This window comes from Gopherus evgoodei, chromosome 5 (assembly GCF_007399415.2).
Source record: "Gopherus evgoodei ecotype Sinaloan lineage chromosome 5, rGopEvg1_v1.p, whole genome shotgun sequence".
In the NCBI taxonomy this organism is placed as follows: domain Eukaryota; kingdom Metazoa; phylum Chordata; order Testudines; family Testudinidae; genus Gopherus; species Gopherus evgoodei.
The window spans coordinates 38,982,682-39,054,770 of NC_044326.1; positions in this window are offsets into that span (position 1 = coordinate 38,982,682).

Consider the following 72,089-nt stretch of genomic DNA (forward strand, 5'->3'; position numbering starts at 1 on the left):
AATTGCTTCTCTTGTAAGGTTTAATAATCATCCTTGACCTTGTACTTCTCTGCAAGTTGGAAACAAATTTCTACTTCCATTTTCTTCTCATGTATATTTCTTTTTATCTCTGCAGGTGAAAGAGCATCACACCTCAACTTTGAAAGCAGAGTCTGTTAATTTAGACACCTTACAAAATGCTTTCCATTTATGTATTCACAATGCAAATAATAAAGATGGCAGGGTAATAAATGCTACTTTTACAGCAGAGCTACAATCTTACAAATGAGTTATTACTCAGTCAAATCAGTCAAACACTTGAAGAGGTATTACAAAGCTAAATACCATAAAATAATAAGCATAGTTGGAAGTTTTTAAATTATCAGATGCTGAATAAGCTGGACAAAAATTTCAAAGGGCCTTTTATTTTCTGTTGAGAGTCTGCATTTTCATGTACAGAGGCATTTGTACAGGCAGATTGGACACAAATTAACCAGCTTGTGCATATGTTTTTCATGTAAATGGGTGTGAACATATTTTGAATGTGCACAAATTAGAGACCCTTTTCAAGTGTGTTTGGTGATGTCCCCTTCCAATTTTGCCATAAACCATTTGTACATGCTATGCATATTAAGTAATAATACTTCAAACATAAGCGGTGGGTTTATTGAAAACAATGTGCCTTGAGAAATACAAGAGCAAATATTTGAAGAATCTTGAAAGTTATACTTGGTTGTGAGTGTTGCTAATTTAACTCTTTCATTGCTGGTGGTCCATGCTTGCGTCTTTGTAGCAGTTTACAATATTGTTTATCTGTTTGGAGGGCACATTAGGAACTACAATAGTAGGTGAGTTAGAATGGTGTTTCCTAGATACGGAGTACCAGGACTGTCATAGCATTAAAGAAATTTTAAATGTACAATAGCTATGTGTATGCATTCTAAGTCAAGCTGCATAAATGTGGTGAGTTGTATAATACCATTGAACTAAATGATTAGCACATTTCCAAGAGGATACAATTCATCATGTGTCTCTTTGCATGAGCCTCTGAAGGAAAGGATTATGTTCACATAATTATGGGTGACATCCTTTATTTTGTTTCAAGCTTCCAGCCCCTTCTTTTCCATACATTTGCTGTTGACTGTCTTCCACGGTTGCCTTTACAGTAGGCTGAGCATTTTCTTGTCTTCCTTTCTTTAATATCCCAGACTGGCAGATATGACTATAACAATTCTTTCCATACAGGTAAAGTAGCAGTTGACTGTCTTTCTTCATGATTTATGGTAATTACTGAGGACGTCAAGTTTACGATTATGCTTAAACAAACAGAAAGCCACATAGCAGTGTATTTTCTTATTTACATTTCCCTATTTCAAACAGAGTGCTGTTCATTATTGTATTTTAACTGAAAGTGAATTTTAACACATATCCTTATAATGTAATGCTTGGTCCTAACAATAAAGGTCTTAAATATGTGATTTTTATTCCTTGTAACAAATATTATTTTTGAACGCTTATTTTGTTTTCCATCTTGGAAAGTGGGGGTTGAGTAGGCAGCTTCTATGCCACCAGAGATTAATGTTAATTCCTGAAAAAAATTGTGGGTGTTTTTAGCGGGGGAGGAGAAAAGTTGTGCATTTCTGAATTTGATACTGGCATGAACAAACAAGACAATAGAATCCAGCATAGCCAATTTATCCATCAGCCTAAAATGTGATTCATCATTAAGGAGACAGCAGTGGGAAACAGGGCATGGGAGCTCATAAACAAATTAGTCCATTAACAAGGAGATTGGGAAAAGAGAACAGGAAGTATGTGCAAGTGGTGGAGGAAGGGAGAGAGAGCATGTGCATGTGTGTGAGCAAGTTGGACCTGATAAAGGGAGCTTGCTGTGTGGAAAGACTTTTTCCCACCCCCACAATCTCATCCCTTGGGAGAACGGGTAGTTAAGTTGACTGACTCTGTGAATAGTATGATTGCATGCGTATGTAAAAGGTGGAGATGAAGCACTGTAAATAAACTACACACAAGCAAAGTCTCTGAGTAGTCTGTGTGAAAGCTAGGAAGATGGGAGAAGAAGGTGCCCTGACACAGGTGCTCGGTAGCCAGCAGTTTCCATTGAAGTCAGTGGGTGCTGATGGGTGTTTAACACCTTTGAAAATCAGGTCACTTATTTATGCTGCTAATTTTAGGCATCTGTTGTGTTAGAATCTTAGCCTAGCAGTTCAGGGTACTCACTAACTTCCAAGAGGTCCTCAGTACCTTATGAACTCCAACCTTAAATTTCTAGCAACAACAAAAATATAGTAAATGGTAAACATTACAACTTCATGCCTTAGGAAAAAGCTAGGTGTTCTGGTAAATACTATTTTGATACTACATAAAAATAAATGTCTAGAAGCTGAATAGTTGTGCACCAAACATAGGCTGAATATTGTATTGATTTCATGTCACAGGTCAGACTGCTCAGATTAACTGTATTAGTCATAGGTTTTTAGTCAGCATGTTTTTTCCCACGTGTTGAATATGAACACAACTTACACATGTTTTAATAATCTATGATTATACCAGGATTGGTGAAACTGGATTCAGAAGGCCTATGCTCTCTGGAGGGGCTGTTATTGATGAGAAACCAGAAAAACAGGAAACATGGAGACTTGGGCTGGAAGCAAAGTAGCCATATGAATGGAGTAGTGCACAGGATTTAATAAAGTTCCACTTTTTCATCTTGACTTGCATTCAGCTTCACTCTTTGGAAATGAAACAATCATATTGCTCATTATAATCCTTTTGCCATGGTAACCACACTTTTCAACTAAACAATCTTTGACCCATTCAAAGATTTTGTCATCCACTCAATCTTCTGCCAATACTCCATTTGTTCCTAATATCCATTCTGTCTTCAAGCACCAAACAGCACTGATTATTTCAATCAGAATTTAATATTAATATTATCTATTAGAGATGGCTGAGAACAGAAAAACTTTCCAACTCTAACTATGCTCTTTTCATATGTATGAGTACTGGAAATTAGCATTTTTTCAAGATTCTGAACATTTGAAATTTTAGAAAAGGTTAAAAAAATCATATATATATGAATTTGAACTCTGATAACTCCCATATAACACTACCAGCTGGTGTTAACTAACTTTCCACTCAGAGAACACTTGTAGGGCATTGGCAGCTCATACCACATCATTAGATGCTACTTTAATACAAGTATAATAAATAATAGTCACAAAGCTAGACCCAAATGAACATCATGCAGCATCTCTTCCTCTGCACTCACTATTTTTTTTGCACATGGAAGACATTAATAAAACTTGTTTAGATTCATGACTATTAATTTTTAAGAGAATTTGTCCAGAGGTGGTTAAACTTTTACTAATGCATGGTAAACAGTTAATATATCTGACACATTGGCCAGTGCTCTCTTTAAAAGAAGTGTCCCCACAAAAGGCCTCAGGACAATCAGAGCCTTTCCATTGACTTCAGTTGTCTCTGGATTAGTCCCTGGACATTTGTGAGGTCAATCATCTGCAGCCCTTGAGTTGGGGTGAAGGGAAGATGCAAGGACCCATCCTCCTTCTTCCCCATCTAGATAATTGCCATCCCCGTAGCCTGGGAAGCTCAGAGCACTCCCGTAAGCACCAGTTGCCTCCAAAGGACAGGAGAGGGCATTGAATGCAACAGAGATGAAAGTTTTAAAGAGCATTTTCTCACAGAATCATAGAATATCAAGATTGGAAGGGACTTCAGGAGGTCATCTAGTCCAATCCCCTGCTCAAAGCAGGACCAATCCCCAACTAAATCATCCCAGCCAGGGCTTTGTCAAGCCTGACCTTAAAAACATCTAAGGAAGGTGATTCCATCACCTCCCTAGATAACCCATTCCAGTGCTTCACCGCTCTTCTAGTGAATTTTTTTTTCCTAATATACAACCTAACCCTCCCACACTGCAACTTGAGACCATTACCCCTTGTTCTGTCATTTGCTACCACTGAGAATAGTCTAGATCCATCCTCTTTGGAACTCCCTTTTAGGTAGTTGAAAGCAGCTATCAAATCCCGCCTCATTCTTCTCTTCTACAGTCTAAACTATCACAGTTCCCTTAGCCTCTCCTCATAGGTCATGTGCTCCAGCCGCCTAATCATTTCTGTTGCCCTCCACTGGACACATCCTTCTTATAGTGTGGAACCTAAAACGGTACTCCAGATGAAGCCTCAGCAATGCTGAATAGAGGGGAATGATCATGTCCCTCGATCTGCTGACAATCCTCCTACTAATGCAGCCCAGTATGCTGTTAATTTTATTAGCAACAAAGGCACACTGTTGACTCATATCCAGCTTCTCATCCACTGTAACTCCTATGTCCTTTTCTGAAGAACTGCTGCTTAGCCACTGGGTCCCAAGTCTGTAGCAGTGCATGGGATTCATCCATCCTAAGTGCAGGAATCTGTGCAGGGATGACTTTTGCCTACAGTGAGCCATGGAAAGGTTTGAAATAGATCTCAGGTGTCTGGACCCAAAGGAGCTGCTCTAACCACTGGACCCTATTGCCTCCCATCACAAATACCAGATGCACCATTGAAATCCATGGAAACCTTGGTATATGTGATGCTGAAGATACTAACAGTGAACCAGGAGTACCATATGAAAAGATTTGATGGGGCAAAAGGAATTTTAAAGTAATTAATTAAAATTATTTCTAGATGGAGAGGCTGAAGGATATTCAGGACATAATCTGGGCTACACTAAATTTCATTTTGGTTTGCAATTCAATATTAAATATATAGTGACACAGAACTAATGACTGAAAACTAACTCAGTTTATTCTCACTTTCACACAATTTCATTAACTTTCTAATAAAAAGAATGGCAAGGAGAGCCAGGAAATGCTTGGAGGCAAGGTTACTTGCTATAATTATTTATATTTAGTTTATAATTTATATTATATATTTTTATCCTGCGTCTTATGTTTCAGTGTTTTCATTGTGGCATTTTCATTGTTTATGAATGATGATCATTATCCCATTTGATCTAATGGAAATACAATATGGGCCACTAATGCATACATACATTCTTTCTCACTATTCATATTTTCCCCTTTTCCCTCCCATACAGCTGTGCACTGTAATTATAGTTCTCTGCTGCATCATTTAGACATGTCAGTATAACAGCAGTATAACAAACTTAGATGATGGCTGATTCAAGCCCTGATCAGTCTTTTGCCTTGAAGGTTGCAGAATGACTATTTTGTATTTTTTCTTCTTCATGTTATTTTTTCTAAAATAAATTTATTTTTTTTTATCTTTGCTCTTTATACAACATGAAAAATACAAGGGACCTGTGACATTACACCCCATATTCATCATAGAAATATGGTTATGATATGAATATGGCATATCTAAGATATACTTTATGCAAAATGGCTCATGTAAGATATCACTGGAAAGATTATGATTTACTTAATGTGATAATCCAATGTGTATGCATGTATCTTTTCTGTATCTACAGCTAGGAATACTGACTATGTAACAATGACATATCCTACTGAATGATCCATTTAATAAGGACAATAGAACTCTGAAGATACTAATCTCTCTCCTTCCTGAGAGGTGTCCTGGAACATAGCTGTGATGCTACAAGGTCAGGTGATAATGTCACCTGATGCAAAATAGCCCTTGGACACTGCTGGTACTTTTCCACTGTAGGGGGATGGGGATGAATCAAAGGATTCCCACCTTAGATAAATCCTTTAAAGGCTGAGGAGAGGGTTGATCTGGACTCTCCTCCATTGCCTACCCAAGAAGGAGGAGGAGTGCTGAAAGAACTTGAAGGGACAAATGACCTACCCTGAAGGGAAAGGCAGGGGTTAGTCCAGACTGAGATGGGGTCCAGTCTGTGAGAAGAAATAACTGGAACTCTGAGCTACAGAAACTCTGCATCTTGCCTAATTCAGCATTTAGGGTAAGAAATTACATTTTGTAACCTGTTTCTTTAGTGAATCCACTTTAGTATGCGTGTTTTGTTTTATTTGCTTAGTAATCTGCTTTGCTCTTTTTGCTGTCCCTTATAATCACTTAAATTCTGTCTTTGTAGTTAATAAACGTATTTCTTGTTTATAACATAACTCCATTTCTGCAATTTTTATCTGGGGGGGGAGTTGTGCATATCTCTCTTCACATTGAGGGAGAGGGTGAATTTTTATGAGCTTGCACTGGGCAGATCTTTCTATACAATGCAAAACAATATACTTTCAGTCCATACTCCAAGGGAGGTGGGCATCTGAGTGCTGGGGCAAGTCCCTTAAGATGAGTCTTCCCAGAGCTGATCTCAGTATCTGTGTCTTTCTGCAGCTGGGTGTGGCCCTGCCTGTGTACCTGCTAGAGGAGGCTTAAGAGCCTGGCTCAGCAAGACATGTTAAGGGGGACCAGACTGGTGGAACCTCAGTACATCAGATGGCACCTTAAATGGGGGTAACCCTCACAGGAACCACAAAGAATATGTGATTTCCAGCTCTCAGATATACTCACACTAACTCTGTCCAGGCTAGCACCTAAATATAGAAGTATGTCCACAGTCGCACTTTTTGTGGTTCAGGCCAGCTGAGTGAATATATACCAATGGGATTGGGCTTGATTGTACTCCAGATGGCTAGCCCAAGCAGCCACCCATGCCACCACAGATACACTGCTATTTTTTTAGATGCTAGCTTGAACAAAGCTAGCACAGGTATGTCTACATGAATTGGGAACCACACCAAAGACATAGATGGGTTCCAAATACCCATGTTTACTAAGTAAAAGTTGTAACATTACTCCCCATATTCTTCATAGAAATATTGTTATGATATGAATACGGCATAACTAAGATATGTTTTATGCAAGATGGGTCATTTGAGGTATCATTGGAAAGGCTATGATTTACTGAATGTGATTATCCAAGTTGTATGCATGTATCATTTCTGTATCTGAAGTTAGAAATATTAACTATGTAACAATTACAGCTGTGTGTACTTGGGGAGTACCCACCAGACAGTATGCAATCAGCCTGAATGGGCCATTCAGAAGGACAATAGGATTTTGAAGATACTAATCTTCCTCCTTCCTGATAAGTTTCCTGGGATGATCCTTTGACACTGCAAGGTCATGTGATTTTGTAACCTGGTACAGGATATCATCTTGAAATGCTGGTACTTTTCCATCGGAAGGAGGTGGGGGACAAACTGGGAAACAAAAGATTCCCACCATATGCAAATCCTATTTAAGGCTGGAGAGAGAGTTGATCTTGGCTCTTCTCCACTGCCTCCCTGCCCAAGAAGGAAGACTGCTGAAAGCACCTGAATAAACAAAGGAACTAAGCTGGGGAGATAGGGGCTGAGCCTAGGAGAGACAGATTGGACTCTAAAAAGGAATCCATGAAGATTTAAGCTACGAGCAGTGTAGTTGACTTTCAAGAAACTCTGTAACCTACTTGAAACAACTTTTAGAGTGATAAATGAGTATTTGTAGCCAGTATTCTGTTAAGATTAGTTTGCATTTTTTGTTTTATTTTCTAAATAAACTGCTTTGTTATAAGAACATAAGAACGGTCGTACTGGGTCAGACGAATGGTCCATCTAGCCCAGTATCCTAACTACTGACAGTGGCCAATGCCAGGTGCCCCAGATGGAGTGAACCTAACAGGTAATGATCAAGTGATCTTTCTCCTGCCATCCATATCCGACCTCTGACAAACAGAGGTTAGGGACACCATTCCTTACCCATCCTGGGTAATAGCCATTAATGGACTTAACCTCCATGAATTTATCCAGTTCTCTTTTAAACACTGTTATAGTCCTAGCCTTCACAACCTCTTCAGGCAAGCAGTTCCACAAGTTGACTGTGCACTGTGTGAAGAAGAATGTCCTTTTATTTGTTTTAAACCTGCTGCCCATTAATTTCATTTGGTGACCCCTAGTTCTTGTAATATGGGAATAAGTAAATAACTTTTCCTTATCTACTTTCTCCACATCACTCATGATTTTATATACCTCTATCATACCCCCTTAGTCTCCTCTTTTCCAAGCTGAAAAGTCCTAGCCTCTTTAATCTCTCCTCATATGGGACCCATTGCAAACCCCTAATAATTTTAATTGCCCTTCTCTGAACCTTTTCTAGTGCCAGTATATCTTTTTTGAAATGAGGAGACCACTTCTGTACGCAGTATTCAAGATGTGGGCGTACCATCGATTTGTGTAAGGGCAATAAGATATTCTCCGTCTTATTCTCTATCCCCTTTTTAATGATTCCTAACATCCTGTTTTCTTTTTTGACCACCTCTGCACACTGCGTGGATGTCTTCAGAGAACTATCCACGATGACTCCAAGATCTTTTTCCTAATTTGTTGTAGCTAAATTAGCCCCCATCATATTGTATGTATAGTTGGGGTTATTTTTTCCAATGTGCATTACTTTACATTTATCCACATTAAATTTCATTTGCCATTTTGATTACAAATTTTTTCCAATGTGCATTACTTTACATTAATCCACATTAAATTTCATTTGCCATTTTGATTACAAACTATTAATTGACTTTGACAATTGTTTCTCTTATTTTTGATTTTATCAATTTTCATTGTAATCACTTCAGTCACTGCTTATCCATCAGCTCTTCAATGCGAGAGTCAAGCCACTTTGTAGACATCTCATTCTCACCTGCTTTCCATTCAGCTATAGATGATAAAGTGTAGTATAGCTCCATGTCCAACTTCTACTGTAATATAGTATGCACACAATCTACCATGAGTCCAGGTGATGGTAATGCAACTGGTATTCATCTTAGTGTTCAAGTGATTTACATAAAGACAATGATAAATTTTGACCTGCTATGTCCCACAATAGGAATCCTCAAGCTCAAACAAGAGAAATATAAATATTGAACCAGCACTAGCAGAACTCCTGGCAATCATGATTATGCAATTTAGGATTACAGCTTTCCACTTGCTGTGAAAGAAAGTGTCTCAATTGGGAGACCTTTTTGTCTGAATAAGGTCTAGATAAGCATATAGGCTCTACTTGCTGCTCTTTAAAATAATTGACATAGTCACATTTTTAGGGCACCTGCCCCTGTATTTCCCATCCATGGTCCAGCAAAGACACCTACCTTTTGTCTTCCTGCTCCCAGCCGGCACCTCTCTTGGGCCACGTGTGGACCTGTCCACAATTGCAGCTGCAATGATGCATTCAGGTGGGATGGAACACGGTTGCTGACTCTGTCGGCTTCTTTCCAGCCTCCCACTTGGGAATCTAATCTAAGATTTCCTCCACCTGCTGAAACCTCTACCAGTAGACTAGATGTTCCCTGCAGACCTTGACCATCATTCCTCTTCTGGTTGTTAGAATACAGCAAGTCTACTAGCTGTGTCTTTTGTCCAGACCTCAGTGCTGAGCTGCCTTTTTTTGCATGGCTCCAAAACCTGACCTTTCTTCAGCTGTTCAGAATTCATTTTCCCCATCTCTCTTTTCATTATTTCTTTCCTGAAAGGAATAAGACTTTTCTCTGTGCTTTTCACCTTCTGCAGAACTTGCTTGCACTGCTTCTGGCACTTATGGCAAGTCATACTCTCATAAATCACACATGCTGTGACCATACAGGACACAATTCAGGCCAACTGCACAGGTATTGCTCCCATGGTCCGGCATGGGCACCCAGTTTTAGGCTCCTATCTCCTCAGCTGTCACCTCTCTTGGACAGAAACCCACATCTCTTTACCTGCTGAACAGGTTTTTTTTTCCAGGCTGGAGAGTTCCTTGCTTACACTGGTATATTCCCAGCAAGCCAGACTGCCTGGACAGACCAGAATCTGTGCTTTGCTCTTCCTTCAGAGAATATAAAGTTATACGTTATCACACAGCACTTTCTAAGCAACTACATTTAGTCTCAAGGTGAAAGCATTACACAGAAAACATTAAAAATAAAAGAGACTATGGATATGTTAATAAGCTTACCAGAGACCATCCATCAGTCTGATGAGCCCTTCAGATGGGATCTAGTCTTGAATGAGAATAGCTTCAACACTCTGCCATCCCAGCAGGGGACTCTGAGGAGTCTCTGTCCATGAAGGCTGGAGGAAGATGACCCTCGGATCTTCTCCTATTTTGACACAGATGCCCTCAAAAGGAGAGGGGAAATGCTTGGAGGTCCTTTCTCCTCCTCCCCTTGCATATTTGAGGTTGCCAAAATTGCTTGAACTGATTGGATCTGGCAGGACAGGCAGAGGTAAGAGCACTGATCAGCCCTCCCTTGACTATGTGTGATCTAAGTCAATATTCAGTTTTATTTGACTCAGTCATTTCTAAAATTATCAGCTTTAATGGCACTGATCTAAAAAAGTGAAAGCTGTATACTTATAGAGAGATGAATAAACTGAAGATTTGCCTGGGTCCTAAGTCTACAATTTTAAATCCTTTTAATAAATAATTGAGGTATTAACATTTCTGAAATTATAAGTCCTCAAAATACACATAATTCATGTCTGAATATCAGGTTTTTCTTTTCTGCCTTGATAGCATCCATTCCTATCAATTTCTGAGTTACTAATCCTCAATCAGCCCATGAAGACACTCAGTTTAGGTGTTTGTTTAAGTCTCTTAATCATTTTGGTTATTATTGTAAGCAACTTTTGAGTGTGTGTGTGATAGGGAGATCCATATATTTTGTTTTGGCAGGTGCACAGGTCCCTGTTGTTTTTATTTTGAGTGATGCCTTTATGCTTAGCATGCACTGTGTGCACTCTGCATTTCTCCCATTTTCTTGTATTTTGCCAAAAACTCAATTTGAACAATGAGCCAAAGTATACATTAAGTGATAAAATGGAAGTATGCTGCGCAATATATTTCTGGTAAAAACTTGGTCAGTAGAATGAACATGACATAATGCGGAGTTCAATCTCTTCCAAAATTCAGCACTGAGTGGTAAAAATTAATAAATGGGGCAGTGTCAATTAGAATTAATAAATTAGGATATGCTTTTTTCAAATTTTGGGAAAGGGAATTTTAAGACTGAACAACAGAATAGAGTACCTGTTTGAGATTCTTATTCTGTTCATTTAGCCCATTGCATCTCACTGGGAACAATGATAAAATATGGTGAATTATTTTTGTGAACATGAACTGTGAATGAGATATAAAAATAACTCAGCATCTATTTAGACTATCAGTGAATCTAAGTCCTAAGCTCCTTTGAAAGTGAGGGCATCAATTCTGTATTTCTAATATAGATGTATTTGCATATTTCTGCTATAATTCCAGAAATATAACAATACCGATCTTTTCAGCTATCTCTCTTCCTATTTTCACTATGCAAATAACAAAAAATGCAACCATCTGCCTGTTTTTAATAGAAATAAACAATGGCCACAAACGGTTCTGATAAATTTTTTTCTTTGTGAAAAACCATGTCACATTCTATTTTTCCTCCATGGATTCACTATTCCATTTGTTTGGTATTTCTGTAAATATATTCCCACTCAGTGCATTAAGTCATTATCTACTGTAATCTCAAGATGTCATTATCTCTGGCATTTCAGTAGTCAGCACCAGAGGTGACTGTGATATTCCAAGTAAACATATTGTAAAGGTCATGCTTGATGGTGGATAGGTTAAAAGGTATCTTAAAGAATCCCTTAAAAATCAATTATAAGAAACAATTCAACATTCACAAAAAATCCTGCATCTGTTATCTTAATTAATGGAGTAGCACAGTTAGAATAGAGATGGTTATAGTGGCATAATGAAGGTACAGATTGAATTTCTGTTAAAAAAAAACTGCATTCAGAGATTTATTTCTTGGCTGTTTTTTAAATTGCATCAGTCTGAAGTTTGGTTTTCAAGTTGTCAGCCATGCTGTAAATCTGTTTTGCTAAAATGATAAATATATGCATTACATTTTTTAAAGATATGAAGCAGAAGGGCTGAAGGAGGAATATACTTAACATGGTCTCAGACATCTACCAATCTGTAGCTAAAAAAAAGGCTTGTTTTAAAGGGAAACATTTTCAGTCAGTTAACCTTTAATGACTATGTAATATTCTGAAAATAGAAATCAGCTGATATTTATTTGTGAAAAATAGCCACTCTGTTCTTTATTCAGATATTTACAGAGTTTGTATTCCCATCCCAACTGCCCAGTAGTGCAACTGCTTAATTTGTGATGACAATATCTTCTGATTCCTTTGTTTTGCCATTTTATATTTTTTGTCCTTTTGCTTTTCCATTTCTTAGGATGATATACACCTGTTTAAATATCCCTAAATTATCAGAGATAAATCAGGTGATTAAAACTAGGAATTAGCAAAGGATGAAAATTATCCTACTGCAGAAGACTGCATAAGTGTCTGTGCACGCTTACGCCCCTCTAAAATAAGACATTTATTATTCAGTTTGTTCAGGCCCATATTCCCACATATTGGCTACACTTACAGTACTACTAAGCAATAGTCTTAACTCACTCTGTAGGCAGACAAGCAAGTAATTTTCCTGCTCCCACCTGCTCCTTGAGTAGGGCTGGTTGGGAAATTTTTGGCAAAAGCATTCTTCTGCCAAAAAAGTTTCAGTTTTATTGCAGCATCTCACTCTTTTGCAGGAAAGGCTTTGTTCTGGCACTTTTTTTCAACTAAAAGAAAAAAAGTTTTCAGACTGTCTAAATGTTCTGTTTTTACATTTTTGAAACAAAAAGAATCCTTTTTTCTGGTTTCAAATGACTTTTTGTTATGAAAGATAAGTTAATTATAGTAGAAAAATAAATTAAAAATGGTCAAAAGAGAAATTAAACATTTTGAAATCAAAATGAAATTTTCATATTCACACAAATTGATTTTTTTTCCAAATTTTGTGATTAGCAGCAATTTGAGATTTTGACTTTTTTCCCTGAATTGAAATGGGAAAACTTTTAGATATCTCAGAAATTTACATGTGGAAGGAAAACAATTTCCCTGCCAACTCTAGAGGTGAATACCTGTAACACCTATTAACTTTACTAGGAGCTGTGGATGCTCAGCTCGGGATCTGCCTAATATAGAGAGAGGAAGAATAAACACAAAAAAAGAAATACATCTTGATTTTAGTTGAAACTTAGTGATGTTTTGTAATATTTTAATCACAAAAATAACTGTTTTGTCAGTTCATTTTGCATGGTTTGACTTCAGTGAGAGATTAGCCTGAATAATGAATGCAGGCTTTGGACTATAATGGAGAAGATTGTAGGCCAGATAACTAATCCTGCACCCTGATCTTCCTGAAAGGGTGTTTCTGACTCGGCAGATTCAGCTACATCCCTACATCAGGTGTGAAGACCAAGTTTTCAGTAGAGTCTATGAACCTGATCCATAACCTATTGATATCAATGGAAACACACCCATTTATTGTTACCGGCTTTAGATCAGGCCCCATGTGTATCCATCTAGTTTCTGGCAGGCTAAATAATTTTCTGTGGCCCAAAAATATTATTTTTGAATGGTTAATATGCTCAGAGTTTTGAACAAATACAATGCTATATAAGTATTAATTATTATTATTACTAGTTTAAGCAATTGGATGAAATTTACCCCATGCAGAGACTTAAGCGGGTCTAGTACTAAACAGGCCTTGTGCTAGCCCACTGCCCAGAGATGAATTGCAATTGAGATGCTGTAAGAGTTCTTGTTGTTACACAGTCAGTCAATAGAAAAAAAGCCTTTTAAACACCTACATTGAACTAATGTTGTATTGCTGTAAACACAAAACAGATTTAAGAATTTCCTGGCAATACAGAATATTTTAAATGTGTTTTATAACTATTTGATTTTTGGTTATGTCATAAATTGAATGTTATATTAAAATGTTTGGGGGTTTAACTGAATTACTTAAGATTTAGATTTGCACATGTGAACTGTCAGAAAACTGGCAAAAGTGGCAAACATATGAAACAAATATTTTTAAATAAAGTTATATTATACTGTACTAGGAGACAGTAGTAACAGAGTAAAATGCAACTTGGTCTTTAAGAGCATTTTCTTCAGATCATAGCGCTCACTGAACATTTTGTTTTAAGATTTCTTTGAGCTGCAAAACATCACTATGGTACATCACACCCAATTATATTAGCACAGTATATTACATTATGCAGATGTGATGAACCAATAGAACTTAGGTGAACTGCCATTTATCAGTGTAACAAGGGTCAGAGGATTCCAAAAATTCAAAACAATTGAGTTTTTAACTTTTTTACATTTGTTTTTTAAAATATATCCTTGATAAACCCTTTACAGGATTCATTGTTAAATACTGTTGACAAAGAACAGTGCATGATAATCAAGTTTAGACACATAAGTATATGAAGCAAAGTGAAGGGGAGTATGTGTGACAACCTCTCCTTGAAGCTAAACAAAATGTTTCTCAGACTGAGGCTTTGCACAAAATCCTGAATATAACTGTGCAAAGTGCTCTCCAAAACATGGACATCCTTCTGCGGCCATTTGTTTAGCACATGGACTTTAACATGGACCTTTAGAAAACATGGATCTTAATGAGAATGCATAGATTTCACCACAGTTTCTGGCTATGTTGTATATTTAATACAATTTTTAAAAAGCTTGCTTTACAGTGAGACATATGCAATATGTACAGAGGACAATTCTTGGTTAAAGATATCTGAAAAATTATATATATTTCCCAGAAAAGAATCCAAATGAAAAGAAAGTTTCAAATGAAAAGCTCTCATTTCTTTCTTTTCCAGGCTAAATGAAAATGGAAACAATTTTTGGTTTAAAAAAAAAACAAATTCTAGATTTTAGCTATTTTGCTTTTTCTCCTTTTCACTTCTTTATCATGGGAGGCGGAGAGGAAAGCATAAAAAAGAAGAAAGGGGGGAGGAAAAAATCAAGCCTCTGAATTTATTTTGTTTTTTTTAGCAAAAAATAATATATTTAACCAAAATCAATATTTTCTATGACATATTTTTTGTTACAGTCAAAAAGCCATTTTTGTAGAAAAAAAGTTGACAAAAAATTTCAATCAATTCTGTTCTCAGTGCTCTAGAATAGATTAACCCAAGATAACAGGGGCAGCGAGAGACTCAGAAGACTCTGCAGCACCAAAGCATACAGCAAATAAGTTAATTTCATTTTAAAAGGAAGGAAAAAACCCTTCCACTGACAGGAAAAGAGATTTAGTTTGTGCACTGAGATTGTGGCTCTTTTATCAAAACATCCCACTGTCTTGAGGTTCTTGTACTCCTATTACATAAATACTGTATATCACACGGGGCATTACCTTCAAAAATATCAAATGTGCTGTCAAGCAAGAAAAAATGATGTAAATAGAAAATAATATCACAGATACTGGAAATACAGTGGTGGCTTAATAATCTCATATCAGTATCTGATCATAATAAACAGGTCTTGGGGGATCTCTTATGCTTATGTAGTCTTTGTTTTATGTGGCTCAGAAATGCGGAAGTGCTGTGCAGAACATATAAAATATTCCTGGGGGAATTGTGTGTCACTGCACATGTGCAGAATGTATGCCCCCACAGATTTCTTTGCTTCCCCAACAGAAAAATGATTTTTGAATGGGAAGAAAAAGGCAGCCACAAGAGCAGTCATGCAACCTTCTCCAGCAGTATGTTTTGGGTGCCCAGGGCAGCCAGCAGAGAGGTAAATCACTGTGGGGCAGGGGGAGAGACTGGGGAAGATCCAGATGGTAGCCCCTACCCTTTGCCAGGCTCAGCTGCTAGTCCCAGCTGCGCTGGGGAGGATGAGACTTCCTCTTCCCCTGCATGGCATCTGGAGCCAGGTCAGAACCAGCCCCAGATTTCTCCCCCAGCTGCAGGAAGCTCTGCAAACACCCCCACCCTGGCTTCCAGCACCCATCGCTCCTCAGCTGCAGGGGGAGGGATTCCTGCACTGAGAACTCCCCCCCCAATGAGCCACCTGCACAGAACCCCAACCAGCTGCACCTTGACCCCCTCCCCTCCAGTGAACCCCATTCCCCCAGCATCTGGACCCCCTGCTGAGCCCCCAACACCCAAACTCCCTGTCAGGCTCTATCCTCACACACCCAGACCCCCCCTCTCCTGAGCCTCAACCAGCTTCATCTCAACCACCCTGCAAAGTCCCATTACTGTTGCATCCAAAACGCCACAACAAGCCCTTGTGCAACCAGATCCCCCTGCACCCAGATCCCACACTGAGCTGCCTGCACCCAAATTGCCCCACACAGAGCCCTCTCAGCCCACATCTGGATCCACCCACACTAGCCCCTCCACACTTGGATCCTGCCTTGCTGAGCCTGCCTGCCCACATGTAGTGCACCTGCAATAGAGGGGCAGAACCCTGGGGTGTTTCTGGGTCAGGCTTGGTCATTGTGCTGTGTCAGGGTTGGCTGCAGCCTCATTGCTGAGTCTGTCCTGCAGGGGAACTGCACTGTCATCTTCCATCTCTGTCTAGCCAGTGGCCTGTGCTTCCTAATATCATGCTGTAGCCGCCGCATTTATTTGACAAATGAAATTTGCAGAATTTTAAATTATGGTGTGCAAAATTTTTACTTTTTTGGTGTAGAATGCTCTCAAGAGTAATAAAAGATACAAACCCTACCCTGCAGAGCTAATAAGACAAGTGCCAGAATCTATCATCCTTGTTTATGTTGTATGTGCTTGTCAAAAAGCCCCATTGAAGTCAATGTAAAGTATTATCGAACATGAGTAAAGGTGGCAGAATCTAGCCCTCAGTACAATCATGGATACAAGCAAAACTAAGGCAACTTCGAGAGTGAAAGGAGGAAAATGGTTAAAAGCTCTGTGGCTGGTTAAGCAACGATCCTGAACCAAGAAAAGTTAATGAGAAAAGTTATCGTTGTCTTCAGTGAACATAGGATAGAAAGTAACACATGCATATTGAAAGATTTTTCATTCCTTAGTCTCTCCGACCAAAGTCAGTTTTATTACTGAATTACATAAAATCATTCTTTAGAGTATAAGGCAAAAAGACTCTGGTTTCCATGGGGAAAAAATAAAGGTGTAAAAATGAGCAACACATTTTTTCTTCTGACAATTGAAAGAGCAAAAGTTCATATTACATACTGGTGAATGTCTCTTTCTTATGAAATAGTGGATCTCAGCAACAGCACATGTACCATGGATTGTTACAGCTCCCTTCTCTATTCCCTTTTCATTTTTATTCAGAGTAAATAAGCTGTCAGAACTCCACAGTGTGTGCCATTTGAAGCCCCTTTCAGTTAATTCTACACCCTTTTCACCCTAGAAGACCTTTTGAGTCCACAATAGAAATGTTGCCATTTGCAACTTGGACGAAAGGGGGTTTTTTTAGTTGAATATATTGAGAGCAGTGCTTTAACAATTTAAGTATTTTAAAACATGGGCAGTATTTTTAACACAGAGACAAGTTATTATTTACTTATATTGGCATTAAACACAACTATAGTACCTGATTCTGCACCTATTGAAATAAATGACTGCACCATACCTTAAGTGGGTGGCAGGGGGAACTGTCAGGGCTTGCTGGAGGAAGGCAATAGTGGCTTATGGTGGGAGAGAGGCAAGAAGGAGGTTGGAAACTGCTGCAAAAGGGTGGGTGGTGGTCACCTTTGCAGTGCTGACTCATCCCGTGGGAATGTGAGGGCTGAAGACTTTAAAATGGCAACCCCGAGCACTGGAAGCCCTTTCTCCATGCAGTGGGCAAGGCAGCATCCACCCTTTCTCCCCTCAAGATACTAATATCTAGATGGATTTGGACTGCTGTGGGCATTGAGCTAGTCACTCCTTTGTCGGGGGTGGGAAGGAATTTTTCCCCTCGCCATCATATTGGCTTCCGTGGATTGGGTTTTCTTCCACCTTCCCCACAATGGGTGTCAGGGAGGACCTATTATGCTGAGGAGAAAAGTGGTTAGGCTGTATGTCACAATTTATTTTGTAAGTGTGGGGCAGATGTCCAGTGCAGGTATTCCAGAGGGAAGGCATCCAGTGACCAGGTAAATGACCTAGTCATGGACTTGAAAAGGAGATGCTAGTTAACAGAATAGGACAAGGGGTTTGGGGCTCCTATGATTGGTATGGCAGGGAGCCAAGTCCCCCCGACCCCTTTTTCTTATGGCTCGTCTTAACCCTCCTACGGGGCGGAGGGTGGATGGTAAGGTCCAAGCCATGGGTTGGCTGGGGGATCTGAATGGAAAATGAAGGGGCCTGGTGGGACCCCAGGTAGTTATTGGCGTGAACATGGATTTGCCATAACTGTACACTTTTATCCACTAGGTAGTCCCAGGCATCCCATAATAAAGTTGCAACCTGATTAAAATCCATATCAAGTGTCTCTGGTCCTCCTTTCAGTATAGCTGAACAATGGCAGTATTGCCTCTGCCCTGAGTGGGGGCAGGATCAAGTCTATAAAAAAGATGGATACTGAAGACTAGAATAGTCAGGTTTTTACATGCACCCTGTTTTTCTCATCAGTATTTTCTCCCCAGACATATGAGCATGGACAATATTTTCTCCTTCATTTGAGTTCTGACAGACTTTTTGTTTGGATAACTTTTGTTTTCCTACTCCATCTTCTTGGGTATATATAGTTCCCTTATATATTTTTTCTTGTGCTACTCCTTCAGTCTTTGTTCTTGCTTTCAAACTTCACATATATATTCCTCAGAATGAGTTGTAGTCTGATGCTCCCAGTGTTAGACTAAAAACCAGAATTTTCTGATATGTTCCCAGCTCTGGCACTATCTCCTTATGAATCTTGGGCAAGTCACAAGGGCCACATTTTCAAAATATGCCCTCTAATTTTGAGTACCTCCATTTTTGGATTTCCAGCTAGACTTCAATTAGAGTTGTGTGGATATTCAGAACTGTAACACTGGCAGATAAGCTTCCAGTTCATATCAAAGTCCCCATGTCTCAACTGAAAACTCACACATACATAGCTGGAACCAGTCTGGCTCACCTGAGTGTTAATATTATTAAAACAAGTATTTGAATTATACAAATATATTTCATGTTTAGAATTGATTGAATTCTTGTGAATTGCTGCACACATTAATCTCACTTATAATATCTGTATTGCATATGGTAAGGTAATATTTGAGAGGCTGTATTTTGAGCCTCTGTGACTCTGTAAATTTCAGACATGAGAGAAACTTTAACTAGTGTGAAGCATCAATCTTTAACAGAAGCCTAACAGGAAAGGTCCATCAACACCAGATGGACCATTGTGAGATGTGAAAGAGGACAAAAGACATTTTTTGTTCTGCCTTCTCCCCTGTGAAGATAAGTCATACAAGTGGATTCCTCCCATCAGGGAACTTTGCAGCTCAGGTCACAATTCAGGAGGGGGCTAAAAACCCCTAAGAAGAAGAAATTTATTATCTCCATGCTACTGGGACTACAGGCAGCAAGGGTTTTCTAAACATTGTCTAGAGATCGCTGCTGCTTAGCCTTATAGGGCTTCCTTATCAAGAAGCTCCTATTAGTTTTTGAAATTTAAGATTGTAATTCATTTGTATTTATGTTTACCTGCTCTAACTTTGTAAATAACTCTCATTTACTTTTCCTAGTTAATAAATTTTATATAGTTTATTATAGATTGGCTACAAGCATTTTCTGTGGTGTGAAGTCTATGGTGTAGTCGAACTGGAGCAAGTGATTTGGCTTTTGGGATTAGGAGTAACCTATATATTACTGTGATTCTTGCCATAAGAGACCATCTATTACAAAGGTATGCTTTGTATGCTGTTACAAAAGTATGTGTGGTGAGATAGATCCGAGTACCAAAGGGACTTTCTGTGACTCTATGGTTAGGCTGTTATAGTGCCTGAGGAGTTGACACTTGATAATTGGTCGGTGAGATCTAAGTATAGAATTTGCAACCAATATGGGGGTTGCCCTGATTCCCAGCACTCTACCCTGAGGCTGGTATTCATGTGCTTGAGTCACTGTAAGGAGCATTACAAAGACCTGTAAAAATCAGAGTAAAGATGTCTAAAAATTGTGCACCCAAAGATCAGTGAACCCAGAGTCAGAGGACACTTTTGAAAATTTAGACCTAATTAACCTCTTTACCTTAGTTTTCCTAAACCAATTAATTAAATAAAACTAAATGCTTACCTACCACAAAGGAGTTGTGGGGTTAGGTAATATTTATACATTTATACCTAAGCTCTACTATTATGATTAATAATAAATGTAGTGGTCACAGTTACTCAGATTTCTTGATCTTTTTGTGAAATATCCATCGTTAACACATTGTGATTGATCTGAGGACAGCATGTAAATGACCACTGCTAACTCAATTCAAGAGAAAATCTATTAGGCAGAATTTCAAATAATTGAGTCTTCATTTTTTCCAAATAGACTTAGAAGAAAGGATGACCCTAAAAAGCAGAACTCTGCTGCCAGTAAGAGGAAAGTTGACAAATATGTCTCAGTCATCACACTGTGCTATCAAAATCAATTTGAATTATTTAGCTTAAATATTATATTAACATACTAAAACTAAAATTCCACTTACTCTGAGGAGATTCTGATTTGCATATAAATCAGCAGAACTGAAACAAACAAACAAACTAACAAACAAAAACCAGACCACTCACAAATAACATCAGTACTTTTAAAGAAAGAGCTCCCAAGTATGAGACAGTGGGAAGTGACACCCAGCATTTAAAAAGTAATATTGTTGCATTATAACATTTCATAAAAGGATAAGCGAGTAGTTTCAGGAGCTGCAAAATGAGCTGTGTAACAGTAACTGCAATGTGCCTAACACCTGCCTGTACCTAAAGATCTCTACCCTGAGAAGTTAGCAAAATGATGTTTTTAGTTGACTCAAAGATTATTTTTTCTTTTTTTTTTAACCCTTAAGGTCATAGTATCGATTCTGGCAAAATACTGTAAATATTAAAGTCTCAGGTCAATAAGCTTAATATTGACCTTTAAAAAAGTCAATATATGTTTACTAGCTGCAAAGTAAAGCCAGGATTCTGATATGAGATCTGCATATACACAGTTCCCATAAAAGCAGAATATGAGCTCGTCTACACCGGCAATTATCAGCACTGCACCTTTCTTGCTCAGGGGTGTGAAAAAAACCACCCCCTTCAGCGCATCAAGTTGCAGAGCTGTAAAGCGCCAGTGTAGATAGTGTTCCAGCACTGGCAGCCACGCTCCCAGTGCTGGGAGCTAAGCCCCTCATTGAGGTATGTGACCACACAAGGGACACTTTAGCATTCCCAGTGTAGACTAGCCCTATGTGTGTGTTTTAAGGGGCTAGCAGCATCCTTTGGTGGAAAGGTTAAGGCATAAAATCCTGGCCCCATTGAAATCAACTAAGTTTTCTCATTAGCTTCAGTGGGGCCAAGATGTCACTCAGTGTTGCAGGATAGTGAGCATATTTCCACTAGAGCAAGAGTGGGCAAACTTTTTGGCCTGAAAGCCACATCAGGGTTCTGAAACTTTATGGAGGGATGGGTAGAGAAGGCTGCACCTCCCTACACAGCCTGGCCCCTGCCCCTTATCTGCCCCCTTCCTCTTCCTGCCCCCACTTCCCGCATCAGAACCTCCAAACCATCCAACCCCGCCCCCCCGGCTCATTGTTCCCTGACCATCCTGGATCTCCGCACCCCTAATCATCTCCCCAGGAACCCACCCAATTCAACCCCCCCTGCTCCCTGACCCCTGACTGCCCTGACCCCTATCCACATCCCTGCTCCCTGACAGACTCCCTGGGATTCCCATGCCTATCCACCCCCCCCACCCGCTCCCTGTCCCCTGACTGCCCCCAAGGACTTCCTGCACCTTATCCAACCCCGCCGCTCTCTGCTCCCTTACCAGAGCAGCAGGACTGGCAGCCGCAGTGGCTGGTCAGGACCAGCTATGCCTCCATGTTGCCTGGCAAGATCTTGCAGCCCCACTGGCCAGAGCACTGGCGGCACGGCAAGTTGAGGCTGTGAGGGAGGGGGGACAGCAGGGGAGAGGCTGGGGGATATTCTCCCTGGCTGGGAGCTAAAGGGCCGGGCAAAACAGTCCTGTTGGCCTGATGTGGCCCACGGGCCATAGTTTGCCCACCTCTGCACTAGAGGAATCCCAAGAAATATGAGGCAAACCAGAAAGGTAGTATTTTAAAATATTTCCTCTGGAAAAGTTACTTAAATATTTACAGAGAAATTTCAATTGTCCTATAAAAAGTTACTGTGCCAGATTTGCAGGCTAAATATAACCACTGAAGTGTGAAACAGAGGGATTCTAATCTTACTGTAAGTGCAAAACTCAGTGCAATTATAACTATGGAGCCATTACTGATACATCTTTAGATGTTAGTAACTAGACTTATGGTGACTATCCAAGCTTTGTTTTGGAAAAGATAGGTATCAAACTCAGGTGAATTTGTGAGTCACACAGATAACATATATTATGCCAGACATTGCTCTTTGCTTAGCAAATATCTAAGTTCAGATACAGCCCCTACAAATGATGCCTTGTTTTGAGACTTATCTGTTACTTTCCATTTTGTTCTGCCAAAAAGAACAAAAAGTTGCTGTTTGACTCTCTTATATAAAATTCAGACACTTCACGATATGAGTTGTACAACATTTTGTACTCCTGTGGGAATTCTGTGCCGCTGTGCAAGTGCAGAATTAATGTCCCCTGCAGATCTTTTTTCCCCACACACAGAATAATTGATTCTGATGGGAAGGCAAAAGGAAATCTGCAATTACAAATTTCACCCACCAGGGGCTGATGTGGTAAAGGATTAAGAGGCGGATGCTGGTTCATGGCTGGAGCAGCCAACCATGGAGAGGAAGGAGGCAGAGGCTGCCTTCCTCAGAGTTCCCTGCCCATGGGGCCAGATGAGGAAACACAGGATATTGAAGGGGATGGACAGAGCAGGGCACGCAGGGCTGTGCATAGGTCACACAGACTGGGATTCAGAAGGGCTAGTTCAGAAGGACAGACTGGGGTGGCGGAACAGGAACCAGTGGGATGATAACATTGAGCCAGGGACTGAATGGGAGTAGGAGTGGAAGGCCACATGGGAACAGTGACAGATAGGCTAGGATGAATGGGGAGTAGGGGTGCAGGGACACATGGAGACAGGCATAGATGTGTCTGACTGAATGGGAGAGGTTAGGGCTCAGCCAGGCATGTCTGGATGGGGGAAGCTCCCCAACTCCCTAACCATTCCTTCCCCTAAAAAATACCAAAAAACCGTGCCAACTTCTCCCATCCACATCCAGAAACCATCCAGGTTCACTACCAGGCTCCTTCCCAGCAATTACTTTCCTCTCCCTTAGCTCCTCTGTTACCCATGACTCCCACAAGCCTTTGCACTGCTTCTGAGGGATACAAGAAATAGATTTCTGTATTGAAGTTTAAATGAATTATTAATATGTCTAATATGGAATCTATTTGTCAAAAAACATTTCCTGAATCTTTTTTTTTGTCATCTGTATTGTGACAGACATACTTGCTGACCTGTATTTTGAAATAAATTACCAAAATAATTGAAACCGATATGATTATATTTTGTGTTATTTTGACAAATAAAATATGCAGAATTTTAAAATATTGTGGGCAGAATTTTTTATTTTATGGCACAGAATTTCCCCAGGAGTAATGTTCATTGTTTACTGGTGGTGCAGCATATTGGCTGAATAACTGATTCTAGTAAAGGATTAATTGCACATAAGTATTTATAACCTTATTATAACTGGGTAAACTAGTTGTAGTGAACAATGTGGCCAAACTTGTAATTAGGCAAATAAAAATGGGGAGAGCAATGCATATGGTAGACAAAAAATAAAATTCACACTTTTTTAGATACTCTTTACACAGAGGTGTAATTATTTAAAAGTGACTAGTGATTTGAAGCACTTCAATTTTAGGGTGCCCAACTTACCTTTCTGATTTCCAGACAGTTCTGAGAATCCACTTTTATAAGGTATCTAAGTTTGGGCTTCCTACAACTGAGGCATCCAAAATTACTAGTCATGTTTGAAAACTTGGACTAAAGCTATTGGTTAATAGAGACATAAAGTCATAAAATTTAGACCAGAAGGGACCACCAGATCATTTAGTCTGACCTCCTGTATATGACAGGCCACCAGACTCCACCCAGCACCTGCACAGTAAACCCAACAACTGAAATTAGACTGAAGTATAACAGCTCTCAGGAGACTAAATTGATATGTGCCGTGTGTGCTGTTATGGGATTGAATGAATGGCTACCCCATATTTTCAAAAAAAAATCCTAGATAATTTTGCTAATGTTTGGAGAGTGTTGTGACTAGAGCTTTTTATATAGGTGTTAACTACCTCTAGATAACTGATATTAATTGGCACGTGAAAAACTCCTGTGTAGACATACCCAGAAACTATATCAACACTTGGAATAAAAATGTCTTTTTAATATATTCTACCTGTGGTGCTGGCAGACTAGATGCCAGCTCATGCCAAAGCCCTAGGCCAATTCATTTGTGTATTAGTATAGATCAGGGGTCAGCAACCTCTGGCACGTGGCTCGCCAGGGTGCTTACCCTGGCGGGCCAGGCCAGTTTGTTTACCTGCCGCATCCGCATGTTTGACCTATTGCGGCTCCCACTGGCCACAGTTCGGTTTACTGGGGGCAGCAGGAAAAAAAAATCCTTGTGTAATGCAAGGTCAAAGATTCTAGATTATTTCCTCTCTCTCCATCATGAAAGAAAGAGCTCATGTGTGTGGTGACCCTGTCATCTTGTTTTTTGGGACAAGAACCTATAAGTATGGACACAAGGAAAAATGTTGTTTCTGGACTGTTTGTCTATCCAGAGTAACTCTAGGGATCTCCATCTTCTCATTCAGTTATTCTGCCCCATTAGGATGGAGAGAGAGGAAAGCATCTAGAATCTTTGACCTGTGATCATCTCACACAATGACCACTTGCTTCAGATGCATAAGAATTAATACTTTCCTGTTAAAGTTCTTGATTTGAATTACACACCTAAGACAATGCTAATAGACAATTCTATAGGAAACAAATTTTTATTAGCTATGAAAAACAAATGAGTTACAGAGAAGTTAAAGCAGGTAACATATATGTACAGATGAGTCACAGTTCATAAACTGGCAGATCTCTGCTACCATTTGGAATTATGAACTGTGACACATCTGTACATATATGTTACCTGCTTTAACTTCTCTGTAACTCATTTGTGAGATCTAGGATACAACTCAACCTGGGTGAATGGTCTCTAGGTACTGGGTAACCAGGAATATTTTATGATTCTTGGTGTAAGTGACCATTTAGCACATAGTCCATTTTGCCTGAATGGCAAGATAAACCGGAGTGTGTAAGGTGTCTGTCTGTGACTCCATTATAAGATGATTGTAGTACTTTGGGAGTTCACATTTGGTACTGGATTGGTGAAATCTAATTATAGAACCAGCCACCAGTTTGGAGAGTCAACCCTTCTTTTGACAGTCTGCCCCAAGGTTGGCACTCACTGTTGTGAGCCACTCCAGACAGTGTGACACTACCTAAAAGATGTTAAAATCTAGTGCAGACAAGACAAGTTATAGTTTTAACATGTAGGGTTTACTCAGGTAAAAAATGTTAAAGCTCTAATTTGCCTATGCTACACTCCGATTTTGTCATGGACTGGGACATGGGTGGTCAGACATTGTGGTCAGAATCAGAGTCAGAAACCAGGATCAGAAGCAGGTTATCTGGAGTCAGGAAAGGCAGCAGTAGAAGCTAACACAGCATCAAGCAGATGCTTTGAGCGGCTGATATCCTGATGATGACGGTCTTACAAGGAGGTCTGCTGATTTCCCTCAGCCAAGCAAGCAGTTTCACCAATCGGGTGGCAATTTGGGGCCCAGCTGTGCTCACTAGACTGCTGAGGAGAAAGCTAGCAAGTAAGCAAGCTAGTTGTGGGTCCTTACTCATACCAGATTTTAACACATTAGTTAACACATGTTAAAAGACACTTTTTTAGCATAGCTGCTTTTGATTGTTTTTTGTGGGGAGGGGTGGGAGAGGCAAAAGAGTAAAAAATTGCAGTAGAAGGTATCTGAAATGTTATATAATGCTGAAGTTAGATGTCATATCAAATGCTAATATAAAATGGAATAAATGGAAATATTTATTATGCTACTCAAAAGATTCATCAGTATTTATATGAAAAAAAGCATTGCAGGGAATGTTCATCCTAACAGATGTCATTTACTTAATCTTAGCGTTAGCAGAGCAAGAGTTTGAATGACTAATTCTGAAGAAGGTTAAACACAAAGTCCATCCTCTCACATGCAAGATTAGTTTCTTATTTTCAATTTTAGCTCTAATAATCATTTCCCTCTCTCTCTATGCTTAAGACAGCAATGGAGAAAAGAGAGGGTGGAGTATGGGGAGAATTTACTTTCAGTTACGTTGGTACTCCCGGTATTCTTGAAGTCAGGGTTATGTATGGCTCCTGGAACAAGTTACAGAAGTCCTGAATCTGTTCTCACTTATGCTTGGCTTTTGGTACGTTCTTATGGGCAGGGCCAGCTCCAGGCACCAGCGCAGCAAGCTGGTGCTTGGGGCGGCCCAAGGAAGGGGGCGGCACATCCAGGTCTCTGGCAGCAATTCAGTCCCTCAGTCCCTCTTGAAGGGAAGGACTGGTTGCCGAATTGCCACCAAAGAATGAAGTGGCACAGTTGAGCTGCCATCGAAGTGCTGCCGATAGAATTTTTTTTTCCCCGCTGCTTGGGGCGGCAAAAAAGATGGAGCTGGCCCTGCTTATGGGAAGCAGAGAATTGTCATAGGATAGTATGTTTGAGCCATACTCCTCTCCAAGCCTGACCTGCACTCTCCCCTGCTGTTCCCCACCTGTCAACCTCCTACACTGAGGTGAGTTAGAGCCATCAAAGAGTTCTTAAACCATTTCCATGCCTGCTAGGAGTTAAATAAAGAGATCTTAGAGTAATTGGGCGCAAAGTGTCCCTGCCAGGGCTTCTGTAATGAAAACCAGGTTACACGGTTGGACAAAATGCTGGTTGGTAATAGAGGTGTCTGTGAACTCTCTATGGAGTAGTTACAGAGTTCCTGATCCACTACAGTTAGAAGAGAGGACCAGGAAGTGTTGCAGTGGGAAGTTTAATAAAGGTAGGATCCTTCTGATTATGGAGTTCTCTAGTTGTTGCTTAAAATATGGTTCTTTGTGTTCATGTCCACACTTTCCTGTGTTTATGTCAACACTTTCTACCTCTCTGGTGTCTTTACAATCCTAGCACTGGAAGGGACACAAGAAGTCTTCTAGTCCAGTCCCCTGATCTCATGGCAGGACTAAACATTATCTAGACCATCCCTGACAGGTGTTTGTCTATCCTGCTCATAAAAATCTCCAGTGTTGGAGATTCTGCAACCTCTCTAGGCAATTTGTTCCAGTTTTAACCACCCTGACAACTAGGAAGTTTTTCCTAATGTCCAATTGTAATGGAGTGTACTCACCTCTCATAAGCACCCTCTTTCTCTTTGTGTTTGTAGTGGGTCTTCACTGACTCAATTATCCGACAAGTCAAACACAGCCTGTGAGGTAAAAGCAAAGAAGCCCCTTCTAGGGTTCAAGTCCAACAGGAGCTTCTCTCAGTGCCCTCTGTAATGACTCTTTCAAGATGTCCCTGCTCTGGAATAGAGCAGTGCCCCAATGCCTTCACCCTCTCTGTGCCTTTCTGGCCCCAGCTCTTCAGATGGGCCCCAAAAAGAGTTCACTTCTCCTTCTGGGGCATATCAAAGTCCAGGTCACTTTCCCAGCGGCTGGGGGGGCACTCAGACCCACCCTCTACTCCAGGTCCAACCGATGGACCCTCTACAAAGGACTCATAACATCCTGTGAAATAAACAGGGTGGGGAGAGAGCATCATTGAGGGTCTCTTCTATTTGCAGAAGGCTTAACAGGCCTTCCACTTTCCCAGATAGGTGCTGCTCCTAGGTCATGCCTTAGGAATAACTAATAGCTGGTGCAAGTGTTACCCACACATCTTTTGGGTGTGGTGTTCTGTCCTAGCTAGTGCACCAAGACCACTTAGGGGGAGAGATTAATGAGTTTGCTCTACAGCCTTAACTAACAGGCAGTTGGCTTTTAGCTCATGCAGTAAAGGGTCATAAAATAAGCTCCAGAAGTCACAAGTTCAATCCCATCCTCTGACAACCGGGGTCTGTTAGTGTTTCACAAGTTTATGGACTTATCTCGCACAGATACTTATTAGCTCACAGAAGTGCCACAGTACCCACCAGACATGGATTAGAAGAATACCAAATAGATTGGACATAGATGTTGGAGATAGAACCTGAGGAGGAGATGATGATAGTGATACTACACTTCCAACAAGGAGCCCTGCAGGATCTTCCTCAAACTCACAGAGTTGTAGGCATAAAGACAACCTCTGAAGCCATGATGAATCTGTCTGATGAGCTAAGGCTGAACTTGGAGTGGGCCACAAAACAGGAACAGGCTGTCTCAGTGTCTGTAAGGTTCACTATTGCCCTGGATTTTCTAGTTAATGGGGTCTTCCAAAAAATCATAGGGGACCTCAGTCTGCTGCCTCTAACATTTTCAATGACTTCCTGTGTGTCATGGTCAGGAAACCCAATACCTTTACTCATGGACACAGCCACTCAAATATTGCCATTTGTAATACATTCCTTTAATAGTCAGTGTCTTAAATTATTAAATCATAAAAGCACTTGACATCCCTAAGGAACATGAACATAAGACTGTGAGGAGCTGTCTTAAGAGTCAGATCAGTTGGAGGATCAATAAAACAGGCTATTTCATAGCTTTAAAAAAATCAAAGTAAAAAAAAGCTGTTCTCTTGTCAGACACATGAAATATGTGTGCTAGATGAGTCTACAGCTTGAATTAAAAAATAAAGAAAAATTCTAAAAAAGAGCAGCCTTCTCCAGAACATTGTTCTCTAATGGCTGAAGATAAGTGATGTAAGATGGCATATAAAACAACTTCTTTTTTTCAGCACTATGTTTTAAAATTAAGACCCAGGTTTTAGGAAGGCCCTGTATGGATTGCAAAGATACCTAGTATCCATATGTAAGCGGGGAAATGATCCCACTATTGTGGGGAACTTTCCTGCTTCTGCACTACCCCGGTGAAGTGGGCTAGCGAAGGATCTGAGTCCTCACTCCCACTTCCTTTACCCAGAGGCCTCCCTGCCCTCGAAGACTCCTCTTCCACTCTCTTGTCTGGCAGAGTCCTCATAACCCCAACAAGACTGGGCCCAGGATTCCTGGGGGGCTCAACCCCCAACCCTGCTATGGTCACGTAGGACAGGGGCTAGGGTGTCCCCACTCTGGGGCACTATCTGCACTGGGCATCTCCCTGACCCACTGATCATTTCATACAATTTAAAGAAAATACAAGTTGTTTAATTAACAATTAATTTTTTAAAAGAATAAGGAAAAATGGGAAAGGTTAAAGGAAAAAAACATCGCCCTGCTCTGTGGCAGGGAACATCACAAACTGTGTCTCTGGACACTGGGGCACTTTGCAGTCTGTTCCTTGTAGGTCCCAAGTCTCCTTCTCAGGCCCTGGCAGTGCTGCAGGGATGCTGCGAGTTGGACACTTGCAATGCTGGTGGCCACACTCCTCCGGGCTTTGGGTGGTGGATCCTTCTTCCCAGAGTCAACCCCTCATTAGGTTAAGATCCCCCTCCCAGTCTGGCCTGCAAGGACCCTTGGCTGGGGGTGTATTTTTGCACTGGGCCCTTTTCCCAAGGTTCCCCTTTCGCTGGCTCTGTGGCTGCAGCTCTGCTCCCAGCACAGGATCTGCTCTCCCTGGGCTGTGCATCTGGCTCTGTGGCTTCTTTTCTAGCCCCTCTGGATCTGGCACAGCACTGCTCCCCAGCTCAGCTTGGGCCCCTGCTTTCTCCTTAGCTCGACCCCACTCTGTCTGACCCTGGCAATTCCAGCTCGCGTGGAAGACGGGACTCCCCTGGCCTCTTGACTCCCTGATTATGCTGCCCGCCCTGTCAGTCAGGCTCAGAGGCTGAGGCTGACCTGGAGCATTGGCCTCTCCTCAATCTTTTAGTGCTGGGAGCTAGCCAACCAAAACACCCCCACTGAATGTCAGTAAGGGGCCACAGTTCCCTTACATAGGCATTAAACATTTTTTTTTAAACATTAACCTGTTGAATAAGGTTGCAAGTAGAAGTGTGCAGGAAACAAGTTTTCTTGTCTCACCAGAGTTTTCAAGAGCTCATTTTCATGAACAGAAAACCCCAAATAATGTTCAATGTATGTTGAGCTAAATGTTGCATTTTGATCATTTTGAAACATTTATTTCAATGTCAACCTTTTTCAAAAAAATGCACCTAAAAATTAACTATAATTAAAAAAAATAATAATTTTGAACTGAAAATTGAACTATTTGATTCCAAAAATGTCAAAACAGATAGAGTTTATTATATTAATCTTGAAACTCAAGGTGGTCAGGAATTATTTGACAAACATTTTTTCACTGGAAAATGCTGATTCATCAACACCAAAACTTCCTGCGGGATATGTCAGTTTCAACAAGTTGTTCATTCTTTAAAAACTGGAAAATGTTTTGAAAATGTCAAAATGTCTCGTTATGACATTTTCAAAGCTTTTTATCTTTTTTTCTCTTTTTTACATTTTTCCTCCAAATATGAACACCATGTCAAAACTGCCATTTCCTAGAAGAAAAAAGGTGTTGTCAACAAATTTCTGACAACCTTGAGTTTCAAGATGAATATTATAAGTTCTGCTACTAGCAGTTATAAATGTATTAACTGATCAGTGAAGATGAGCAATAGACACATCATAACTCACAGTCCTTGTAGAAATAGAAATATGTGCAGTAAACAATTGTCCTGCGTTAATCAGAGGGTTTTAGAAATAAAATTTATTGGTGCTAGTCAATACTCATTTGTATTCTAATTACTTTAAAAATAAATGTGCAAACCAAGAAACAGTTACTAAAACCATGCAGGTACTATATTAACTGATTTGTTAACTTGGCAGCCATAATAGAATAGAGAATTTGAATGAAATGAACACAGGAACACACAGTTGGAAATGGATTTTAACACAATGGCTGTATGCCCCAGAGTTCACTAGGACCTGCACAGCATGTAAAATGCTAAGTTAGTAATGCCCGGGTGGAGCAGAAACCATAATGTCCCTGTACCTCCTTACTGATATTCAGGATGCCATATGGATTGGCAAATACTAGACCTAACAGTACCAGGAAGTTTGTACAAACTACTTCCATTTTCTTAGTTGTTTGAGGGGAAATAAACAGGTTGCAAAACAGAAAAAAAGAAGAAAAAAAACTTGAAAAACAGACAGTTTTACATTTCACAACTCATACACAAAGACATGTTCTTGCTTTAATGGATGCTTTAGCTCAACCAGAAATTGTCCCTGAATTACTGGGTAAAATTCTACAGCTTGTTTTACACAGAAGGTCAGACTAAATGATCATAATGGGTGAAATCCTGACCTCACTGAAGTCAGATTTAACACATGGCTTAGCATAGTCACTCCTATACAAATATGTATTATTTCACCCTATCTGTTTGATATCTTCTATCCTTATGAAGAGATACCTGTCTGTATGTAGTACATTCCGTAAAGCACTTGGCTAGAAATTTGTAATCTGCCCAGTGTGTGATAAATCACATTTCTTCTATACTTGGTTTATCTTTTATGAATGAAATTCATGCTGTCCCAAAGTACCACTAAAGAAGGTCACTGGGACTTACCTCCCAAATATTTAAATCTACATATTCTTGAGAGTAAATCCCTTCTATTTGTGAATATTCACAGTTGCCTCCTAGCATGGTCTTGCTCTGTGAGGTAGAGAATGACCCTTGCAGATCTAGTAAAGTCTAGATGACTCTACTGTTTCCTTTTCTCTCATGTGTCTGCCCTGATGCCCTTCCTCTGAGGAAATTTAGTCTTGTATGCTTTCTTCTGCTGTGCCCTCTTCTGGTTTGTGTGGCTCCTCTCTTCCAGACAGATATTATCTAGTTGGGTCCAGCTGTTCTCCTTGGAAAGATATGGCCTGTCTGATCCTTCAGGTTTGGTCTTCTTCCTATAATGTAATCAGTAGAGCCATTTGATATCTGCCCATGATGACTTGATTGGGCCCCCTTGCTTAAGCTGTTGCCACTAGGCCCTGGATTCTGATCCTAGAGTGCAGGAGAGTCTGGGGTTGGTTTCTTTTACTTTGATACTTTGACCTAACAGGTAAGATCCTCACTGGTTTCTCCCCTTGTCACTTACTGAGATTTGGGGTCAAGGGGATTGGTGAAGAAGCAAGAGAAACTTTTTAGCAAAGGGATCCATATGTCCCTTCTGTGCATATCTGATCATCCACATATGCAGAAATGCATGTTAGTGCAGTATTTGAGTTAAGAGACTGGGTGGCAGCTTTGTACCTACATCCACAGGAGCAACCAAGCAAGGATTGTTTGTTGAAATCTGTCTGAAAAGAGAGAGGTTGAGGTTTGTAGAGTGTTTTTGGAGGGTTTCTGTTGTTGCTGTTGTTGTTTTGTTTGTTTTTTTGGGTTGTTGTTTTTTTTCCCCTGGAGTGGGAGGCTGTGCAATTTGGGTGTCTGAAAACCTGCCAAGTTAGAGAAAGCTGGCTAATGCTGTAGACTCATCTGCCTTAAGAAGGCTGTAACCTAGCAATGTAAGTTAGAAAATTTACTTTTATAGACTTTTTGTCATTCTCTTCCTTAAGATTTTTTAAATAAGTCAATGGAAAAAAAATTTTGAACAGAATTACCTTACAGTAACTTTAAGGTACAAAAAAGAATAGGACCTTGAACATTGTTATCAGCTTTATTTATGGAGCACTGATAGTGTAAATCTGAATCACTAGCTAATGCACCCCAGAATACTGCCTTAGACTACAGTTCTACAATGCAGGGACACTATCACCGTCATTGCAGAATCCTGGATTCAATGTTGCTTTTTTTATTATTATTACACTAGTTCACCTCAGGTTAATTTGCACCATATTCGCCTTCTGACAGGGCCACCATGTTAATGTATAATTCCCATACATGACACCTCTGGAAGGCAGAATTTCTGAGACATGAGGATTTTCAGAGGATTGTATTATTGTATTATTTAAAGAGCACATAAGTGTGTTTGACAGTGTCATATTTGTCTGAGTGAGGCTGTAAGTTCTTTGGGTCCAGCACCTGATCTTTCATACATGATTTACATCACTAGTTCTCAACCTTTCTAGATTACTGTACCCCTTTCAGGAGTCTTATTTGTTGTGCATACCCCCAAGTTTCACGTCACTTAAAAATTCACAAAATCAGACATAAAAATACAAAAGTGTCTGTTGCGATTTTGTGGTTCCCAGTGAGTCAGATGCTGGGCAGAAATCAAGGGACTTTGATTCGATGCAATGCGATTCAATTCAATGCGATTTGATTCAATTCAACAAGGCTTTATTCAATATATACAAAGAGAGACCCCTGGTACAAAAAGTCAGGCCGAGTCCCTTCAGCAAGGAGTCCTTCCCCTTGCTATTTTATAGCACGTGGCACTTATATAACAAGTTACATAACATAAATCTCTAACAAATAAGAGTTAACCTTTCCATATGTGGATTTGTTTATCACATGCCCATAGTTCTCCATTCCACATGCTGAACTCCCCCTCCCTGCCTTCTCTAGAATGTTGCTAGGGTGGTGAGCCACAGCATGCTTCCCTATGCATAAGCACCCTGCAAGCCACATTTTATCCAAAATGAACATAAGCATACCCTTCATGTAACAGCACGATTACTTTCTCATTTTTACCATATAATTATAAAATAAATCAACTGAAATATAAATATTGTAATTATATTTCAGTGTATAGTGTATAGAGCAGTATTAACAAGTCATTGTATGAAATTTTAGTTTGTACTGACTTCACTAGTGTATTTTATGTAGCCTGTTGTAAAACTAGGCAAATATCTAGATGAGTTGATAGAACATAAGAACATAAGAACGGCCGAACTGGGTCATACCAATGGTCCATCTAGCCCAGTATCCTGTCTACCGATAGTGACCAATGCCAGGTGCCCCAGAGGGAGTGAACCTAACAGGTAGTGATCAGGTGATCTCTCTCCTGCCATCCTTCCCTACCCTGTCCCAAAGAGAGGCTAGGGACACCATTCCTTACCCATCCTGGGTAATAGCCATTAATGGACTTAACCTCCATGAATTTATCCAATTTTCTTTTAAACGCTGTTATAGTCCTAGCCTTCACAACCTCCTCAGGCAAGGAGTTCCACACGTTGACTGTGCAGTGTGTGAAGAAGAACGTTTATTTGTTTTAAACCTGCTGCCCATTAATTTCATTTGGTGACCCCTAGTTCTTGTATTATGGGAATAAGTAAATAACTTTTATTTATCTACTTTCTCCACATCACTCATGATTTTATATACCTCTATCATATCCCCCCATAGTTTCCTCTTTTCCAAGCTGAAAAGTCCTAGCCTCTTTAATCTCTCCTCATATGGGACCCGTTCCAAACCCCTAATCACTTTAGTTGCCCTTCTCTGAACCTTTTCTAATGCCAGTATATCCTTTTTGAGATGAGGAGACCACATCTGTACGCAGGATTCAAGATTTGGGCTTAACATCAATTTAAATAAGGGCAATAAGATATTCTCTATCCCATTTTTAATGATTCCTAACATCCTGTTTACTTTTTTGACTGCCTCTGCACACTGCATGGACCTTTTCAGAGAACTATCATGATGACTCCAAGATCTTTTTCCTGATTCGTTATAGCTAAATTAGCCCCCATCATATTGTATGTATAGTTGGGATTATTTTTTCCAATGTGCATTACTTTACATTTATTCACATTAAATTTCATTTGCCATTTTGTTGCCCTATCACTTAGTTTTGTGAGAAGATCTTTTTGAAGTTCTTCACAGGCTGCTTTGATCTTAACTATCTTGAGCAGTTTAGTATCATCTGTTTACCCTTTTCTCCAGATCATTTATGAATAAGTTGAATAGGATTGGTCCTAGGACTGACCCTTGGGGAACACCACTAGTTACCCCTCTCCATTCTGAGAATTTACCATTTATTCCTACCCTTTGTTCCCTGTCTTTTAACCAGTTCTCAATCCATGAAAAGACCTTCCCTCTTATCCCATGACAACTTAATGTATGTAAGAGCGTTTAGTGAGGGACCTTGTCAAAGGCTTTCTAGAAATTTAAGGACACTATGTCCACTGGATCCCCCTTGTCCACATGTTTGTTGACCCCTTCAAAGAACTCTAATAGATTAGTAAGACACCATTTCCATTTACAGAAACCATGTTGACTTTTGCCCAACAATTTATGTTCTTCTATGTGTCTGACAATTTTATTCTTAACTATTGTTTCAACTAATTTGCCTGGTACTGACGTTAGACTTACCACTCTGTAATTGCCAGGATCACCTCTAGAGCCCTTTTTAAATATTGGAGTTACATTAGCTATCTTCCAGTCACTGAGTACAGAAGCTGATTTAAAGGATAGGTTACAAACCATAGTTAATAATTCTGCAATTTCACATTTGAGTTATTTCAGAACTCTTGGGTGAATGCCATCTGATCCCGGTGACTTGTTAATGTTAAGTTTATCAATTAATTTCAAAACCTCCTCTAATGACACTTCAATCTGTGACAGTTTCTCAGATTTGTCACCTACAAAAGCCAGCTCAGGTTTGGGAATCTCCCTAACATCCTCAGCCGTGAAGACTGAAGCAAAGAATCCATTTAGTTTCTCCACAATGACTTCATCATCTTTAAGTGCTCCTTTTGTATCTCGATCATCCAGGGGCCCCACTGATTGTTTAACAGGCTTACTGCTTCTGCTGTACTTAAAACACATTTTGTTATTACCTTTTGAGTTTTGGGCTAGCCGTTTTTCAAACTCCTCTTTGGCTTTTCTTATTACATTTTTACACTTAATTTGGCAGTGTTTATGCTCCTTTCTATTTACCTCACTAGGATTTGACTTCCACTTTTTAAAAAGATACCTTTTTATCTCTCACTGCTTCTTTTACATGATTGTTAAGCCACTGTGGCTCTTTTTTAGTTCTTTTACAGTGCTTTTAATTTGGGGTATACATGTACCCCTTGGAAGACCTCTGCATATCCCCAGGATGACATGTACCTCTGGTTGGGAACCACTGATCTACCTAACTGTGAAGTTGGGAGATTATACAAAAATCAACCATCACAAATGTGAAGTGCCACTTTTGGCGTGTGCCAATTGGAGAGAAAATGGAAGAATAAAATAAGAGTAGAATCACTGAGGCTTAACTTTACAGAAGACTGAGAAAGAAACCTGGTTCATTTTGATATTGTAACAATAACAAACCTCCAGTTAATCTACAAGGAAACAACAAGAACAATGCAACTAAGTGATATATTGTGCCAGTCTTGCAAATTATATTCAGACTAATAGCAGGGAGCAAATTCTTTTATTTTTCTTTCGAAAATGTATTGGTATGCCAAAGAACAGAGGATAAGTGAATCAAAGATCAAAAACTATCTCAGGGATTATCAAGGGATGGAACTGTTTTAGTGTATTGTTTAATTTTTCAAGAGTGAAAAAGAATTATATCCAGTTCTTTTCCAAATCAATTCCACTGGCAAATCATTTTAGAAATTGCAAGATAAGAAATAAATAAAGCCCGTGTTCTACATTTTGGAAGCTGTTGTAACAGAGCACATGTGAAGTCTTTTGATATTCTCTTCCCATGAGCTAGGGAATTGCTAGGCCTGGGGGGCCTGTGGGGGTGTGGGAATTCTGAGCACTTACTTAAAATAGGAATTTGTATGAAATATTTTGCCCTCTCAGCTACCAAGGATTCAACACTCCAAGTTCATTGCAGAGCTTATTGATGTATATGACACCTGTGAAAAGATTAATCTGGGAAAGACAGTTTTCATCGAAGCTGCTAGTAACAGTATGATGTCCTCAGGGTAAATCATCCAGTGAGAGTTTGTTCTGAAAATGTAATGGGCTGAACTTGCTCTTTCATTGGTTATTTCATGACATGCTAACCTTCCAGATAGTTTGGGGATTACTGGCTCTGTGGAAAGATTTTCTGTAGTTCAGCTCTTAACAGTCTCAATTGTTCTATCTAATTTGCCTTTAGACTTTTATTTAGCATCATCCAGACGGTATATGTTTATAATATTGAACTGACCAGAGAACTGGAGTTTACTTAGGAAACTCCGTTTTGTGGGCCTGCACTACAAAAGTTTCTGTTCCTGACCTTAAACAGAAGGTCACACAAGAGGTGTTTTTGCCTGAGCCATAGAAAATACACTAACTAGCATAGGTACTCATCATGTTCCAGCTATAGCAGTACAAAACAACTGCCTCTCATTTCTGCTTTTCTTATGCGCTTGGGAAAAATCAGAGAAGCCGACAGGCTGGGCATGTTCTCCTCGAGGCATCTCCTGAATCTGATAAAAGTTATCAACTCTGTCCTTTTTGATTACCACTAGCTAAAGCTCATTTGAGAGCATTTATTTGTTTACTGGAATAGTGAGAGACCAGGTATAAATATCATGATAAACACATTTCCTGGTATATTGGTCTTTTAAATCACTCACATCCTTCTGAAAGGCTATATACAGTAGTGTGTTGCATTTTGTTTGCCAACTAATGAGACATAATGAGGGCTTTACAGTGTCCTTAGTCTCTTCTCTTCTTAGATGTGTGGTGTGTAAAGTGACCATATATCTGCTGATTCACTTACCCTTTACATATATTTGCAAAACTTTGTGCAGATAGAAATCCCATGGATCTGATCCTGTAGCTGTTAGTTATTTTTCTCAGGAAAGGACTAATGAACCCAAGGATGATGTATTTTTAAGATAAACATCATGATATAGCTAGGCTAGTCATTTTGATAAATGTAGTGCTGTTTCTACTGATGGAGAAAGCAATTCTCTGTGCAAAAGGGATGGCAAGGATCATTCAAGGGACTCATACCTCAGTGGGCAAACAAAACCAACTTTCTATCCATTTCCAAGGAAACATAGAGATCACTTGAAAGAGGTTCTAAGATGCTCCTGTTCCAGTGGCACTGAATGTGCTGCCTCCACAGAACTCCCAGCCCTAGTTGGTATCACCATACTTGTATGTACCTTGTTTGCAGGGGTGAAAGTTAAATATAACTCTTACAGGTATGGGTCCCACTCTGCCCCCTCTCCCCCAGAAGGGGCAGGGCCTCAGACAGGAGAGGCGGGGCCAGAGTGGAAGTAAGCTACATTTCTTACCCGTACAGTCCAAACACAAGCAACCCACCTCTCCTACAGACTTCATGGATCCCTCTCACTGCATGACTTAGATATAGAAAATAAAGCTACTATTACTACTACCAGTACTGTCTGTAATAAAACTTTACTATTGGAATAAGCCTGAAAAACGGAAAACTCACTGTCACATTTTTCTCCTTGCCCTCCCTCCTCCTCCTCCTCCAGCCAGACTGCTCGATGCAGCTAGGCTCCGTGTTCCTCCAACCCCCGCACCCAGCAGGGGCTGCAGGGGCTCCCTTCTAGCTTATAGCAGGGAGCTGGGGGACTGGCTGAGGGAAAAGCCTCCTCAGGTAGCCTGCTGCCTGCATACAAGGCCAGTGCAACCATTTAGGCGACCTAGGCAGTTGCCTACGTTGCTAGTATTTGGGGGACATCATTTTCTTCAGCAGTGACCACAGCGGCCAGATCTTCAGCTACCCCGGTCGCCGCCAGCATTTAGGCAGAGGGAGCTGGGGCAGGGGAGACAGGGAGGGCCGCCTGCAGCAAGTAGGGGGGGTGGCAGCATGCAGGGGAACTTCCTGCCCCAGCTCACCCCTGCCCTGCCTCCTCCCTGAGCACGCTGTGGCTGCTTCACTTCTCCCGCCTCCCAGGCTTGCAGCACCAATCAGCTTAGGTGCCACAAGCCTGGGAGGCAGGAGAAGTGAAGTGGCCACAGCATGCTTGGGGTGTTCGTACCTGGAGCAGGGGTGAGCTGGAGCGGGGGGAGAGGTGCCTCAGAGCAGAGGGTGGGGAGCTGCCGCAAGGGAGGCGCTTCCGTGTGGAGGGGGGGAGCTGCCGTGGGGGGCTGCCTCAGAGTGGGGGCGCGGGGGTGGGAGGGCGCAAGGTGGAAGTTTCACCTAGGGCACGAAACATCCTTGCATCGGCCCTGCCTGCATAGGAACAGTTTAAACTTATCTGGTCACCCCACGGTCTGAACGGTGGGATTTGGGGCTATTTCTGACATCCTTGTTAATTTCACTCATGTTGTTGTTGTGGGGGCATGGGGGATGGTGAGACCAAGGCAGGGGCAGAATACAATAGCCATTTGGCTGCAGAGCTTAAATCCAGAGCTAATAAAAGCCAATGGAAGGAGAAAAGTCACTGTCACATCAGTTTCTCTCCTCCCTCCTCCTCCAGCCAGGCTCCCGACAGGGCTTGGCTCAGTGCTTCCCCCAACCCCTGCACTCAGCAGGGGCTGCAGCTGCTCTCCTCTAGCTTGTAGCAGGGAGCAAGGGGACTGGCTGAGGGAGAAGCCTTCCAGGACACCTGCTGCCTGCATAAGAACAGTTTAAACTTAGCTGTTCACTCCATGGCCTGAACCGCAGGATTCCGGGCTATTTCTGATGTCCTTGTTAATTTCATTCATGGTTGTTGGGGGGAAATATACAAGATACTTAGGGACAGTTTTGTCAATTTCAGCCTCCGCACTCTGCGGAACACCTACACTGACAAAACAAAAAGAGATTTGAGCCCCTATGTCCTAAGGACATTTCAGGTGTTTAATTCAATATATAAAGAAGGTGGAATGAAAACTATTTCTTTCAAAAGAGGCACAATAATTTCCCTGAATATTCAGTTTTCCCCACCAGTCCCTTTGTGGTTTTGTTTATTGGACTATTTGCTTTCCCTGTGAATCTTTAGTTGTTTTACCAAAATTGCTTTGCCCAAAATAAACACCGATCAGCAGAAGACATCTTCTCACCATGTTCTCCATGTGTTTTTGTTTTTTTAACAGTAATATTTCAAAGAGGATCTGCAAGCAGTTTGGACATCACAACCATGATCCTCTGCTGGGGAGAGAATGGGATAGATTTGAACTTGGAAATGGTTCCTGATTTTGATTGTATTTTTTGTGTATTACATTATTGAAGATTGACTTATCCAGGGGTCAGAAAAGAACTGGCCTGGCTTTCGTCATTCCCCCTCCCCCAACCTGCATGAGTAAAATTAACAAGGATACCAGAAATAGCCCCAATTCCCGTGGTTCAGACCGCGGAGTGAACAGCTAAGTTTAAACGGTTCCTATGCAGGCAGCAGGCTATCTGGGGAGGCTTCTCCCTCAGCCAGTCCCCCAGCTCCCTGCTACAAGCTAGAGGGGAGCCCCTGCTGAGTGTTGGGGTCAGAGGAATGCAGAGCCTAGACACTTCAGGAAGGCTGGCTGGGGGAGGAGAGGGAGTGAAACAACAAACAAATGTGACAGTGAGTTTTCCTTTTCCAAGCTTTTATTAGCTTTGAGTTTGAACTTTTTGTTATGCAGCCAAAGGGGTGAAAGTAAGCCAGTACTGAATGCTCCACTTATTTGCTGGTATGCTGCTGGTGCTGCACCTTTTTTTACCAGTACTCCGTACCGGCCCGTATCAACTTACTTTCACCTCTGCTAGTTTGTACCTAGTATGGTACAAACACACCCCTCAAAGGTAACAAGAACACACTAACCCCTCTTAAAGATGAGATCAGGATGACAGCATGATGGATAGAGATGATTTGATAGAACCAGCAAGTACAAGGTAATGGGTGGTAACAACTCATGTTAGGGGGCAGTAACTAGCCACATCAGAGGAACCAGTTCAGTGAACAGTGAAACTTTCCATTCATCCCTAGGCCAGGCAAAGACACTTGTTTGTACTGATATATAAAATGAAGCCTGAGAGGGAGTGCTTTTATCTGGCCATGGGAGGAACAGAAAGTCTCGCCGTTCACTGAGCTGGTCCATTGTTATGGGCATACATGTATTAGTGGTCCGATAGAGTCTGCAGGATACTAGTACCGTGATTCATTTATGCTAAACCTGGACAGGTGCCTTTTTACCTAATGGATCTTGTGGTCATTGGGCAGTTCACTCAAGGTCTGCTGTGCCAGCTACCTACGCAGAGCTGGGACAGCATACAGAGAGAACACATGCAATTGAACATCTTCAGCATATTGTAGCTGCCAAGCAAACTCCTAGACTCATAGATTTTAAGGTCGGAAAGGACCATTATGATCATCTAGTCTGACCTCCTGCACAGTGCAGGCCACAGAATCTCACCCAGCCACTCCTGTAACAACCCCCTAACCTATGTCTGAGTTATTGAAGTCCTCAAATTGTGGTTTGAAGACCTCAAGCTGCAGAGAATCCTCCAGCAAGTGACCCATGCTCCATGCTGCAGAGGAAGGAGAAAAAGCTCCAGGGCCTCTGCCAATCTGCCCTGGAGGAAAATTCCTTCCCGACCCCAAATATTGATTCCAGTGGGAGTTAGGCCTTAACCTACTCTGTGAAGCGGGTTGAAAATATTTTAATGGAACTCCATTGGAAAAAGCAGTTTCATCAAAATCAAATAATTTAATCAGAACTGAAACGGTTCTGGATGAAATTTTCAACCAAAAAAAAGTAAAAATGAATATAATGTTGAAATGTTTTTTGATTTTTATGTAATTTTATTTTTCTATGTTAAACTATTATTATAATATATGCATATATGTTGATTGTATATATATAATCCATATTATGTTAAATATTTTATATTTAATTATAAAGTTTCAACATTATCAAAACAATATGCTCTGACATTATCAAAACATTTTGATAGCTCTAATCCAATGCTTTTTAGAAGTTTTGCTCTGTGGGTAATTTTGGCTTTCCATTCTGTTTTGGAATGAAAAAGAATTTTCAGAATGTTGGGATTTCCTGCAGAATGAAAATTCTGGTTTCTGACCTGCTCCATTGCTTATGTGGAATTTATCAAAGTACTGATCTGGAACTTTGGGCCTAACTACATTTGAAATGCTGGCCCTAGGAAATTATGAAAACATTCAGAATTCTGTACTCTTAATAAGATGAAGAAAATATAGGCCTCTATTTTTCTTTGTTGTAGCAGAAAATTTCAATTGGGTGCATACACCAGTGCTGTGAGAGTTCTCACGTTTGATACCAGTAGGAAAACATGTGATGGAAGCACATTGTGACATTGTGACCCCTTTGTTTTCTTTTGCTTTGTTGCTCTGATCACTGTATTAAAAAGTTACAGTAAGTATTCTCTCTAGGTCTAGGACATATTATTTCCATTAATCACTAACAGTTACTTCTAACTACTTCTTTCTTGACCTCCACTGTTGGATTGTTTCAACAAGAATCACAATGTGTATTTATTTCATCCCCCCAAAAATCTTTTGAGATCCTTGTAGCAACTCAGAACTATAAATTGTCAGCAGTCATAAGTGACTAAGTAATGGTACATGATAATAGCGCAAAAATCAGGATCTTTACCTTGTACTTAGATTTAAGCAGAGTCAATGTTAATCCAGGACAAATAGATAAGAAGGAAGAGGACAATGGCAGAATACCCAAGTCAACACAAGATCTCTATTTTTTTTTATTTAAGACTATCCCAGATCTGAAAGGTAAATAACATTTGTTTCATCTTTATGCATAAGCTTCTGTCTAGAATGTTCAGTATTTATTGGGTATCAAATAACTCTCCCATAGTGAGTAGACTGATGAAACCGAGTACCAAAGATCTCCCAACACTGCTGTGTTTGGAGGTGTCCAAACATTTCTAAACCACATTTTCCTATTTTTACTCCAAATAAACTATATGCCACCCACTGACATCAATGGTGTGTGTGTGTGTGTGTGCAAGAATGATGGGTCCAGAAGTGAAAGGGGGACAATCCCAGCAGCAAGTGAGGGAAACACTTCCCCAGGGACAATAGGTAGCTCCCTACTGGGAGTCTTTGGCACCCATTAGCCAGCTGGGGCAAGAGAGGTGCTGATTAGCCAGTTTTCCCCAGCTCCCAGGGTTTAGCCCAGCACAAGGGCCGCCATGTGGAACCTCTTTCAGCTCTGCTGCAGCAGCCTACACTACCCACCATATTAGGAATGGGAACCTAGCCAGAAAGATGCTGTGGGTCTAGCTGATTGCCTATTTATGGAACCAGGAAGGATCTTTTTCTCTCATGGGCCAAATTGGCAGAGGATCGGGGGGGGGGGTTCGCCTTCTTCGCTGCACTTGCAAATCACAGTGGGCAAAGCAGAAATGTGCTTAATACCTAACTGAGGTACCGGTGTAGAGTTGTTTATTCATCTCAACTTGCAGCCAGTTTCCCATGCAGATAAGAGAACAAAATGAACAGTTTCCACAGGTAAAAGAACTGGGATTTGGGTGGTAGGTCTTGGGCTTATGGGATAGAGTGAGACCATGTGGCCTTTGTGGGTCAAAGTCAGACCTTGTGGCCTTCATGAGCTGAGATCCCCACCCTGTTGCACCTTCTGTCCCCCCTCAAGGACAGGAGAGTACTAAGACTTGGAGAGAGCTGAATCCTAGGGCGTGGATTAAACTGAGGAGATCCACACTGTGTTAGCCCTGTAATCCTGGCACCAGTTATGGGTTATAGAGTAAGGAGTCCTATAACCCTCACACTGGAACCAATTAAGTGTTGGTATAGAGGAGTAAGGGTGATGGGTGGGTAATACCACTCCCTTGCGTTAAAGTTTAATAAAAGTTGCAGCCTGCCGCTTAATTACATGCATGTATCTGTCCTAATTTTGACACTGTGTCCACGTCAATTGATAACTGTATTATTGTTGGGCACTGAGCAAAGGAGGAACAGTGACGCTGAGGATGGGTAATCAACAGATACAGTGACTCTGATACAGAGACTGGAAACTTGTTAAGATTGCTTGGTTCATCCTGACATCATCATGATAACACAGATGGAAGCTCAAGTTGTCATCCCAAGAAGTGGGCAATTCACTTATATTTTGATGTATCATGCACAGAAGGTCAATCTTTGCTAAGGGCTCAATAATGTCTTTTAGAGATTGTGGGTGAGGAAAAGCTTCACTGACCAAACATTGTGCCTCAAAGATACTATATGCTGAGTGGATATTGGTGTTATTTTTATATGAATGTCTTAATTATTGGAGTAGCAAAACTGAAACTATCAAGTATTTCTTAAAGATGCCCAGACAGCAAACCCACTCATTCTTTGCTGTCAAAAGGCAGCAGATAGCTGACTTTCCTTCATGTGTCTTCTGGGGCTATCTTATCCTTTATCATAACTGGTCAAATGTTACTGCCCTACTTCAGTGAAAGGTGCTTAGGATAGCAGTGTATTTGGTTTTGTGTAATTCTTATGATTCCATTTACAGTATACTGTATCTTTAGTTCTCTTTAAAAAAGACATTCTTTTTTTAAATATAAAAATATTAGTACAAGATGAACAATAAAACCTTACTGAATCCTTTTCCCCTAGTCAAATCTTCCTCATTTTGATATTTTAAGCATTTGTTTAGACCCCTATTTGAAGTAGCCTGCATATTACCATTTATCATAAAAGGGCAAATATTATTGTCCTGATGCAATAAAAGGCAGGTTTGGATTGGTGTATATAGCTATGTAATTCTTAAGATTCCCATGATAGATATTGCAATCATGTACAGTATGTTTGAGGACAATTGTATTAACTTTATGAAAGTTATATATATTGTACTAGGCTAGAGGTTGTATTTGGCTTCATGTAGGATGATTACCGCAGCTCTTCCAGAAACTAAAATCATTGAAGTGGGAGGTGTAGTCCCTCAGAATGTAAACAGTTCCAGAGAAGTTCCAGCTCCAGGGGTGGTTTGCATATAGTGGTTAAGGCTGGGTTCAAGAAATGCAGGAGACATTGGGGTATAAAGGGCCAGTTTGATCTGACAGAAGCCTTCTTTTTGATTGAACAAATGGACATGACTGTGTTGCAGCATACTACAGTGGAGAGATATCTTGTGCTGCCTCACAATTTGTCTTTCTTGTTTTGTTATTTCTTTAATCTGGGTCTGAAAATTATTTGGACTGAGACTATAGATTTGAGCTTTGATTATGGAAAAACACTTTTAAAAAAGAATTGTAGCAGTAAGTATGGGATGGGGGGGAAATAACCTAAAAAAACCACTATAGAGCAAAACTGAAGAAGCAATGAAAATGCCCTATGGTTAAAAAGGAGGGGGAAGAGAGGAGAGAAAATGGCTATGTATGCAAATATGGAGGTATTCCAGTTTCATATATTAAATAACCGTATATGAATGGACCATATACTCACAGAACTGAAATTTGTTGTTATGTAAATGTTATTTAAGATTAGTGGCAAGAAAAGACCAGTTTTCCTAACAGTGATCAGAAAAGTGATATTTGCCGTGATAAATATCTTGGACAAAATCTTGGTCTCATTTAAGTCACTGGGAGTTTTGCCATTTACTTCAAAGTTATCAGGATTTCACCCCTTATATTTTCCACCAGCACTAGGTGAGATAAGTGTATAAGGGGGAAATTATGAACCAGAAAAGGAGACAATATTTCTGAATTTCTAGACAGTTTTTTCAAAGCATTGTACTAATCATTGTTTTATAACCTATTGTAAAGGTTTTGTGATGGGGATTAGAAACAGGAAGGTGGAAGATGGTGAAGACTGTTCAGGCAAAGGAAGAATCTGGCAATATAGCTTTTGGCTTCAATCCTGCAGCTAAAGTCAATGCCCCTTCTTCCAGGGGCAGCGTTCCATCTGCATGGAGTTAGTGGAAGGATCATAGAATATCAGGGTTGGAAGGGATCTCAGGAGGTCATCTAGTCCAATACTCTGCTCAAAGCAGAACCAATCCCCAACTAAATCATCTGAGCCAGTGCTTTGTCAAGACTGACCTTAAAATCCTCTAAGGAAGGAGATTCCACCACCTCCCTAGGTACCCATTCCAGTGCTTCACCACCCTCCTAGTGAAAAAGCTGTTCCTAATATCGAATCTAAACCTCCACCACTGTACCTTGAGACCATTACTCCTTGTTCTGTCATCTGCTATCACTGAGAACAGTCTAGATAAGGGGACAGCAACCTTTTAGAAGTGGTATGCTCAGTCTTCATTTATTCACCCTAATTTAAGGTTTTGTGTGCCAGTAACGTTTTTAGAAGGCCTTTTTAGAAGTCTGTAATATATAACTAAACTGTTGTTGTATGTAAAGTAAATAAGGTTTTTAAAATGTTTAAGAAGTTTCATTTAAAATTAAATTAAAATGCAGAGCCCCCCGGACAGGTGCAATGTGAGTCAGGGCCACCCAGAGGATTCAGGGGGCCTGGGGGTCTTGCCAACAAAGACCTGGCACTTCGGCTGTGGGTCTTGGAGTGGAAGGGCCCCCCACTACCGAATTGCTCCTGAAGACTTGGTACTGTGGCGGGGGGTCCTTCCGACCTGGGACCCGCCGCTGCGGGTCTTTGGGGCACTTCGGCGGTAGGTCCCAGAGCAGAAGGACTCCCTGCCACTGAATTGCCATGGAGCCCGGGCCCCGTGAGAGTTTTCCGGAGACCCTGGAGCGAGTGAAGGACCCTGCTCCAGGGGCCCCGAAAAACTCTCATGGGGGCCCCTGCAGGGTCTGGAGCAAATTGCCCCACTTGCCCCCCCCCGGGCGGCCCTGGTGTGAGTGCCACTGAAAATCAGCTCACGTGCCGCCTTGGGCACATATGTCATAGGTTGCCTGCCCCTGGTCTAGATCCATCCTCTTTGGAACCCCCTTTCAGCTAGTTGAAAGCAGTTATCAACTTCCACCCTCATTCTTCTCTTCTGCAGACTAAACAATCTCAGTTCCCTCAGCCTCTCCTCATAAGTCATGTGCTCCAGGTCCCAAATCATTTTTGTTGCCCTCCGATGGACTCTTTCCAATTTTTCCACATCCTTCTTGTAGTGTGGGGCCCAAAACTGGACACAATACTCCAGATGAGGCCTCACCAATGTTGAATAGAGGGGAATGATCATGTCCCTCTATCTGCAGGCAATGCCCCTACTTATACATCCCCAAATGTCATTAGCCTTCTTGGCAACAAGGGCACACTGTTGACTCATATCCAGCTTCTCATCCACTGTAACCCCTAGGTCCTTTTCTGCAGAACTGCTGCCTAGCCATTTGGTCCCTAGTCTGTGGCAATGCATGGGATTCTTCCATCCTAAGTGCAGGACTCTGCATTTGTCCTTGTTGAATCTCATCAGATTTCTTTTGGCCCAGTCCTCTAATTGTCTAGGTCTTTCCCTAGGACCGTGTAGGTCCCTATCCCTACCCTCCAGCATATCTACCACTCCTCCTAGTTTAGTGTCATCTGCAAACTTGCTGAGGGTGCAGTCCATGCCATCTTCCAGATAATTGATAAAGATATTGAACAAAACTGGTCCTAGGACTGATCCTTGGGACAATCCACTTGATACCGGCTGCCAACTAGACATGGAGCCGTTGATCACTACCCGTTGAGCCCAACAATCTAGCCAGCTTTCTGTCCACCTTATAATCCATTGATCCATCCCATACTTCTTTAACATGCCAGTAGGAATACTGTGAGAGACCATATCAAAAGCTTTATTAAAGTCAAGGAATAATACATCCACTGCTTTCCCCTCATCCACAGAGCCAGTTATCTCCTCATAAAAGGCAATTAGGTTAGTCAGGCATGACTTGCCCTTGGTAAATCAATGCTGACTGTTCCTGATCACTTTCCTCTCCTCTAAGTGCTTCAGAATTGATTCCTTGAGGACCTGCTCCATGATTTTTTGAGGGACTGAGGTGAGGCTGACTGTCCTGTAGTTGCCTGGAGGATCATGACCTTTGTCCTATATGTTCAAAATGATTCAGAATGTTTCAATTTTCAGGAGCCCAATTGGAGATATCCTTAAAGAGGATTTTCAGAAAGTGCTGAGCAGCCACCTTCTGAAAAGCAGGCACCTTCAACATATGTTAGGTTGGGCACCCAAACACTGAGGCATTCAAAAGCATTAACCAGTTCTGAACATATAGGTCTTCTAAGGTAAGTCCACAAACAGCATCTTTGTCAACCTGCCAGATGTGAGAATTGAGTCCTAGTTCCCAGGTGATGGTAAGAAAAAGATACACAAAAGCAGGTTTCAGAAAGGCATATTATTGTTAGAAAATTAAAGAGAGAGAATTTCCCTGCACCACTCCCACTCAACCCCCAAAAGAGGGGAAAAGTTGTAACTGACACATAAAAGGAATTATTTAGTGAAAATATTCCCTCATATTATCCGTCTAGTTGGTTGTAAAGACTTAGAAGAAGATTAATTGTTATATTCACATTTTAATTTGTAATGTAATAATTAAATTTTGTGTTATTTTCATTGTAATTGAAAAGGTGTAATAGGAGTGATTGATGCAGTTAGAAATGTGAAAGTAATGAGGTACCTCAAATAGTGAGCCCATGGGTAATTAAAGGAAAAGTAATCTCCTACAGATTAGCATGAAGTATTTGCTAATCAGATGACAATGCTGAGTGTGTCATTTGAAGAAGTAATTTTTTTTATTGCAGACATTCTGCAGTTTTGTGGCATATTGGGTCATGTTTGTTGCAATAAATTAAATTGGGAAGTGTCATTTTAGGGTCTATTCACTTATAGCAAGACACAGTCTGACATGTTATAACATTGCATAAATTATAGATAGATAGATAGATAGATAGATAGATAGATAGATAGATAGATAGATAGATAGATAGATAGATACTTATATTTAATAGGAAGTACCATAGTACCCACAGTTGCCGTAGAGTATAGCCATTGTACAGGGCATAATATTTGAAAAAAAAAAATCTCTCTAGTTGCTAGTCAAATCACCTTCACCTACTTTGGAGATTACTATTCACCTGTGTACTGTAGTTAGCAGTGTGACATGTGACCAGGGATTTCTTTGTTTGTTTAGCTTTCTTTCTGACTTGGACTGCTCCCAGAGTAAAGCACTATCAGTCAGTGGAAGAGTGGTTGAATCTGGTCCTGGGATAGGGAAGAGTCACTGGAGACTTATCTTCTCTAGAAAATTACATGGGCCTGGTAAGAATTACTCATAGCCATCTGACAAGATGTTGAGCTGCAAAGTCATGACTGGCATCCTGGCTCTTCAAGATTGTGTTCTAATCCCATGTAATTTCCTGGTGAACACAAGCCCTGGATATCTGTGCAGTGAAGAGATAACTCTGGAAGAGTTGAAGAAAGAGGGAGTCTACAAGCACCTAATCCAAAGAACAAGACCCTCTACCTAATGCCTTTGTCCTAACTGTCAAGGTCCAGGATTTTGTTTGTATTTTCACTGTCTGCATGCAACACCAAAAATCAATGTATTTGGCCCACAGTGGTTCTTTGGAATACACATTGCTACAGCCAAATACATAGTACCAGCCAAATTTTGTCTCCCAATACATGCAATTTTGTCTCCCAATACATGCTGCTCTGGACACTTCAAACAAGCATAATACAACACTCAGTTCACAACATATTCTTTACTTCACAAGGAACTGAACTGAGACAATGACACACATTCCACTCGGGACCTCTTATACCATTCTGATATGAATAATTTTTTATATCTGAATTCTTCAAGGCTTAAATGTGTTGATTCATCTAAAGCTGGAAGAGTATGTTTGCCAAGTGCTCCTCTACAGTACTTTACATTACGGTTCTCTTTAATTTGCTTATGACAGGCTGCTGAAGGATATGTTAAATTATTATTTTTTCCTTTCAGTTGTGTTAGTAGTGATTTCATATACTTCCAGTCATATTAGTTTTTATTGAGCATGCAAGAGAATTGCGGGAAAGCAAGTAAGCTGTATAATTGGTAGGCATTGCTAGATATGAGAAAAATCTTCTCAATTGAGTAGTTCACCAGTTAGATTAATGTTAAGAAGTTAAATGAAATTTCACTATTTGTATGCTATGTGTGGATTCTTAATTTTGTTTTAAGCAAAACCATTTTCACAAAGTAAATTCAATTTGTTTGACATTAATCAGAACCTGCAAAAGCAAATAACTAAAATGGTGCTCATTAATAGTAAGTAATGTGGATTTTCTCCATAAATGTTTCAGCAGAGAAATCAATCCATAATACTATTAGTTGAGCATGAAATAGAAAGGGTCTATTCTCCACTTTCTGACTGCATGTAAATTGATATTAGATTAATGATACCTAAATGTATGCAGTAAGTGAAGAACAGATTGCAAACTCCAGCTGTGATCACCTCAGATCTCACAAACTAAGTAGAGTCAGACCAGATCTGTATCTACACAGGATACAAAAGTGGAAGTGACGAGATTCTGCAAGAACAACTGCTACTGGCTCAGAAGTTGAAATTCTTGTCTGTGAGCAAATTCTGAACTGGTTTCACAGAACAGTGATATGGGTCACTGTGCTGCTGGGAATGCCATATTCTGGCTAAGAGGTAAAAACAAAGTCTTGCCTATACTCATTAAAGATCTCTGTGATCTTTGTATTGATACCCTACTCACTACTGCCATAATATTTGTACAAAATATGCCTTGTGAGGTATCATATGAAAGCTAATAACACAGTGATTATTAATATCTTTGTAAAATGCATGTGCTAACATTATATGTGAAATTATGAATTCCCTTGGTATACTTTTACTAGAACATATTCAAGACCAGACATATAGCCTAGGTAACAGTAGTAATGTGTCTGTCCTAGGCAAAGCAATGTAGGTTTACCTCAGTTTACATAGCTTTGTTTGTAGCTAATATCAAGCTAAACTAGGGTGACCAGACATCCCGTTTTTAAAGGGACATTCCCATATTTAAGCCCTCCTGCAAGTGTCCTGACTTTTTCTTAAAAATGAGCAAATTGTCCCATATTTTCTGTCTCTCCCCAATCAGTATTGGCAGGTCCTGCTGCTGGCTGGATTCCTGCTCACCAGCTGCCTGCCCACCAGCAGTGAGTGGTGGGGTCCAGTAACCGACAGTGAAGGTAGGTGTGCAGGGCTAGTGGCGGGGCAAAGATGCAGCAGGCACGGCTGGCCACTCCCCCTGCTTGTCTGTCAGGGCAGCCCCTGCTGCATGCCAGCCTGTGGCCAGCAAGGTCCCGGCCCCCATCTCGTTTCCGGACGGCACTGGATGCAACCTGCAGGGGCTGGTGAGTATAGGTAGGTGTGAGGCAGCGGCCAGTTACATGTTGCCTCTGCTGCCCACCCATCAGCTCTTTATATGATCTCCCTCTCACAGTCCTGTCTCTGCTTTGCCCCCTGATTTCCCCACCACCATCCCGCTGCTCCTCCATATCTCCCCACCCCCCCAGCGTGGTGCATCCTGCTCCCAGTGCGGTGCAGAGAACCAGCCCCTGATTGAAGTGCTTAGCTCATCAACAGCCTGGCCAGCAGGTTCCTTCCTTCCTCCACTGCCTCTGGCTGGGCTAGTGCCCTGGGAAGGCCCAAGACTCTACGGCCCGGGGCCAAGAAGGAGCCAAGCTCTGCGTGTGCCAAACCCTGCCCCCCCCACCCCCCCGCACAGCGCTGGAACGGGGAAACCTCTCCGCCACTCAGCTAAGCTCTGGAGTAGTGGGGGGTAGGGAGAAGTTATTTCCAGCCTGTTCATGCCTCGACCCTACAGGCTTCACGGCAGCCCCTTGGGCAGTGGTTAGCACCCTCTTCACCTGCTCCATCCCCTAGGCATACTTCCCTGCTGAGCCACCTCTCTGGATGGATTTGCTGAAGCCCCTGCAGTCAGGTTCCATGGGCCCTGGTGCACAATGCATCCTTAGGTCTTAAACCCTTCCTGCCCACACTATAGCCAGGGGACAGGAGATGACTGGGTTATGTCGGTGACCAGCAGCAGTCTGGAGATGTTTGCTGCCTTTCAACACTGCGCGGGCAGGAAGAGACGAGGTGCTTCCAGCCACAAGGGAGCAGCGCGGTGGGGTGGGAAGAGATGAGTTCTGCAAAGACATGAGCCAAGTCATCCCTTCCCTTCTCCTGCCCCGCAGCTGGAAACAGCTCTCATCCTGTCCCTCCCGCACAATGCTGAAAGGCTGCTGCTGGCCATGTTCTGGTGTGAACCCTGGCAAAAATCTAGGGAGGGGGGCATGTGACTCTGCATGCCACCCCACCCCATGTGTTGCCTCAGGAAGACGAGGTGCAGGTACCAGGAGAGGCAGGTCTGTCCCGAGGGCCCAGCCAAGCAAGGAGGGCGAAGAGCACCAGGCAGGAAGGGGAGGGTTCGACGGTCACCTCCCCTGTGTGAGAGAGTTGTACAGGAGTGTGTGTGTGTCACCCCTCCCCATATGAACTCTAAAGCCTTAAAGATAAGAAGGTAAATAAAAATAATCCAACCATGCAGCATTTTTTTTAACAGGGGCTCAGTCAACTTGATGTTAATTTGAATGTTTGTACTGCATAGTTTTGACTGATTGCCATTGAACTTGCTTGACTATGAGTAATTTTACCAGGTGTCTCATATTCAGCATAGGGAAATATGGTCACCCTAAGCTAAAACAGGAGGGGTTATCCTGAGCCTGAACACAAGATACAGAGAATTAACCTGGTTCCTGCACTCTAAAGAGACATAGGAGACTATATCCCTAGGAGATCTTCCTTGCTTGTAGGACAAAGACATCCTTTTGGAAATATAATGAACAAAGAGAGAGAGAGAGAGTCCATCTTTTTCCTTCTCCTTGAGACAAATAAATCAAGTGATTTGATTTCTGTGATAATGGCCTGGCCTGGCCAGCCAGTAAAAAGCTTGAAAGGTGGCTGAGGGTAAAAGAAACCATCTTGACTGAGGCTGTATCTTGCTAGATAAAGTTTTGGATTTTTAGATGCACGTTTTCACTTTTATTTGTTTGTAAGAATCTCTGCTTTTCTCTTTTTCACATGGTATAACTTAATCTATGCTATTTTGTTAATAAATTTGCTTAACTCTTATTATAAGTAGTGCTTTGTAAGAAGGGAAGGGTGTATTAACCCCAGTTAAATTAATAAGCTGTGATATACTGACTCTTCAACGGAGCAGTGAACTTAATATCTTCTGTGAATGCAAAGTGGTAGCGGCTTGTGCATTGCAGAGAAAAATTTCTGAGGAACTCAGGGCCTGCAGGTCACTGATGGTTATTTGCTAGGGCAGGTTTGGCCAGGAATCTTGAGCGGTTTGCTGGTGAGGACAACAGACTGGTGTAGCAGGGAGCTGATACACAGTTTAATCACCAGCAAAGCTAACTTTTGCTGAGGCAGAGAGGTAACACAGTGGCTCATAGCTCTGGGTATCCCCAGCAGTGTGTTATAATCCCACAGCACTTTCCACAAAACTAGTTTTTAACTCTGGCATCCATGTCAATTTCTCACTTGGGTAATCCTGATAGCTGGGCCAACAGTTCATTTGCTTTTTGAGAACAGTCATACAAGGAACCCTTTGCCAATACACCAGTTCAGAAAAAGCAAATAAAATGCTCAAAAATATCTGCTTAAAAGTCACCCATATATGGGTGAATAGCTACTCGCTATTTCCCAGCTTTTCATTTACATCTCCTCAGAGTTACACCGGGATATTATTTTCTTTGCTACCTTCCCTAAAGTGCTGTGTAACGTTGATCCACACTATTTCACACCAGATGTTGCTGTATTTCACTGGTGAGTGAAGTGTTCCCTAGATAGTTTGATTATCTTTTGTTAAGGGCCCTATTGCATGCACAATGGGAAGAAACAGGGAGAATAAACAAGAATATTTCCCCACCTTTTTATGCACCTGCATAGTACTGGACACAATGGGCACTTGCTTTCTCAAACTGATGGATCAATCCCCCCATGCATGAAGGTAATTTAACTCAAGCCTCCTTTCAAAGGGTGTAGAATTTATTAGGCATCTCCTGGACTCCCAGTTTCATTGAGCTTACTTCAGCCACAGTGACTCCAGAAGCTCCTTCCAGTGCAATGTACCTCCACACTGCCCCCTGCTGAGGTCTATGGTTTAAAGTCATAATTTCTCCCTATGCTTGTAAATTAATTGGATTCTTTTTGGACAAGAGGCACTACATACAAGTTATGATTATTAACTATCGCTCCATGAGTGAAGGCAACTCCTATTCAAATGTCATTGGTGGCTCGTGAAGAAAATATACTCCCCTTAGAATCTGAAAATCCAGTTAAAAAATTGAGTTGCCGTAAGGAAAGTCAGGCTATTCCAATGGATGGATTACCCACTGTAAAGCAAAGAATGTATTTTGTCATTTATTTAATTTTACTCTCTCTGATCATCTTTATCCAGTAGAAGGCTAGGGGAATCCTCTGTATCATTATAAAGTTAGTCAGGTGTACCCATAACTCTAGATGACTAGGACTAGATTCACAAAGGGGTCTTAGTCATTGAAATCATGGTAGTTAGGCGCCTATCTACATCTTTAGGCACCTAAATACCTTTGCAAAACTGGCCCTTCACTTAGCAGCTTCCCCCTTGTGTCTACATTTCCACAATTATTAAGGATTGCGTGGGTTAATCTGTAAATGCTGTAAAGTGTTTTGAAAATGTATGCATTGTATTCTTTGGTGAACTGCAGCAGCAATCGTTTCAATGGGACTGAGTGCAAATTTGGCGAAAAGCATTTACAATTCTTCTTCTTCTTTTACCAATTTTCTCTCTACTCCTCCTAAGCTCCAAATGTTCTATTTTGTGCTGACTATATATCCAGCCAAGGAAGGCAGATTACAACACCCTCTGGAGTTCATGAATCTAACTCTTCTACCATCCATAGGAATAACTATACAGAAACAATGTACTAGCTTGCTTACTCCATGGGTTGAAAATCCTAGCTTTGTAGTTCCCGTAGTTTATATCTGCTGGCAGCAACGGATTGATCCTGACTCTCTTACCAGTAATTGCACAATAAAATGCTAACATTGGGTTACTAAGAAAGACCTGTTAATTTAATTTTGGATAATGCTTTTGCTACTCCTGCTGTGTCAGCTTTGTCAGCTGGAAGTCATGCTTCTTATCAGTCCCAGGAGGAGTGGCAAGGGAAAGCCAAATAATTAACTCAAGTTTGAGTGAAAATATCATGTAGGAGAAAAGGGAACAGGAAAAAAAAGCAAGAATGGAGAAAAATGAGGAAGGGAAATATGCAAACAGAAGGGAAAGAAGTAAAGAAAGGAACAGCCTAGCATTGAACAGTTATTTTGCTACATCCACGTGCTAGACACAAGTAAGAATAAAAGACTGTGCAACAAAATGGAAAATAGTACATTTACATGTCTGAAATATTAGTTTAACCCCCAAAAATAGAGGATTGCCTTTGCAGTGAAAAGTGCACTAATGAAGCCTTGAATTTCACTGAATTACCGTTGTTTGGAAAAAATAATCTAGGTTCCCTTCCTCCCTCATCCTATCTCAAGATAAATTAGTTATTCTAGATTGAATTGTCTGATAAAATAGAATTCTTACACATAGCAGATGTTTTCTTAAGTTCTTTTTAGTCACTGAACAGAAAAAAATAAATCAGATTTCTTGGGTCACTGTATAAAACAGTGTAATCAAGTTAATGAACAGGAACTGCTATAAGTCTAAGAACCAAGATATTCTGTAATAAACCTACTATCCAGTCTCTGTGACTTTCAAAGAGAACAAACAGCGCTGCTTCACTTTAGATTCAGATTTGAAGAGGAGACTGAATATGGAGTTTTTCCAAGGGATCAGACCTTTTTGTTAATTAAATAGACATATAAAATTAAGTTCTATCATTTTACATTATAATACTTAAGATATTAAGCCTCTTGATCCTCTAAATTATAGCTTACCCTGATCCTTTATTTATTCCCCCTCCAAATCCATGCCCTACTCTATCTTATTTATCTGCATTGCTTGTTGTTGTCATAACCTATTCCCAGATTTGGACCTTAGCGTCCAAAATATGGGGGTTAGCATGAAAACCTCCAAGCTTAGTTACCAGCTTGGACCTGGTAAAGCTGCCACCACCCAAAAAATTAGAGTGTTTTGGGGCACTCTGGTCCCCCCAAAAACCTTCCCTGGGGACCCCAAGACCCAAATTCCTTGAGTCTCACAACAAAGGGGAATAAACCATTTCCCTTCCCTTCTCCCTTCCAGGTGTTCCCTCCCTGGGTTCCTGGAGAGATACAAGAAGCAAGCTCCGTGAAACTAAACAGAGGAATTCCACCCTCCCTATTTCCAGTCCTGGAAACAGAAGTACTTCCCTCTTCACCCAGAGGGAATGCAAAGTCAGGCTAGTAAATCTAACACACACAGATTTCCCCCTGACTTCTTCCTCCCACCAATTCCCTGGTGAGCACAGACTCAATTCCCTGGAGTTCCCCACTAAAGAAAAACTCCAACGGGTCTTAAAAGAAAGCTTTATGTAAAAAGAAAGAAAAATACATAAAAATGGTCTCTCTGTATTAAGGTGACAAATACAGGGTCAATTGCTTAAAAGAAATATGAATAAAACAGCCCTATTCAAAAGAATACAATTTAACACATTCCAGCAACTACACACATATAAATACAAAAGAAAACAATATAAACCTTACTGCCTTACTATATTTGTACTTACAACTTGGAAACAGAAGATTAGAAAGCAAGAGACAGAAATCTTCTCATAGTCGAGAGAGAGACAGGCACAAGACCAAAGAACAAAGGACTCACACACAAACTTCCCTCCACCCAGATTTGAAAAAGTCTTGTTTCCTGATTGGTCCTCTGGTCAGGTGTTTCAGGTTACTCCTTTCCACGTGTAAGAGACACTAACCCTTAGCTATTGGTTTATGACAGTTGTACAAAGGGAAGAAAATGATATACATCTGAATAGGTTGTACAGACAATGTCAGGTAAGGAAAAAGGGTGGAAAAGAGACCGATTTTTAAAAGAGGTCACATCCAATTTAGGTGCCGAATACATGACATTTTTTTGTAAGTGCTCAGCAGCCAGCATGCTGAGTTCTTTTGGAAATCTGACTGTTTATTTTTGTCCCACCTTCAGTTAGCAAACACCTGCCAGTCTGAATTACTAGCAAACTAGTGATACTGAGACAATTTGTATTGAATTTATCACATCTCACGTTCTCTAAGGTCACAGTGTTACTTAGTTAGACTTGTTTGTACCACTTTATGCCCATGATATAACATGACACATTAAAGATTGGGATGTCATGACATAAAGTACTGAAAATGTGGGGGAAAAAAAGCTTTATATTTATTTCATTGTCTTTTTGCCTATGTCCAGGAAAGTTAAGGTTGCAAAGCAGTTAATTATTTGAAAAAAAATGGTCTAAGATAACCAGTAATAAGCATTTAAAAATGCAAGATAGATCAGGCGAAGTAGAAAAAATGTTTATCTTTTAGTTGTGCATTTAAAGATAGATCCACACAAAGTGAGCTGGTTAAAGCAATCCCAAACAATCTGCTGCAAGGAGCTTATTCTAACCACTGTAAAGGTTGAAGTGGATTGTTTTGTAGCCTGACAGGGCATGAGCAGGTTAATTGCTTTAACCTGTCAGTCATTTAAAGCTTTCTGAAGGATTAGGATGGTTTAAAAAGAAATTATTATACTTGTGGCATTTCAGTGGAGGGAGGACGGCATGGAAGCCATATCAGGTCAAATGCAAGATGGAGGGATGACAAAGAAAATGAACTACACATGACAGATGTTAGTCAGATCATATAATGCAGTACTGGCAGACACTCTGATACTATAGTGATGAGCAAAGTACAAGAGCCTGTATAGAATAGAATAGAATTGAATGTTTTCATTGAGATCAGTGAAATCCTTCAGCCAAAGAACTTAAAACAAAGGCTTTGCAAACAGAATAAGTCTTGAGAAAAGACCTGACAAGTAGAGTGATGTAAAATTCTACTGCAAATAGTAAATTTGAAAAAACGACAACAACATTTCAGGGCACTGAAGCTATTTATTAATTCAGGGTGAATACAACTAATAGCTTCAGCTGAAAAAAGTGGGAAAAGATAAGTCTAAATGTTCCATTTTTATCATTTTAAAACAAAATGTTTCGACTTTTTATTTTGAAATGGTGTTTTTTCTCAGAATTTAGCTTTTTTTTTTTTTTTTAGTGAACACCATTAGAAAGGGAAACAAAACCTGAAGAAAAAATTGTTTCAGGACACATGAAATGTTTTGGATGACTTGAAACAAACAGTTTTTGGTTTTGCTGAGAAAAAACTGAAAAAAAATGATTTCTGTTCAATTTCAATCCTCCTATCTTTTTAAGGACATTTTTTTCTTTGGCTCCTATGTCATAACTTATTCCCAGATTTGGACCTTAGCGTCCAAAATATGGGGGTTAGCATGAAAACCTCCAAGCTTAGTTACCAGCTTGGACCTGGTAAAGCTGCCACCACCCAAAAAATTAGAGTGTTTTGGGGCACTCTGGTCCCCCCAAAAACCTTCCCTGGGGACCCCAAGACCCAAATTCCTTGAGTCTCACAACAAAGGGGAATAAACCATTTCCCTTCCCTTCTCCCTTCCAGGTGTTCCCTCCCTGGGTTCCTGGAGAGATACACAGAAGCAAGCTCCGTGAAACTAAACAGAGGAATTCCACCCTCCCTGTTTCCAGTCCTGGAAACAGAAGTACTTCCCTCTTCACCCAGAGGGAATGCAAAGTCAGGCTAGTAAATCTAACACACACAGATTTCCCCCTTACTTCTTCCTCCCACCAATTCCCTGGTGAGCACAGACTCAATTCCCTGGAGTTCCCCACTAAAGAAAAACTCCAACGGGTCTTAAAAGAAAGCTTTATGTAAAAAGAAAAAAAAATACATAAAAATGGTCTCTCTGTATTAAGGTGACAAATACAGGGTCAATTGCTTAAAAGAAATATGAATAAAACAGCCCTATTCAAAAGAATACAATTTAACACATTCCAGCAACTACACACATGTAAATACAAAAGAAAACAATATAAACCTTACTGCCTTACTATATTTGTACTTACAACTTGGAAACAGAAGATTAGAAAGCAAGAGACAGAAATCCTCGCATAGTCGAGAGAGAGACAGGCACAAGACCAAAGAACAAAGGACTCACACACAAACTTCCCTCCACCCAGATTTGAAAAAGTCTTGTTTCCTAATTGGTCCTCTGGTCAGGTGTTTCAGGTTACACCTTTCCACGTGTAAGAGACATTAACCCTTAGCTATCGGTTTATGACATCCTAAACCAAAAAAATCAATTATTCACTCAGCTTTCCTTATAAGCTCCACTGATGAGCTCTGTCTTGCAAACTCTGCTAGCCAGATGGTACCAGATTTTTCTTTTCTTTTTTAAAATCTTTTTCCTTTCCTTTTTTTCCCCAAAGGACCAAGAAATTAACTTATGAAGATGTTTTAATCAATTAGGTATCAATATTTCATCATTTAATTCACAACATTTCAGGAAATGCAAAAGTTAAAACTCAAACAGCAATTGTTAAGTGGGTCAATTCATACATATTAGCCCAAATGATTAGCTGGTGTAAATCAGCTTTGCCCTACTGAAGTCATTTGCTGTGCTACTGCCAACATTGTAAAACACTGTAGTGTTAAGCTGGGTGTTCACTTTTTTGCTTTAATAAAAATAAATAAAATCTGGAAAAGTTCACAGTATGTTGACTTCACCAACTACTTCAAACAATGCAGTATCATGCTCTTAAATTGTCAGGTGGAAGGTCATCAATTCTGATGCAGGTCTAAACCTGAAATTGTCTCTTGATTCATTGACAGAACAATTTTGGGTAAAAAAATTCAAACCAAATTTTACAAGAATTAGACATTGCAATAGTGACCAATCTATTTTGAGGTTGTCCACAGACTTCAGAATTATATTTTTGAGAAAGTATGTGGGTATGCAAAAACTATTTGATCTACAGTGCTTGGCAGAATTGAAGCTATATTTCTGCTTCGGGCAAAAAAAAAGAGTTTGATGTGCTGAAGTGCTGATGCCTGCAACTTTCAGACACTCACAGAATCAGGTCCACGGATTATATGAAGAATGTTCTCATAAAGTTGTATAGGATACGTCATAATCGTGCTTGAACTTCTTCTGAAGTCCTATTTGTAGACCAAGCATAGGTCATGAAACGGAATGTAATTTCCAAGAGGGTAAAAGGAAGTAGTGGAACAGTAAAAGTCACAGTGACACACTTTATATTAGAATAATGAAAAGAGCTGTATGTTATTTTCACATGGATAGCTTGGTACTTTTGCAAACAGACCAGGCATTAGCTTGCTTTGAGAACGGTGCCAATCTACATTTATATCTGTGAGGATAATAAATGTATGATAAAAAGTCTATAAAAAATTGACATTCGCTGTACACTGCTCTGGCAAAAGATTTGTTCTCTGCCTCAGCTGACAACTCACCAGGTTGCATAGAGAAGACAGCCTCAGTGATGCTGCAAACAATCAAGGTCCTTGCTTAATTTAGATGGGTTTTCACTACCTTATTTTCTAAAAAATAAACCTGGACAAGTTCCAAGCATATTGATTGGCCACTCTAACTAATCCTGAAGGAGAACACTGCACAGGAAGGTAATGAGAATTAGTGCTACTCTCTCACACACATTTTGAGTGTGTTGTCTCTGGGGAAAACCTTCTAACCCTCTGCTGCTGAAGAAGAATGAACAAATATCTATTTTTTTCTGATATCTTTTAGCAGGTGAAAACAAAATCTAATACCAAGTGGCTGATACTTACAGCTGTGTTTGTGCACTTGCCAATCAGTCTACGATATAATGCTAACTTCTTTACTTAGGATGGACTTGGGTATATAGCTATTAATGAAAATGTCTCTCTTTATAGATGTCATTTTATCTTTCCCCTCGAGGCTCCCTTTTTAAAATAATTTAATTTTAGTTGTGCTGAAAGATGAAGTTTGTAAGACAATGTTTGGTTCAGCCTAGTCAGATAAGGATGGACTTGGTTATTTTATTTTAATTTTTAGGCCAGGTTACTTGCCAAAAACAGAAAATTGTTAGGTATCCAGAGTTATCAAGAGGTATCAAAAATCTGTTTCATCTCTTCAACATGGCACTTAATTTATAATTTAAGAAAGAACTGAGCACAAGAGAACATGCCCTCTAATAAGAACATACACATTTTAAAGAAAGGAGAAACAAATTAAAAAAATAAAAATCACACATATTAAATAGTGGAGCTGAGTAAATGCTGCAAAATGGTTTTCTGCAAATATTAGCTCAAATTTTTAAATGCATTTGCTTCAAGCATGCTCAGAACCCTTTTTTGCTAGTTTTCCATTAATAGTCTGGCAATTCTATGCCGGCAGGAATGTTCACTTAAACAGCAAATTTTAAACCAACATTGGAAGATATTAGTGGAGAGCAAATCGGGAATTCGTAATTGTGAGTATTTGCACTAAAAAACTATGTCTAACAGTTTAGTTCACCATCTCTGAAGACTCACAAGGGGCCATGCTCCAGTGAGGAAGCCCCATTTAATGATGGCAAGTTTTCAGTGCTGACCAGCATGGCGAACCTGGGACAAGTCTCCCATCAAGGCTGTGTTCATGTAGGTAAACTAATCAGCTTCAGGCACCCTTTCCTTCAGCTACATGGCCTTATGGAATCAGCTGAAATGATCAAATAGCAATAGAAAAGAACCACAGAAAGAATCACTTTCTTTTAAAATTGAACAAAGAAATTCATAGAATGAAGAAAACTATATATATATATTTTAAATCCTCTCTCTCTCTCTCTCTCTCTTTCTCTCTCTCTTCCCCAGCTTCCCTCCTGCTTGGCTTCCTGATACACATTTAAAGAAACAACATACATGCCCTCACAAAAATGCAATGCTTAAGCCAGCCAGAACCCAGAATACAATGAAAGTACACTATACCCCTGAAGATCATTATTAAACTGTAATTAATGGGTTAAACAACTTCTTTCTTTATAACAAAACAAAATCCCAAATGTCTGCACCATATCACAGGAATTTCAATTAACTGGGAATTCCACTCTACATGAAAACCCACTCGGCATAGTAGTACCCACTTAAAGTTAGAATTAGATTTGCTTATGGAGAAGTGAAATTTCTGATTTGTTTAAGTATATTTCAATGGAATATTTCCCGGTTTATACTGGAGCTTGTTATCCCATTTATAGTGACATGTCATTCCTATATAAGTGGCTTCTATTATGTTCCTCCCCTTATGATTCAGAAATGATCACCTACAAAATTAGTAACAAATATTACATTTCAAGAAGATTATCATTTTCCCTTCCTTTTCTGCTTTTATTGGAGCAGAGGGGAAAAGAGAGATTGCCACTACCTTATGTCAGGGAAGAGTAAGAAAAAATTTCTGGCTCTTAGTGTTGGTGCAGATGCCTCCACATAAGGGAGTGAAGACATGGGGTCAGAATGAGACCTCCATGCTCAGTGAAGTTACTCTTGTTTCACAATGGTGTAACTGAGATTTGAATCTAGCCTGTAGAGTTCAAGAAGGCTATCACTCTCTCTCATATATTAACACCCGCTGATGCATCCTATAACTGCAAGTGGTTAGAAGGTCTTCCCACCACATACAGAGAAAGAGGAAGGAATATTTTGCCAGTTTGGTTCCTTCTTGTTATTGCGGAGAAAACAGATTACAAAAAGAAAGTTTCACCATTTTGTTTTTTGCTAACAAATGTGAAGAGTATGCACAGATCTGAGGGTAATTGAGAGGAATACTATATAGCAAGTTAAATTATTACCATGTTTGTGACTTCTTCATCCTTGCACATTACCTTTGATTGTCTTTCATTCTCACATACTGTAGCTGTTTTATTGGCAGTTCTGGAACATTTTACAAATTTATTCAATGCTGCTGCATAATACATCTTTTAGTTTTTCTTGAGGCAAAAGCCTGCATGCAGTCAGTAGGAGTTTTTTGGACCCAGAATGGCAAGATCAGGCAATAAATAAAGCAACAAATAAACTGTAAAGTCTTTTGCAATGCATTTTGCTTTTCCAAGCTTTTTTGTTCTCCCTTTTAATAAAAAACTAGATGATTTGCATATTGCAGGACCTTCAACTCTAGAAAGTAAACATAACCATTTTAGACAAAGGAAAGAATTATTCTCTATGAAAATATGCACTTCTTATGACAGCCTCCAATGGAGGGTCTCCACTTTTTGATTATAATGAGACCAAACCAAAACTCTGGATCCAAACATCCTGAATGTTAGAGGAATTGGGATCTCGGTGCAGATCTAGGTCTGAATTTTTCTGCATGAGACAATTTATTCTTTAAATTGAATTTTAATGTGAGAGACAGGAGACTTGGGAACATGGCTTCAGACCATGTCCTAGGAGAGGCAGTTGGCCTAGCAGATAGGGCACTGGACAGGGAATCAGAAAACCTGGACGCTGCCAGTGCTTTACTTGGTGACACTGGGCAAGTCCCTTCCTCTCCCCCTCTCCCCTCCCTCCCCTGCCCCCCGTGTAATGTTTTGATCTCTTTTGTAAAGCACTTTGTGATCTATGGATGAAAAATGCTAGGTGTTAGATCATATGGATGATCAGAGCTATTATTAATTATTATTATAATATTATTATTAAGTTTTGTTACAGGACATTCTGTTACCTTTGGTGAGAATGGAACTCTTTATGGAACTTTTGAATAGTACAAGTATATCTAATTATAAGATTAATTAGCACAGAACTGTTCATATAAAATATTATGAACTGTGTGCATAAAAAAGCACACTCCTGAAAAAATGAATTTCCTTAAACCCGAAACAAATGAAACAAAATTAAAACAACCTACAACTATCATATGATGCAAATGCTAAAAGAGATTATACTTGTGCAATAAAATCACTGGTAGTCTTAAAGCCCTGACCTGATCCATTGGAGGGAAGGGTACCCTGGGATATCTCAATTACATGTATTGTGATGGCTAAAAGTAGAGCAGTACACATTACCAGTGAGCATGAAAAGATACGAGGCACTGACTGGACTGAGTAAGATACAATGACATAAATTACAGAAAGATTATTTATTTGTTTGTAAGGAAAAATGGAGAACCCTCACAGCCTCCTATGACTGAGCAGTTGCTTGTAGCTGTTCTATAGTTTCTGATTTTTATTTTGTTTTATTTTTCCCCCTTCAAGCTACTCTTCATTAGTTTGCACAGTGTATGAGAAATGATAAAAACAAGAAGGGACAAGTCTAATCTTCAGTTTACTTTTCCTCCATACTTTCTTCCTCCATCAGGTTGTTCTTGGTTCTGAAGCGCATGGTTTGAAGAACTGTGTCCTGAATTCAACTGAAAAGTATGTGAAAAGAATTTCATTTTATACTCACAAAAGCAAGGACATTCACTGCTATCAGAGCAAACATTCCATAACTAGGCACAAAGGGAAAGAGTTGGATAATGTTCATTCCCTATTGCTACCACAAACTGGAGTTTTAATCATTCAGTGTTAATAGCAAGATATGAGAGATTCTAACCCTAAGACTACCTGATATAAATTAGTAGAGTTACACTGACTTCAATGGAGCCAGGGCCAGCCCCAGGCACCAGCGCAGCAAGCAGGTGGCTGGGGGCAGCCAACAGGAAGGGGTGGCACGTCCTGCTCTTCGGCAGCAATTCAGTGGTGGGATCCTCAGCCTCTCGTAGAAGGAAGGACCTGCCGCCAAATTGCCTCCAAAGAATGAAGTGGCAGCACTAAACGCTAGAGAGGGCCCTGAATGGAGCTATGCTGATTGACATCATCTGAGAATCTGGCCCTAATCTAGCAACTGAATGCTCAGCACAGAAGGCTCTCTTCTTCTTACATCAGCAGGGAGTACCATTGTGTGGACCCTTATGTGCGGAGACTGTTCTAAGAATGCCTCCTGTAGTTCCACAGGGGAAGTGTGGGGGGAAGATTGATGATCTAGCCGGAGTTTCACCCTCAAATTCTTAGGGGAATGCCTTGGCATTTACTTCAAATAGAGCATTTAATTCTACCCCCTCCCCTCACTACTCCCCCCTCAAGGTTATCATGGTTTTGACTGATATAATTTAGGACACAGGATGGCTATGGTGGAAAGTCCACTCAGAAAGAGGATGTAGCACCCACAGTATCATTACTGCTGAGGACTGCCAATGCAACTTCAAAAGTGAATAAGATTCTGTGGGGCACAGTCAATGTATCATTTGGTTTTATGTGAATGATGTGAATTTCACTCTCAAAGTGTACATTTTGAAAAGTGAGAAGATTTTTATTTTTGTGTGTATTATATGTGAATCTCCATATCACCAAAAACCTGAAAGTAATATTTATCATTGTATAGTAGGCTTATATTTCACATGTTGAGGTAAAAACATTTGTCCTAGATAGCAATTTCCTATGCAAATTCAGTCCAGTGTAAATTTTTACACAGAATTTAGTTTACTCTCAAAATCAGGGTATATAAGAGATTTTTTCCCTAAATTTAATAGTGCCATAAAATTATATCACTACAGCAAAAGTCTGTTAGAATTCCCATTTTGCAACATTTTCAAGGGGTTGTAAATTTGATATTTCAATTTGAATTGTCATACACTTTTGGATTAGAATAAAATAACAGAAGCCATATTCTTTTTAAATAGCTTACACTGATTTAAATGTTACTTTATTTTTACCTGCTGAATTTTCTGCCTTTTTAAAAATTAATATCACTTATTCATTTATTATTTATTATTATTATTTATTATTGTGATTTTACTAATCTTTGCAAAGCATCTTAATTTTCAAAACAGAAACACAAAACAATTACTCTAACATCAGTCCAGTATCTACTATTAACAATATTTAATTGAAGGTGAATCTTTATTTTATCAAAAATTGGGACAAAAAGTCAAAATAATGATATTTTTCAAGGAACACACTGTTCCAAAAATGCATTTTGTATCAACATTTTCCCTTAGATGACTTTTGAAGATAAAATTTTAAACTGGAATATGCAGGTTTGAGTTGACATCCGTAGCTCACCTAACCCATCCTCAGCAATTGTAGCTTTTTATTTCATTTAAAGTGAAGCTAGTGATGTTGTATTACACCACCATGGGTTCAGCTCCAGTTGCCACAGTTTCAAGATCAACAGAGTGAAATTATCTCTGATGCTTTTTTTAAATTTGGAGGCTTTAGGAACACATGAAGTCTAAGGATAATGACCATAGACACAATCACAAGTACAAAGTGTTATCTGCACTATCAGTTTTATTAATGCAATAAATCAAGTTACAATTATTTATGCATATAGAAATCCTATAAAAACCTATGCAGTAATCATAACTGTAGTCATGCTCATGTCCTCAATGATATTCTAGGGTTTGATGGACCGCTCAATAGACGATCATCACTAGAGGGATGGTTACTGCTGGTATTTCCTGTGGGGTTGTCCCTTGGGTTTTCCTACTTTTACTCAACCAGAGAGCCCCCTTTTATATTGTAATCTTCATTACATCTAACACCTTAGAATGCATGAAAGTATCAACCCTCTTTTTCTTATCTGTACCTCCACACTCCATGAAATTTGGGGTGCCCTGTTTTTCAGAGATTGTTCTTAGTTCCTCCTATTCTCATTAGAATGTATGCATGACATGTATTCTTTAGTCAAACAGACATTCAAAGATATTACAACCAGTTGTCTCGTAGTTTTGGACAATACATTGCGGTTTATGCAATCCATTTTTCCATAACCTTACATATCAGAACGTTGTATGCAGTAACCTTGTGACCTTCCTGGCATAGGATTACTCCTACGTCACCCACTCATGTCAAGCATTCTTAAAACTATGTCCTAGTCTGGCTAAGTTAAAATCTTACAGGTCTCAGCCTGAAGGCTTTGTGTTTCAACCATGCTTTACTAATACCTAATACATACTCATTACTCCTAAATATTTATCAGTCCTATACTTCTAGAATCCTACAATACAAATCTATTTAGCATACATTTATTAGATGTGAAATAACATATGACAAATAGATGAAAAAATGAACTACTTGGCTACATAATTCTGTGCATTGCAGCTGCAGATCCTTTAACCACATGAAAATTAAGGAGTACTGTAAAAAGATGGCTTGGCCTCAGTAAGAAATAGGAATTTTCCCTGAATGAGCCTGTTGATTTCAGTGGGATTGCAAAGTATAACCTAGGGTAGCATTTGACACCTCTAGTTCAGGGGATACACAGCTGAATTTGCTATCTATATAGCTTTACAAAAATGCTCAACCTTTGGTTGCTAGATTTGTCTGAATGCAGTGATTAATCTAGCCTCGTAAAGGAACTGTGGCTTCAAAACTTCATTGGGTTTCCATTTGTGGATCTACAGGAAGAATCCTTATGCTTAAAATTTGTCCTATATTTTTCTCTTTACTCTTTTACGTCTTTTGGTTTGCCGTTTCTTCTTCTTTTCTCTTTCTATTTTGGTTAGCTCTTAGCATTGAGCTCTAGTGAATTCTACCACAGAAGAAAACCACTTTTCAGACTTTCCAAAATAGGATGAACAGAAACTAAAGAAACATGGCCAAGGTTTCCAATTTCCTGTGCCTATTTGATGTCGCTATTGGTCTTGGCCAACTATGTTTCTTTTATCTGCTTATATAGTATTCACTAGCAGAGAGGGGGACAGGGACATTTAGTACATATTGGGGGGGTGAGGATAACAATTAAATACATGTTTTCTATCTAACAAAGGGGAGAGAATCTTGCAATTTTAAAGTTTATTCCCATTAATAAAAAAAAGCTGTACCTTTCAACAATTTGGTTCCTTTCAGAAAAAGGCCAATTTTTACAACTCTTCTTACAAGACCAATATATATAAGGGGGATATCTAGTGGAGAATCAAAGGGAATGACATGATCTTCTAAATTAATTAACTAATTTAATGGTGTTGTCATATATTGTAATTGCTGGACAACTGTTATGAAGACAATACCATCTAATTTTGCAGTCTATGTAGCACGGCATTAGTACCACTGTTTATTGGCAGCATGTTGGCTGAATACCAATATTAGCAAGGAACAAACTTCAATTCTACTAAACCTCTTCTGGACTTCCGGTATAACAGTTTTCTGTTATCAGGATATATTTTGAATTGGAATAAACACTATTTTGTAATTAAAAGGGATAATAGCTGTTTCTCTATGGGATGTGATTACAGTGATAGTATCCTAATGATTATTTGGATTTTAAGCTCCATAGGACAGGGACTTTTTGCCTATAAAAATATAGAGCTTGATGAATGACAGTGATCAGTTGTTCTCCACATCCCCTGTAAGTAGGACAAGAAGTAATTGTCTTCCTTTGAAACAAGAGAGATTCAGGATAGATATTAAGAAAAAGAATTTTAAGGATAGTTAAATACTGGAATAGGTTACCAAGGGAAGTTGTGAAATGTCTGTCACTGAAGGTTCGTAAGAATGAGTTAGACAAACACCTCTCAGCAATGGTCTATGGATACTTGATCCTACCTCAGCACCAGGGGATGGGCCAAAGAGGACTGTACATAGTATTGAATCACAAATATACTTGTATTTTTCCCTTTTCTCAAAGAAATATAAATCTAATGCCAAAATATTGAGATGACTAATTTAGGCTCCAATTCTACATGTATTTAAGCATATTCTTGACTTTAAACATGTACTTAAGTCCAAATCAATGGGATTTAAGCACATGCTTAAGTTCTTTACTTCATCAGGTCATAACATAGGCATTGTCATTCATGGAATTATCCTCATATCCGGCAAAAGGTTTAATATATGTATACCACATTATAATTCAATGTATATATTATATACATTTCAGGTATGTGTGACAGTACACCCCATATTTTAACAGTAATATTATTATGATATGAGTAAGGCATAATTATAATGTATTTTATGCAAGATAGGTTATGTAAGATATCATCGAAAAGGTTATGATTTACTGAATGCAATTATCCTACTTGTGTGCATGTATCATTTTTGTATCTGAAGTTAGGAATATTGACTCTGAATTTGTATTTCATGTAGTTATTCCTGGGCAACGTGCACTAGGCTAAAGGTTCTCAGGTTAAATGACTGAGTGAGAAGGACCCATTCAAGTCAATGGACCATTGGGAGAACAATAGGAATTAGAACAATGGTTCTCAAACTTTTGTGCTAGTGACCCCTTTCAAATAGCAAGCCTCTGAGTGCAACCCACACCTTATAAATAAAAAGTACTTTTTATATATTTTACACCATTATAAATGCTGGATGCAAATCAGGGTTTGGCGTGGAGGCTGACAGCTCATGATCCCCCATGTAATAACTTTGGGACCCCCTGAGGGGTCCTGACCCCCAGTTTGAGAAAGCCTATCTTAGAAAAAGCTAATCTCCCACTGGGTAGCCTTCCTGCAGTGCCTTTCTGAGGATGCTACAAACAGCCTCTGAGTCATGGCTGCTATGACACTACAGAGGCATGTGACCAGATCACCTGGTACTGGACTCCATCTTGGAATTCCAGTGTTTTTCCACTGAAAGGCGTGGGAACAAGGCTTGGAGACAAAGGATTCCCGCCATATGGAAAAGCTATTTAAAACAGGGGAGCGACATCACTGTGGTTCTTCACTGACTCCCCGCCCAGAGGAGATGCTTGGAAACAGCTGAGGAACAAGGACTGGCCGGGGGGGAAGTTCCGGACCCAGGCTAAAGGGATTTCTAATGTGTGAAAGGAATACCTTGGGTTTTTAAGCTGCAAGCAAGTGCAGTTGGCCCTTTACAAATCTCTGCAGCCAGCTTAAATCATCATTTAGGGTGAGAATTTGCTACTCATATCCAAGCTCTTTAGTATATTAAGCTTAGATTGTGTTTTTTGTTTATTTGCTAGATAACCTGCTTTGATCTGTTTGCTATCCCTTATAATTGCTATATCTATTCTTTTTGTAGCTAATATGTTTATTTTTGCTTTATCACAAACCAGTGTGTGGGAGTTACAACTTGAGGCAAAAAGCTGTTGTATATTTTCTCTCCACGGTGAAGGAGGGGATGAATTTCATGAGCTTACACTGTACAGATCTTTGTGCAGTGAAAGACAGTATAATTTTGGATTTACCCTCCAGAGTGGGGGGGGGTGCTCTTGAGCTTCTGGACAGTTCCTTATCTGCATGGGGAGGCTACAGATACGATCACAGCAGCCTGTAAGTATTGCAGCTGGTTGTGCCCCTACCTGTGTGTATGCTGGTGAAAGAGCAAGCTTGGAGAGCTTTGCAACTTATCACAGCAGCATAGTGTGAGAGGGAGTCCAGGCTGGTGGGTTGAGGGGGGTCAGTGGTACCCCAGTTCCAGGTTCCACACCGGCGGGAACCTGTCACAGTATGATCCTGGGTTTAGTGTTCTCTGACAAGGAGTGGAGCACAATGGGTTGGTGGTGGAAAACCAAAGATGCCATTCTAAGGGGACCTTAGCAGAATGAAGGTTATGGCAGGGAAGGATCAAACACTCAGAGCTAAGGGTGTGTGAATTTTGTTGTACACTAGACAGACATATTAAAAGTCTAGTCACTATGAATGTAGAAAGTCCATACTCAGACTGCCATCTTAAGAACTGAAAAAAAATCATTAACCTGTTTTGGTTAGTTTTCTGTAAAAATATGATAGTCAAAGGTCTAGTTCTGCTTTCCCTATGCACCCAAAACTTGCAGTGACTTGGAAAAGAGAGATCACAAAGTTGTTTTGTTTTTTTTTAAATCAGACTTTCAGAAAAAGAAATAATTAGGTTTCCAAGCACTAGCAGCATCTTTTAAAACAAAAAGTTTCAATTTTAATATACCTGCTTCCTATACTATTCTACTTTTTAAAGAACAGGACGTTCATCTTATGTTTTTATCAGAACAATTTCTTCCTCTTTGCTACGACTAAATTATTGTGACTTACTTCTTTCTTGTAGGCTTATTGCTCTTTTCATCAAGGTTTTTTCTTGTATTTTTTTTTGTTAAATAGGAGCTATATTTCTCTTTCCAGTGTCATTTCTTTCATTGGAACAACAGTTTACCAAAACAAAGCAAAAGAGAAAAACTACATATGCCAGTTTCTTTTTGTGATGCACATTTCCTAAGAATGTAACCAATTGTGATTATTACTCATGTTAATTAAGGATCTACTTTAATTACACCCTCCTGCCAATGTAAAACAGCCTTCCAAAGAAATCATTACTATATATATAAGAAAATGTTTTTTTTAAAATGGAAGCAATACAATATACAGCTATATAGAGGCATATTATTAAGTATTTACATAACTTTGCATTGTTGTTCAAGATACATACAGTAAATCTCCATGGTAGAGATTCATTCGGAGTTTGTATACATCACATATAGACCTTTTATGTGAATAAGACCTCTGGTTAGTACTGCAAAATTGTGGTGCTTCTAAATGTACCTTTCATACTAAGAACTTATGAGTCTGTGTTTCAGCCCCGGGAAGAAAAAAAGTAAAATAAAAACCTGTTCTTTCCATTTGCTTTTTGACTGAACATTAATGAGGCTATGGAAGTGTATACCACAGCATTCAACTCTAAGATCTGTCTCCAACGGTAACTCTACAAATCATTCCTGCCGATGTAAAATTATATTGGCTTCCAGATCCCAGGGTTGAAACCATATCATAGGTACTATCACTGCCATCCTTATATTAGTAAGATAGGTATTCTGACCTGATATAAAGATTTACATTACAAAGTATAAGAAATGAATTTGTATAAATATATGCAAATAACATAGTATCAAATTGTGTCTTTCATTTGATAGGCTAGCCCTCTCCCCTTCCAATGTGGAGCAATTGTGACCAAACAGGGCAAAGTAGACTGGAGTTATGGCTCCAATCAGTTTCTTACTCACTAACCTGAACTCTAGTACTGGATTCATTTTTCATGACAATCTCTGATCAGGGTCTTTGCGTCTTCTCCCCCTCAACCTTATGTAGAGATGAGTTTAACCAAACATATTTTCTTGATAATTTCCTATAAATAAGATAATCTTGCACATATACAAATCCAGCTT